This window comes from Colossoma macropomum, unplaced genomic scaffold, assembly GCF_904425465.1.
Source record: "Colossoma macropomum unplaced genomic scaffold, Colossoma_macropomum, whole genome shotgun sequence".
NCBI classification, from domain to species: domain Eukaryota; kingdom Metazoa; phylum Chordata; class Actinopteri; order Characiformes; family Serrasalmidae; genus Colossoma; species Colossoma macropomum.
In genome coordinates, this window is record NW_023495922.1 from 750,693 (window position 1) to 803,590 (window position 52,898).

At 38.6% G+C, this 52,898-nt stretch overlaps 1 protein-coding gene across 3 annotated transcripts; it reads right to left on the bottom strand.

The window, feature by feature from the left end:
- Nucleotides 1–528: 528 nt before the first annotated feature.
- On the bottom strand, nt 529–18,854 carry LOC118803517 (interferon-induced GTP-binding protein Mx1-like). 3 transcript variants are annotated; one of them, XM_036564006.1, is made up of 13 exons: nt 18,354–18,854; nt 16,322–16,459; nt 15,229–15,383; nt 12,472–12,610; nt 11,371–11,569; nt 10,365–10,443; nt 10,012–10,134; nt 8,548–8,689; nt 6,266–6,424; nt 5,484–5,560; nt 3,886–4,146; nt 2,302–2,540; nt 529–774 (listed from the first exon to the last, which is right to left on the bottom strand). In XM_036564006.1, the coding sequence occupies exons 1-12, from the start codon at nt 18,541–18,543 to the stop codon at nt 2,316–2,318; spliced, it is 1,887 nt and encodes a 628-aa protein (XP_036419899.1). In that variant the 5' UTR covers nt 18,544–18,854; the 3' UTR covers nt 529–774; nt 2,302–2,315. The 3 variants fall into 3 exon arrangements, with proteins under 3 accessions (XP_036419899.1, XP_036419900.1, XP_036419898.1); XM_036564007.1 differs by having other exon boundaries at nt 2,292–2,540; XM_036564005.1 differs by lacking the exon at nt 529–774 and having other exon boundaries at nt 2,230–2,540.
- Nucleotides 18,855–52,898: the final 34,044 nt, after the last annotated feature.

The window sequence follows — 52,898 nt, forward strand, 5'->3', positions numbered from 1 at the left end:
TGATTTCACAAGGCTTAAGTGGGTGTCCTGCTCACACGTTTTCAAAAAGCTGACTTCCCCTGCTGCCTTGGAGAAAACTACAGAGCGAAAGCTAACAACCAAGCGAAAGCTATCCTAAGAAGCATTACTTATACTGATGTAGCTCAGCCTGAGAAATGTAACGGTTGTATTTAGTTCTACTTCCCCGACGTAGAAGGCTGGAAGTATTGGATTGAGAGCCATCAATCAAGCATGCTTATTAGAACCTTAGATATTAGGACAAAGCCCAAATAGTTCTCAGATAGGTCTGATCAGTGCTTTTAAGCTGTCTTATCTTTCTTGATTTCTGCTGTGCTGCTGTGGTTTAAGAATGCCTTCCTTTGCAAGATTTTAGATCTTTTTTCATCCCAAGATGCTTAGGACCCAATTTAAGTGTTACACAAAAATAAATAAATAAAATAAAACAATAACGGTAGTAACTATTAAGCAATTTACGATGATGACTACCAGACTGTGATGGAGGACATTAAATGCAAGGTACAAATTGAAAAATGTCGAATAATGTGAATATTTATTCCTAAAATGTTTACAGGTGCAATAGAAACAATAAATATGGCTACCAGTAAAGATGATGATCAAGAAAAAAGACATTTGTAACATGAAGGTTACAATGAAGGTTTAACCCAAGGAAATCTTCCAGCAAAACAAAAACTTAAACTGCCTTGTGGGGAAGCTTCTCCGGAATTCCCTTTCTTCAGCTGCTTAAAAAGGTCCTGATTGTCCAGCTTCTCTCTCCTTGCAAAAAAACAAACAAACAAAAAAATACTCAAGTAACAAACACTTTAAAATAGCAATAAACAACTATAAAATGATATACTCTCTTACATGCACACTGCATACTTAAATACACCACAGCAATTTACAGACTAATAGATTAATCAGTCTCATTTTATTTGGATAGTCCACCATAGTCCCCTATAGATTATCTACAGATGTTCAAATTTTTAATAAGCTATCTGTTGTAACTCAGTGGTGGGGATTAGGGCTAGGACCAGGGTGAGGATTGGGTTCAGGTCTTGGGTTGAGGTTAGGGTTAGGATTAGAGCAGGTTTAGAGTTATTATATTTAGAGGTATTATGGTCAGTTTAGTAAGTATTTTAGATGAATGTAACTTGAAAGTAAATGAAGTATCTACAAAGCATCTACAGTGGACCATCCAAATAAAGCATTACCAATAACTCCTCTAAAACAGGCCAAAAATCAGTCTCCTTAAATCTCTTTAAATGGTGAAGAAACTAGCAAAAAATAACAAATAAACAAATCCATACAGAAAATAATGACTAAACAGATTTGAAATGGAAAGTATAGAGAAAGATCCTGTTTACACTTGGCACTAAATGCATCCCATGTCTCGATGTTATCCGTCTGCACAACTGAAAGACTAAAGCAATCAAGTTTTTGATCGGATTGTGTTTAGATCTAACCGATAATCTGTTTCTGGCTTGTGAAGGACCAAACACAATTCTCCCACCATACCTTATTGAGTGCGTTTACGTGCAATCCAAATAATCTGATTAAGAAATCCGATAAAGAGAGGATTTTAGCTCAGTAATCAGGTCTCTCTGTGCACGTGAACTCTTACTCTGATTTCTTTCGGATTTCTCGGTCTGTGCATGTGTGAAAACAGACAGTGGTACCGTAAATAAGAGAGCAGCGTCGCCGCGAGACGCAGCAAAACACTTTTGGAGCAATGCTCCAAATACATGCTTGACGGAATAAAGGATTTAAATATTCTTCATCTTCTAGATGATGTATGTTGATATTTTCAGGTAAAGCGATGCGATGTTTAAAAAAAAAAAGTTGCGGCATAAAGTTTGAGTTTTACTTCACGTTTACGGTGCATTTTCTGTGAGTTTATTGGCTGGTTGTAAAGCAGAAATCTGATTACTGTCTGACTCATGTAGACTTAGAGTTTTTACATTATCTGATTACTCGAGCATATAAATGCGTTGATCGGATTACTGACAAAATCTGATTTTCTGCAGTTATCGGATTATTAATTGCACGTAAACACACTGTGACTTTAAACTATATCTTTTTTTTTCGACTGTGCTTCACAAATGTACATACTTCACTGTCTTTTCCTTATCTGTAACCTGGAGTGCTGAAAATGTTTCAAAATGCATTAAGTACTCCGTAGCATGTATAGGAACTGTGGTGATAGGATGTTAACGCGGCGGGCCAAAGAGATGCGCTAAACAGAGATTTAATTTCTTGCCTACAACAAATCAACTCATGGTTACATCATTTACCATAACATACTTGTGGGCTGGACCCTAAAACTTGACGAGGTAGCTGCGGGCTTGCATCAGGCGTTTCTGGCGGCTCAGCAGGTTGGTGCGCTTGTTGCCGATGTCGTAGTCTTCTTTAAGAAGCTCATCAGTGGAGTCCTTGTCCTGCATCAGCTGGAGCATGTCCCTCTGCAGCTGTATAGCCGACTCCTGCAGCAGCAGGTAGCGCATCACCAGTGGGACCTGGTCCGCCAGCCGCTTACTGACGATCTAAACACGAGTCACACAAGCACACGTCGGTCAATGACAAGCAACTTTAGCTACACAGTGAGGAACGTCACCGCTGTGATTATGTGACAGTAGATCATCACTGGCATGATGGTGTTCATCATAACAGACACTCTCGTGTGTTCGTTTGCTATTTTATAAACCAAGCCCCTCACACGGTCTCAAGTATGTTTGGAAATGTCTTCCACCAGAAAAAGTAGTTCCATCATTTCAGCTTAGTCAGCAGTCACAACTGCAAAACGTTTTGTGGTTTTTTTTTTCGTTATTCTGAACTGAGGTTCAGAATTTGACCTAAAAATGTTGTGCTCTTATGAATATGGCCAGTGGTTGAGCTACAAGTTGAGCATATGTTGTTGTTGCTTAGCATCTGGGTAGCAGAGCAATACAGGTATACTGAGGTAAGTGCTGTTATCAATATTTATCAAACAATATTTTTCAACCACTCAGGCTGACTGGCCGCAACTAATTGTTGTATAATTGTCATCTTATTTTCAGCAGTTGTTAATGCAACTAGTATGGGTATAAATCTCTGACCTCACAATGACTCGAAAACGATTCTTTAGGAAGCAATTAAGTGCATTATGAAATCTTAAATATCACTACAATGTCTTTCGTTTACATTGTTTTGGTTAAATTAAGAAGTACTTTCACAAAAAACAGTGAATATGCAAACGTGTCTGAAGAAAATCACGATATGCATTTTAACATTACTATGCCAGTTATACATTTTATTGAAAAAAAATATATTAATGCAATACTTCTGGTGACTGATGGCTAATAGAGCTGAACTTCCTTAATCTAGAATAAATTGGAAACAGTACAGAACTGGCTAATACTTAACAGTTTAGATATATTGGAACAACAACTTGACTGCAATCTTTTTTTTTAATTAACTGAGATGTTCTTTTTTGTCTGAAGTACTGAAGAAGTAAGGACACCCCTGGCTTCAGTAACTAGTAGTAAGTATAGCCCTCATGACAGAAACAACTTTATGTGTTTCCTGTAACTGTCTACCAGTTTCTGACATTTACTGGGAGAATTTTTGCCCACTCCACCATGCAGAAATCTTTCAACTGTGCAACGTTTTAGGGGTTTAAGGGTTTCTTTCATGTACAGCCCCTCCTCTGACCATTCCACAACCCTTCATTTCCTCCTTTTGAGACATTCCCTGATGGATTTTTCTTGCATGTTTGGGATCATTATCCTGCTGGAAGGTCCACTTCTTCAGCTTCAACTTTACTGTTTCAGAAGTCCTGGTCCTTGCCTGGATCATTAACATACTTTAGTCCTTTAGCCCTGTAGCTGACAAAACTGTACTAATACTTACGTTATAGTAGGATTTGAGGTGCCACATCAGTTCCTGAAGGGTGGCGTGGTTGTCGGTGTTCGAGATAAAACTCACAGAACCAAAGCCAGATATTTTGGGCGCTTTGGCATATTCTTCGTCCTCTTCTTCATGCCTCAGGTCACTCAGGCTTTGGCTGTACATGCTGTCCTGAGTGTACACGATCTGCTCCATCTTAAACTGGGTCCTCAGCATCGTCTCGGCCTCCGCCTCTTTTTCCTGCTTAATGTCATCGATCAAGGTCTAGAATGATAAAAATCAAACTCACTGTAGCATTCTCGCTAGACAATGTTCTTTGTTTGCGAAAGTCAGAAGATATTAGAACGTCCACAAACAGTAGGTAGCCATATCACTAGTACAGTATTACTACTGTCTAGTAATATTGTAAGAAACTAAGTCTCCTACAGTGCTGTGTAATATAACTAAAAATCTATAAAATTGTTACATCTACATGTTTCTACAGCACTTTACACTCTCCTAAAAAGGTAATAAACAGCCTCTGGGGTAGTTCTCCTCTTGTCACTGGGGTGGGACCCTATAGGGTACATCTCATTAACTTTAGTCAGGGAACATAACTGTACCATAATCCATTGAAATTATATTTTCTAAGTTGTATTGACTCCACACACCCCGTCTCGTCTCCAGGCTCTTTATTTTACTGTTCTGTTTTAAAACATTCGGTTATGAAAAGGTAGAAATACAAACTTTTCACCTGGAAAAACTTATTTAAGGTTCATACTTAGAACCTTTATTTCTAACTGTGTAGTAACATCTAACACTGTATAGTATCGTCTAGTAGACTATGGTAGGATAACTCAAAGGCAAACACTGCAAGCATTTTTTAACCAGTGTGGAACCCTCAGGGCCTTCAGAGAAAGCCTTAATATTTCTGTGAAATTGAAAAACACACATATGTAATTTCATTTAATCATCATGCTTATTCTATTGTGGTACTACCCTTAGTTGATGGTTAGGTTATTGGTGTGAAATGGCGAAAACGAAAAGTTGTTTAATCAGACTTTTTTCTCTGTTGAAGGTGGTTAGGTAGATACAGCCAAACTAGCTCTCCTATTGGTATGGACTTCAGTTAGGACTCTTTACTGAAAGTGTCAATGTAAACCTGCTACAAAGTCAAATATATTGCCTTTGCTGGATGAAAACTTTGTATCTCCATTTTTGTGTTTGAAATACAGAATTTGAAAGTGCAATTTGCCCCTTACATTGTGTTATAATTTCATGACAAATGTACAAATAGAAATAAAAATGCTTCAAAAATCTTGTTCAATTGATTTCCATTAAAAAAGTTTTTTCCTTTTTCTGTGAAGTTACCATTTTGGCATTTGTGTCGCAACAGTGACAGTATGTTAATATGTCCATTGTAGGCTCGAATTACAGCAAGCAATGTCTTTTACAAGCCTCAGATATCTGTGTTCAATCTAGTTCTTTTTTCCATGTTCTGACATTTATGGCCTGAACTGGAACTTAGCTCTAATAGTCACTGTTTGCCCCTGGTATAAAACTTGTAGTGAGCTTTTTTGTTTGTTTCTTTGCGAAGCTCTGGCATAAATATAAGAACCTACCTTTGCTGTTTTGAGGAGGTTGGGGAAGCCCGCAAAGCTGCTCTGAGCCAGCTCAATGAAGCTCTTTCTGATAAGATCTAAAGATACAAAGGGAGACAAACAAGACGTCCATAAATACTACTAGCTGCATAAAGTATTGTACACAGATCAGAATGTCATAATTAAAGTGTTCTCCAAAGTCAGGGAGAAAAGTAAAGCTAATATTGTTTCTAACATATTTAGGTTTTCATGTTGGCAGATTCTTCCATCAGACAATCATTCCAGCAGAGGTGACGTGTTGCTGTTTAAAAAAGTAATAATATCGCGTTTCAGTTATAAAATCAGATTGTGAAAGAACTTGTATAATCCTTAACACGTGCAATAAAGCTTAACAATTTCGAATCAATGTTTTCATTAAAATAAAACCAGCCTCAGTGCAGAGAACTTATGAAAATATTTCTAATATTTTAGTCCTGCGCAACTTCACATCTTTCAAAAGTTCAAAGTTGTAGAAAACATGAACACTTTTAATATTTCTATAATAACGAACAGAGCTGTAGATAGAGAAAGTTATAATAACATTAACACCCAGAATATTCAAAAGTATGATCAAATCTAAAAACAAATGGATACAAATACAGTATTTGGTTTATCACTTAATAAATTCTTAAAATTCTGTTGGTCTGCTTGAATCTACATTACAGAAGTTATTATTGTATATAAAACAACAAAAATGATTATTTTGACAAGTGGTTCCAAAAAGTAAACATGCTATATACATGTTTTTTGAATGTACAGTATACCTGAGACCTCCTTCAGTTTCCTAATCGCAGGCTCTTCCAGCTTCTTGATCTGTTCCTTTACCATCACCTCAAAGGTCTTGTAGTTGATAAAGCCCGGGAGTTCTCTGCCCCGGTACTTCTCTTCATATTCATTGACTTCCCTCTCAATCCGCTTGTTAACTACAACAGAGAGCAGTCGGTGTTGGAGACACAGAGGTCACTGTAGTGGATATATGTATGCGATTGCAATCATATAGCTGACCTCAATGAGCAAAGTTTCCACACTGCTGTTGTTTGAGCAATCTGATCAGATTATGCCCCAGCCTTTCTCAGATGTGCATCAGACATTCTTTTCACTGGCTGTGTTTACATGCACAGATTTTTGCAAATCTGACTGAATTCATTCCCATTACAGACTAAGACTGAGGTGTTTATGCTCACTCCACTCAACAATCTGATGGAAAATCTCAGTTTACATTTACACTAGAAGTAATTTGGTCCAAAATTACGCCCATTCTTAGAGTACCACTTAAAGTAGACGTTACCATGACAACTACTATCACGTGAGTCCAGTCAGAGTGAGATGAGCAGCAGTGAGCAGCGCTTGTGTTTTTAATTACTTTAAAATGATGTCAGACTCAGGAAAACGTCCTTCACATGTCCTTATTAAAGAAGGCCGAGAGGAAGACGTCGTGTTCTGAGACACATAAGCTGGACGTCCGTCCCACTGCCATCTTTTAAAGATCAAAGCATAAACTTCGTCTCCTCTGCTGACCAGTTTCTGCTCCGCCATGTTGAACGGTATAAACTTTCACTATGATGCGACACACATGATCAGAACGGACTTAAACTTTCCGATAGGGAATGTAATCAGATTCAGGCGTTTACACAGATATTATTCTTTTATTTAACAGATTATTTACAGGATTACCCACTTCGTTCAATTGGATAAAAACTGTATTCCGAATGGCCTCAACTGGACTAGACTATTCCAATTAAGATGCATACATCGACGTATTCTATTCTGATTGAGCTTTTAGCCGGATTAATAACGGATTATCAGGCTGCATGTAAATGTGCCTAGTACGCAGTTTACTCATAAAATTGGATCTTACAACTAACCAATGCTGAATGTTCAACCTCGGAATGGGACAAAAGCTTGTGCCAGACAAAAACTGTCTTCCAAGACTATCAGAAGACCATGGAATGGAAGCATGAACCCAAAGGTTTTTTCTGTTATGGGTTTTAAATTTTGTGTGCCACCGTTTCAGTGTTACCTGTCCAGGGTGCCTTCCTCCCAGTGAGCACTGGGACAGGTTCCAGCACCCACTGCGACCCAGAAGGATAAGCTGATGATAATGAGTTTTAGTTTTTCCCATTCTGAGGTTGATGCATAGCAGATGCCTCATATTTACAGGTAAGTTAGTACTTCGTTTGTAGCCATTAGCTATGTGAGTGAAACTCAAAGTTTGGCCTACCTGAAAATGGCAGTGCAGGTCAGAGGCCAGTGGTATAGCTCAGCATTACCAAAATATTTTGACAGACGAACAATCACAGCAGTAGTGGTGCATTCTCGAGTGATAAACTGCGTCAGTGTGGTTTCTATTACAGTTTATTATTGATAAATCTCTACAGAATATCATATGAATTTATTTAAAATGTGGACAAGGTGCTGGGTCCCTGGGCTTGTTCCGAGGGGCTGGTTGCCCCAACAGGTCTTAACTAAGATGGCCTTGTCTGCCAAGTCGGCCATCGCTAAGAGCAGTTTTAGAGAGGACTTTTATGCTCACGGGGCTTGTGACCCTCACCGTCTTGACTCATCCTTCTCTGGGAGGGCGATGTGAACTTGTCTAGATATTATGCCTGCTACCAGATAGGCCTGCAAGTTCCACTCAGAATTTGTGAAAATTCAGTTTGAAACCGGTTGGTGCAACAGTCTTAAAGTTACACCCAAATTTCCATGGGGTGTTGTGAGGTGAAATGAGGTGGCTATGCAGTCATTGCAGGCTATGCAGTGTGGAATGATGTGACTGTGCATTCATTTTGTTGCCCAGGGGCAGGCCCTGTTGGTGCAACCGACCCCTGGGCAAGAAAATGAATGCACAGTCACATCATTCCACCTCACCTCACCCCATGGTTCATTCTTATCCTGATCTTGTGGAGATTAAAGCTAGGACAAAATCTTAATATGGCATCGCTCAGCACAAAATATTATATTGTAAAAGTATCATAGTGCAGGTTACTCTGAGTAACCCTTAGTGCTATAGGTGATGTACTTCTAAGCAGGAATATGTAACACTCACAGGTCTCCCCTGAGTCGTCTAGATGTTTCTTCCAGTTCGCAAACGTCCTCCTGAGTTTTGAGAAGATGTTGAGGTGCGGGGTGGTGTTCAGCTCCTCTCCAATGGTCAGGTTGAGAGCATCCTGATTGAACGCTGTCACTTTCTAGCAAATGCCACAGTAAAAGCTCAACAGCTGATCAAACATTGTCAAATTACATCAAATTCATGCTACATTAGTGGGCGAGGCACCCGAGATGATGTAGACAGCTAGGGTTGGGATGGTTATGAAAATTTCCTATTATGATATTAGTGACCAGTATCATTTTAGTATTGTGTAGATATACTGAAAATATTTTTAAAAACATTTCTCCACAGGTATTATACTGACAGGACCCTAAAATCTGAAATGGTATGATTATCAATGGGACTTATTATATTGTAGGATATCATTAAAACCAATAAACCATCCTATCTTTAACCCTAACCCATTGAAATATAGTTTCATGTTGTCAACATATTTCAAATTATAAATAAAAATATATTATAATACAAACCTCAATTCCACAAATAGTTAACTAAAAATGGAACACAGTGATTTGTAAATCCACTTTGACTTATAATTACATGAAAGCAGTACAAATACAAGACATTTAATGTCTTTTTAAGTTCACTATTTCCATAAACTTGTTCTAAAGCTGATGCCTGTAACACCTCCAACAAAGTTGGGAGAGGGGCAATTTAAGACTAGGAACACGTTCCTCAATAAATTATTGCAAGGACTTTAGGTATTTGATCCTCTACTGTGCACAATAGTATAAAACATTCAGGGAATCTCTGTGATCTTCGATCCCTCAGAAATGGATACCACCACATGGGTTTGGGAATACTTTGCCAAACTGTTGTCAATAAACATAGTTCTTCCCTACATCCACAAGCACAAGTTAAGGCTGTACTACACACAGTGGAGGTCATATATCAACTACGTCCAGAAATGTTGCTGACTTGTCAGCGCCTGAGCAAATGTGTATTGTGGTCTGACAAGTCAACCTTGCAGAGCTGGGTTTCCCAAAAGCATTTTAGCACAAAGATTATTCTTAAATGATAGATTGAGTATTACACTGAACACTCTCTCTCCACCAGATTATGAAATGCTTTTGGGAAACTAGGCCCAGATTGTTTGTGAAAATAATGGACATTGTGTTCTCCAAGTCAAAGAATAAAAGGACCATTCGGGTTGTTACCAGTGGATATAGTATGGGGCGGTATTAGTGGCTACATTGCACATCTGTGAAGGCATCACGAAGATAATGTACACATTCTGGAGCAACATAAACTGCCTTCTAGACAATGTCTTTTTCAGGGATGTCCATGCTTATTGCCAAGCTGATGTAAACTTGTGTAATGTAATTCAACTTTTTTGAACTGAGGTTTGTATTATTTTAAGTTACTGTTGCTTTTTGTATAAATATAAACAACTGAACTTACATCAATCAGAAAGTAGATGCGCTCTGCAGGTTCAGTGGGTGGTCCATTGCCATACCTTTCCAGCTCCGCCTGGGTCTCAGCAAGCTTCGCCTCGATCTGCTCCTCCAACCGTGGCAGCGATTTCTATACAATGTATATGTGCGTCTATTATTACAGGCATTATTATTATTACAGGCACAGTAAGGCTGTAAGTAAAACTGAAAAAAATTGTAGCAGATTCTAAAATGAGTGAGAAAGCTGCCTAACACTGAGGATTAAGTTACACAAAAATGAATATCCAGAGGTCTTTTATCAGGAATCTGGTTAATTTAGCTCTACTGTAACCTACTAGGCAAAATCAGTAAGGTTTTTACCTCAATGTGATTGACCAGCTCGAGGGTGAGTTTCTCAGCTAGTTTGGGAATGGTGGCTTTCCCTTCATCGTACAGCTTGCTGTGGAAAACATTGACCACCTTTTAGACTCATCCACACAAATAGGCAGTTCAGTCTTTTCAGAAATTCAACGTACAACAAGAGCTGAGTTTGTGGTTTGGTCTTAGATCACTTATTGATAGATCATATTTGTTAAGAAACCTCTACGTTAAGTCACAGTTTACAGAGTAGGGATGCCCAATCCTGGTTCTGGTGATTCGCCAGACCCTACATTTTACCAGTTCTAGGTAATGAAGACCTTCACGGTCATGTTAATACTTCAGGCAAGTGTTTTAGATCTAAACTCTCCAAGGTGGAGTGGACTGAGCACCCCCAGTAATCCTACAAAGATTTAGGATGGCCTTAAATCACTGGTCACCAACCCTCCTTTTGGAGATCTGAAGTTCCGTACATGGTTTTGGGGGCCGCATAACATACTGTTATCTATAACCTTATGTCACATGGGTAAAAACAGTAGCTTGTGAGATCTTGAAGCCTGAATTTTGTTCATATTTTTTATTTGAAAGGTTTCAATAAAAATAATCCCAGTCATAGTAAAATTTAGACATAAGCTGTCCTGCTCAAACTGGTTAAGTGACCCTTATTAGTCCCACGACTGGGAAATTTCACCTCTGCATTTAACCCATCTGTGCAGTGAAACACCACATACACACTAGTGAATGCACACACACTAGGGGGCAGCAAGCACACTTGCCCAGAGTGGTGGGCAGCCCTATCCGCAGCACCCGGGGAGCAGTTGGGGGTTAGGTGTCTTGCTCAAGGGCACTTCAGTCACATACTGTCAGCTCAGGGGATTGAACCGGTGACCTTCCGGTCACAGGGCTGATTCCATAACCTCCAGCCCATGACTGCCCCCGTGGTCCCCTTCTCAATGGGCTATAATAAAGGACTGTAAGGCAAAACGTCCATTAAAAGCTTTAGCAGCACCTGAAGTGAGCGTGGTCTTTAAAGAAGGCCTTCTCTTTCTCCATGGCGTCACTCAGAGAAAGCCGGTCCATTATCTCCTTCTGGCCTCTGCACCGGACAATCATGTAGCCTTTAGTAAGGTTAATGATTTCATTGTGAACAATGTCCACCACTGTCTCCTCCGTGCCCTTGTCCACCAGGTCCGGCTTCGTTAGGATGCCTGTGAAACAGTAAACGTGTTAATGAATTAACACAATCAGCACACAAACACAAAACGTCCATTAAAAGCTTTAGCAGCACCTGAAGTGAGCGTGGTCTTTAAAGAAGGCTTTTTCTTTCTCCATGACGTCACTCAGAGAAAGCCGGTCCATTATCTCCTTGCATTATCTCCTGCATTTGTACACTAACAGGCTTTACTTCATTCCATGAAACCCTGTTGTAGAGCACTGACCGCACATTTAGACCCTAGAGAGTCGTTTTCCTTCATCTCCGATCACATTGGTTTTATATTCATCTCAAACTTTTGAATTGTTGTTAAAATATGCAAAGCCCTTTTAACTCTATGTATTGTTATGGAAACTCTTATAATATAGTGCTATATACTATACCATATACACGATATGGCCAAAAGTTTGTCCCACTCTGCTAGAGTAACTGTCTCTACCTATCGGGGAAGGCTTTACACTAAATGTTCGAACATTGCTATGAGGATCTGATTACATTCAGAAGAGGGGGCACTGGTGAGATCAGGTACTAATGTTGGATGATTAGTTCTGGATAACAAACGCCACTCCAACTCATCAAGGTATTGGTTGGTGCTCCATCGCTCTAGGGAACACAGTTCCACTGCTCCACAGCTCAGTGCTAAGGTGCTTCATTGGACATGGTGTCCTTAGGCTCATATGCGGTTGCTCCAGAGCATCCTGTACTATTGTAAATGCTTTCCTACAGAGATTATACAAGCTGGGTATGCATTTGAGCTACTGTGTCAGCAGTGAGTGCAACTTAACACAACTGAACTCACTAATACGAAGGGGTGTCCACAAACTTTTGGACCTATAGTGTATGAATGTATATATAATAGCAACAATAATTTATTCTATTGACAATAAATGCACAGACCTAGAGTTCTCTCGCCGTTTGGGTCTTCTACCTGAGCCATCTTCAAGGCTTCTGTGGTTGCTATGTCAACGTTACATGGCACCACCACCAAGTTGATAGTTTCTTGTTTTGTGATGAACTTTCGGATCAGCCTCTTAATCTGAAAGAAATGTGCAGCATTTTTGTGACATCCATACACAAAAAATTCTGGACTGGTTAAGAAAATTGACATGTAGGCACACTCAGTGGCCACTTTATTAGAAACACTTACTTTAATAATAATAATAATAATAATAATGATTTTTTTTTTTTATATAGCACTTTTCATGCCAGTGGCAGCTCAAATTGCTTTACAGAAAGGTGATAAAACATAGTTATACAAGAAATCATTAGTATTTAAATAAAAAAAATGAAAAAAGATCAAATTAGAAGATAAAAACCATGAAACATAGACATAGAGTTTTAATTAAATGCTGAGTTAAAGAGCTGCATTTTCAGATGCTTCTTAAAAGTGAGCACTGAGCTTGACTGTCTAATAAAAGGTGGAATTGAGCTCCACAGTTTAGAAGCAGAATAACTGAAAGAGTCTCTCCACGTTTGCTGTCTTTTACAGAGGGTATTTTGAAGGTCAGTATCTGAAGGTCTCTGGAACATAGACAGACACTCTGTGATGTAAGCAGAGCTTTAAGGTCATTTTGAGCTTTAAAAACATGTAGCAGAGCTTTAAAATCTGTTCTAAATGATACAGGCAGCCAGTGCAGTTCTTTTAAAAAGGGGAGTGATCTGATCTCTTGTTTTTGTTAGGATGCTGCTGCATTTTGCACGAGTTGTAAGGGATGTATTGTTTTCTTAGGAAGTCCAGTAAGAAGATCATTACAGTGATCAACTCTGCTGTAACAAACGCATGAACAAGTTTCTCTGTTTCACTCTGAGAGAGAAAAGGCAGAACTTTAGTGATTTTCTCAAATGATAAAGGCTACTTTCGTGACTGTGTTTACATGTGGGATAAAACAGAGCTCAGAGTCTAAGATCAGACCCAGGTTTTGTACTTCAGGTTTGGTTTATGAAATTAAAGAACCAAGTTTCTCATAAATCATTTTTCTCTGAGTTTCTGTACCAATGATCAGTATTTCAGTTTTTTCATGATTTAATTGTAGAAAATGTTGCGACATCCACTGAGAAATATCTGGTTAGTCTGTCTACAGAGTCTTGATCTTCAGGAGGAATAGAAATGTATAACTGGGTGTCAATAGCATAGCTATGAAAACTTACACTATGCTTCCTGATGACATCACCTACAGGTAGCATGTACAAAGAGAAAAGCAAAGGCCCTAAGACTGAACCTTGAGGGACTCCACAAGAAATGGCAATTCTTTTTGATAAATGATTTCCAAGGGAAACCATGAACTGCCTATTACTTAAATATGATTTAAACCATTCTAAAACTGTGCCTGAGAGGCCGACCCAGCATTCATAACACTGGATTAAAATTTTGTGGTCAAGAGTATCAAAAGCTGCACTAAGATCTAATAAAACCAAAACCAAAAATCTGTACTTCCATTTACTGGCCACTTTTTTAGAAACACCTATCTTGTACTTCTATTCACTGGCCACTTTATTAGAAACACCCATCTTGTGCTTCCACTCACTGGCCGCTTTATTAGAAGCACCTACTTTGTACTTCCACTCACTGGCCTCTTTATCACGCTGGCCTGTGGTCTCTGTGGTCAAAATCTGACCAAGGATGAAGGGCTAGATGATAAACAAACTGTGCATCAACGAATATGCTCTTTTACAGTCTAACGGTACACCCACACGGTGGTGTGACATGGTACAACCCCATTTCCTCGTCCCAACTTTTTTGAAACGTGTTGCAAATTCAAAAGGAGCATATTACATAAAAGTTTCAACATTTGATATGTTGTGTTTGTATTATTTTCAATTAAATATGGGGTTTGAATGATTTGCACATCATTGCACTCTGTTTTATTTACATTTTGCACAGCGTCCCAACTTTTTTTTTTAGATGTATGTAATAAAGTGGCCGGTAAGTGTTTTTATGGAAACATAATAAAGCACAATATTCCAACATTTTATGGTAATCAATAAACATTAGGGTATTAAAATGTACAGAAATACTACTCTTGGTTCAAGCGCTACAGGACAGCAAGCGGAGGAGATTTGATAGTAAAATGTAGAAGCGTTCATGTTACAGTTCTTGAAAAACCGGTTGTTCACAACATCTATTTAGAGAAAGGAAAAATAAACAAAGGCGCTTTGACTTTGCCCTTAGTGTGTTGTGTTTCAATACACGGAAATGGTTTGAAATGGTCTTCACGAACCTTCACTTCTTCAGTTCAGTATAATAAATCTGGGTAAATAAATTTGGATCTTTTGATCCAACGTAAAATCTTAAAGCTAAATGAGACTTGTGAGTAACAGTGAAGCAGGCCAGGTGTTGAACCAACACAACAGAATGAAATTACACCCAAAATGAAAAAAGTAGGGCCTAAATGTGAAATTAAAATAAGTACAAATGTTGTTGAATCTAATTATTAAGTATTATCATACGAACATCAATAATCATAACTAAACTAAACATGTATTGATTTCACTTAAAAGGTGAGGAACCTGGCTGCCTTAAAAAGTTCTCTGAACCTCAAAACATGAACTTCAAAGCTGTCAACAACAATCTGTCGTACACTCTTTAAACCTTTGCAGTCAGGTTGAGTTACGTTGAAAGAATACTGTCCTTTTAGGACTCTATCCCAAAGATACCTGGTCTCCGATGTCCTCTGGCTGACCCTTGACGGCCACTCGGGCGATCCCAGGCAGGTCGATGAGTGTGAGGTCAGGGACGTCGGCCGAGGTGATCTCCAGGCTGATGAGGTCATCGCTGATGCCCACTCCAACCCCAGCCATTTCGTCCTGAGCTGAAAGAGCAGGCGGGTTGATTGAGTATGATTAGTATCTTTACCTAATGCTGACTTCACTGTTACATTTAGGGAATCATATGCTTTCAAAGAGGGACCATTATTTACTATCGTCCAGCCCTAATTTTTCACATATGAAGCTGAAGTCAGATATTCACCAGCTTCTTGTTCAAATTTTCCTGTTCCACCTTAAATGGAGCAGCAGTTCTGATGCCTCAGGCACCAGAATGTAACTGCTGCACCATTTAAGGTGGAACGGGAAAACTGATCTAGCTACTGAGACATCAGCAAACTACAAGAGATTTCTTATGCTTGTTATGAAGAAAACGTATATAATACATTGAAATGGCATTAAACTAAGATAATACAATAGTTATCGTATTTTTTAAAGGAGAAAATTCTCACATTTGTGGGTTTCTTTGGTCTCTTGTGCAGCCATCTTACCGTTTTTTCTTTTTTTATTATAACACTGTCTGGAATATCTGAAAAACCTCCGTTTGGAGGGTCATGTAGCCCTAACACTTCACCCTACCCCTCTAGCTCAACAACAATCTGGACATCCTACCCTTAGATGTAAACATGCAAAACGGAGGGCTAAGGGCTAAGTGGTAGGGGCGAGAGGGGAAATGGGGTTTCTGAGACTGTATGATCCACTGTTAAATAAATGAATATGGATAAAACTGATACCTCATACTACTGTTTTTATCTATGTTACATACTTTTGTCCGTATTTATGGATAACAGTGTGTCGTTCAGAGTCAGAAACCGTAAAAGCAAGTCTATTTGGGATTACTGAACAACTCAACACAGTCTGAGGCAACTGAGTGCTGATTTTTATCTAAACTCCTGGTTTAATGGAGTCATACTTCCTTGTACCTGTCTGTTTTCATTGTCAGATAATGTTTTGGGAAGCATTCCTTCCATTCCTGAAATAGTACCTTCTCTGATCTTTTTCTCCACCTCTACTGGATCATCGAGCTCCTCCTCGTGACCCTGATAGCTGATCTTGCCGTACCAGCCGTCCTCCTCCTTGCTCCTCTTCATCTTCAGCTCCAGCGGACATCGTGTCACGATACCTGTTGTGTATATTTTAAAGGGGAGCATGAAGTTAAAATGAGTTTCATTCCCAAACCTTCATTTCCACACTCAGTTTTCAGTGTTTTTAATGTAATCTCTGTTTAGCATCCATACCGAAGAGATGACTATTCCCTTGTGCACAGAAAACAACCTAAAAACCTGTTGACTACTAACACGCTTACAGGTAGTTAGTGAATTCTTAAGTAAGATATCAATTTTTACAGAAAACATTTGTGATTTTTTCTGCCAGAGTTTTTAATACTGTAGCGTCCCACAGCCATGGGATGCTCGTTAGGCATGACCATGCAAAGGGCCATGCTAGGAGGCTTGTGGGAGCTGCACATGCTTCCAACAAGGGTCTTACTGTGTTGTTTAATGTTATTAATGTCATTGTTCTTTAGTCTAAGATGTGGTTATGTGTTATTTGTGTGATATTGTCTCACAGTGTGGGTTCCATTAGTGGGGTTAAGTGTCCTCCATGGGTAGAAATGGATGGCTGGTGGTGACCTCCCCCGTGAGAGAGTTCAGTGCTTTGTATGTCACCTTCTACTGGTTGTATCAATAAAACAGCACTTCTCGCAGCAGAATCATGGCCCCTGTTTCTCACTCTACTCCAGCACCATAATTCATTAATCTGTGTATCTGTATAGTTCTTTCAGAGATGTAAGAATTTTTCCGGAGGGAAGAATTTGTGGTAATTTGTTACCAGTGTAAAGGTGTCCATCTGTTCACTATGAACACACGAAAATCTTAGTAATAGCAAAGGAATCAAGTTGGATAAACATAAGAGTAGCTTTGTTGAGGTATTCTTTCACTCAGTCTCATCATATCAACTGTACCTTTAAAGCATAATGATTGATGGAAGAACCACTGAAAGGAGCCAAGACTCAAAGAGAAAACTCTCTAAGAACATGAGGAAGAACCACTGAGAGGAACCAAGACTCAAAGCGAAAACTCTCTAAGAACATGAGGAAGAACCACTGAGAGGAACCAAGACCCAAAGAGAAATCTCTCTAAGAACATGAGGAAGAACCACTGAAAGGAGCCAAGACTCAAAGCGAAAACTCTCTAAGAACATGAGGAAGAACCACTGAGAGGAACCAAGACTCAAAGAGAAAACTCTCTAAGAACATGAGGAAGAACCACTGAGAGGAACCAAGACTCAAAGCGAAAACTCTCTAAGAACATGAGGAAGAACCACTGAAAGGAGCCAAGACTCAAAGAGAAAACTCTCTAAGAACATGAGGAAGAACCACTGAGAGGAACCAAGACTCAAAGCGAAAACTCTCTAAGAACATGAGGAAGAACCACTGAAAGGAGCCAAGACTCAAAGAGAAATCTCTCTAAGAACATGAGGAAGAACCACTGAGAGGAACCAAGACCCAAAGAGAAAACTCTCTAAGAACATGAGGAAGAACCACTGAAAGGAGCCAAGACTCAAAAAGAAAACTCTCTAAGAACATGAGGAAGAACCACTAAGAGGAACCAAGACCCAAAGAGAAAACTCTCTAAGAACATGAGGAAGATCCACTGAGAGGAACCAAGACCCAAAGCGAAAACTCTCTAAGAACATGAGGAAGAACCACCGTGAAGAACCAAGACTCAAAGAGAAAACCCTCTAAGAACATGAGGAAGAACCACTGAGAGGAACCAAGACTCAAAGAGAAAACCCTCGAAGAACATGAGGAAGAACCACTGCAATGAAATATATCTTCTCAGACCAATATGGGGTCCACTAAAACAGTTTTTGGGGGGAAGGTGCAGTAAAACCTACAGTCCTGCAAGGGTTCTAAATGTCTTTATGGCTTGACAGCTGGGAGACCAACAAGTCTAATATAGCCTGAAGTCAACTTTAGAAGCTAAAGCGCCTGAGAAACGATGCGGGTAACTCACCGCTGCCCCTCGGTAAGGCCACTCCGCTGAGCGCCTCCAGCACGGAGCTCTTCCCGGAGCTCTGGTCTCCTATCACGGCGATGGCGGGCAGAGCCAGGTCCTTCTCCACCCCCAGAGAGCGCAGGGAGTCGATCAGGTCAATGCACGGCCGCACCTTCAGCTCGTACTGCTCATTCAGCGTGGAGCCCATCTTCTCGGCTTCTGACAGATCCCCCTCAGAGCAGCCTCCTCAGAGCCTGAGCTCCTCTCCTCTGGCGGTGGAGCTGGTAGTGGTTTGGAAAGCGCTACTGATGCTCAGGAGTCTGAGCTGAAACCGAAACTCGTTCTGAGTTTCGTTTCTGGGGAAAAGCCAACTGAGGCTTTCACTCCTACTGCTGTGTCCATCTACACTTAGAACCGCTGACCGTCACATCCATCGCTATAGAGGCTTGTGGTGGTGTTTATGTCCTTACAGTGGTCATGCTGGGAACCAGGGGTCGCCATGACTACAACACAAACACATCCATTTTATTTACTATCCAGAACCACCTTTTCTTTGGGGACTATTTTGCCTCACAACGCCCTGCATGTATCCCTCCGCCAAGAATGGATTTTTAAAAATCTAACAGTGTCTCAGTCATCAGGCAGTGAATTCATGACCATTTCATGTAGTAACTTCCTGGGAGGGAGCTTTTAGAGGTGGACGTCTGGTTCCTATCACCACCACTGTGAACCGTTCTGACTCAGTAAGTTTCTATTTCCCTGTAAGTTTCACATCAAAACACTCTGAATGACTTCGCTGAAATCGTAACCGTTCAGTTTTCAAACAGGTTAGAAAAAATAGGCGGAATTTCCCCTTAAACGTGTCATAACCGCCGTTAACCACAAGATGGCGACCTTAGCTGTAGCTCTGGGATGGTTTCTTTCAGAAGGTGAAATTAGTGTGGAACAAAAAAATCAGGTTTAAACACGTTTAAAGTTAAGGCTAACGACAAAAGGACTGTCTGAGCAGCTGTAGCAGACAGCAGTCACTGAACTCCTACTGTAAGTCTCAGACAGGCCTGTATTCCTGAAGGGAATCTGCTGCTTTTAGCCACAATAAATGTGAATAAATGATTTCTTCATGTATTTTGTAACTCCTTCAGAATGGCTAACTTGCCTGGAGCAGAAAATCAGGTTTGAGCATCCATAGCAAATAGCAGTTTCTTCAAGAATTTTTATTGTTTCACAAAACAACAAACAACAAGGGGATGGGAGAGCAACAGACAGCCAAAAGCAAAGAGGCATAAGAGACATGGACAGCAAGAATGATCATAGGTACAACATCATAAACTTAAGGGAGGAAGTGTCCATATTCAATGCACACCTTGCAGGAAATCCAAAATACGTAACACAAAAGTTTCCCATGTTTCAACAGCCCAGAATGAGCAAATAGCGATTTCTGTACCTTTACTGTAGATCTCAAGCAGGCCTGTATTTGTGAACAGAATCTGCTTCCTTTAGCCACAATGCTAACCAAAAGCATTTCTACCCTTCAGGTATCATTCTGTATTTTTTTTTATTTAATTAGCAATTTTTAGCTTTTTGTAACAGTAACTAGTTGATTTTTATGGTAACACTTTCTATGAATGTCACCTTTGTAAGCATCTATAAACACATTCATAACATGTTATAATGCATTCATAAGACATTATAAACATAGCTATAAGTATTTATAAAAATGCATTATATGTTATAGCCATGTTTATTGTGCATTATGTATTGTTAACAAAATACTATTATAAGTACTGTTCATAACAAATTATAAGAGCTCATAAGTTGTATTTGTCCGCTCTAAGTGAAGCGTACTGTACTAAAGCCTCCTCCAGTGTTAAGAGTGAGGCTTCAAGTTGAAGTATTTACTGAAGGATTTACTGAAACACTAAAACAAACACAATAAAGCACATTACAGGCTTCAAATGTCAGAGTTTAAACTAGTGCTGCCATCAGTGTTTTACCCAATGTGGGAAAGTCAATGTACACCACCGTTAGCTTGGTATTTGTCTTTACTTTACGCTCTCCAAGCTGGGACTGACTTCTTTGGCACTGACATTATAACATGTTATTAACACAATTTATAATGCATTATATTAACAATTCATAATGTATAATAAACATGGCTAAACAATGTAATTGTGTAATTCTTTTTTATAAATATTTATAACCATGTTTATAATGCCTTATGAATACATTATAACATGTTATAAATGTGTTTATAGATGCTTACAAAGGTGACATTCATAGAAAGTGTTACCATTTTTATTTATTTATTTCCTCATTTTGTAACTCCAGACAGCTCTGGGATTGTTTTCTTCAGATGGCTAGCTTGAGTTATATCGGGCTCCAAAAAAAAGAGCTTTAAACTCATTTAAAGCTAATATGAAGGACAAAAACATGCCAAACTTTGAGTGGATAGGCCTGTATTCCTGAAGGGAGTCTGCTTCCTTTAGCCACAATGCTAACTAAATATATATACATATATTATTTATGTGTTTTTAAAATTCATTGATTTTGTAACTCCAGACAGATATGTCTGAAACAAAACCATCAAATATCAAATAGCATCACTGTACCTCTACTGTAAATCTCAAGCAGGACTGTATTCTTGAAGGGAATCTGCTTCCTTTAGCCACATTGCTAACCAAAAGGTTTTCATTTCTACCCTTCAAGTATTCACGGTGTGTGTCCTACACTCTCGAAAAAGGTGGTTCTTCAAGGGTTCTTTAGTAAAGAGAATGGATCTGTTTAGAACCATGCATTCTACGTAGAACCATTTTATGCTTAAATGATTATTTGCATGGCAAAATGTTCTTCAGATTGATGGAGAGTGTGTTTTATATGGTTCTATATAGCACCAAAAAAAGGATTCTGGAATTGTTACAATGAGAACAGGGTTGGTTGGCACAGTGTTACCTTCTGTAGGGTCAGTGAGGAGAACAAATATAAAATGCTGACGAACCAGATCGCCCTCTTGACCAACATTCGTCCATTTGTCCTTTAGTTACAGTCTCTAAAGGTGTACAACTACTTACGTGGTAAATATTAACTGTTTAGTATAAAGAAATTATTATCTATTTTAAGTAATACCTACCAATATCTCTACTTTCACTCAAGTGCAGGTGTCGTGTACTTTGTCCACCAACGTTTAATCAAGTCAAAGCTAAAATAACAGAAATATTGCTGTTTAATCGGTTCAAAAATGTTGTTTGGTCACAAGTTTAATGGTCATTGTTTGCATTTATTGCTTCACTCTTTGAAATTATAGCCGTTTAACATTGTGCCAAGCATCCCCGTAACATGCGCCAACCAACCCCATGTTTAGAAGTTCACAACATGAATTTAGTCACAGACGCACTAACTCAAGGAGTTGCTGTAGTAGCAGCTTCTTCTCTTCTGGGAAGGCTTTACACTAGATTTTGGAACATTGCTGTGAGGATTTGATTTTTTTTGGCCACAAGGGCATTAGTGAGGTCACATACTAATGGTAGACGATTAGTTCTCGGACATTTTGTGTACATACTAAACCAGCGGCATGTAGTTGTGCTACTGAAGATATTAGTCTGTAAACAACCTCAGCAAATGGTCCTATACACTAGAATAGGGGATATTAGTCCATAAAGAGCCTCAGCAAACAGACCTATATACTAGAATAGGAGATATTAGTCCATAAACAACCTCAGCAAATGGGCCTATACACTAGAATAGGAGATATTAGTCCATAAAGAGCCTCAGCAAACAGTCCTATACACTAGAATAAGAGATATTAGTCCATAAACAATCTAAGCAAACGGACCTGTACACTAGGAGATATTAGTCCATAAACAACTGCAGCAAACAGCCCTATACACTAGAATAGGAGATATTAGTCCATAAACAATGTAAGCAAACGGACCTGTACACTAGAATAGGAGATATTAGTCCATAAAGAACCTCAGCAAACAGTCCTATACACTAGAATAGGAGATATTAGTCCATAAAGAACCTCAGCAAACAGTTCTATACACTAGAATAGGAGATATTAGTCCATAAAGAACCTCAGCAAACAGTCCTCTACACTAGTTTGGTTTGGGTGCAAGTTTAATGGTAATTGTTTGCATTTATTGCTTCACTCTTTGAAATTCTAGCCATTTAACATTGTGTCAAGCATCCCCGTAGCATGCGCCAACCAACCCCATGATTAGAAGTTCACAGCATGAATTTAGTCACAGACACACTAATTCAAGGAGTTGCTGTAGTAGCAGCTTCTTCTCTTCTGGGAAGGCTTTACACTAGTTGTTGGAACATTGCAGTGAGGATTTGATTGCATTCGGCCACAAGAGCATTAGTGAGGTCACATACTAATGGAAGACGATTAGTTCTCTGACATTTTGTGTGCTTACCGAACCAGCGGCATGTAGTGGTGCTACTGAACCAACACAGGGTTCAGTTAAATTCACTCCACCTTGGCCAAGTACCTTTTACAACATTGTGTTCCAAGTAGGGCGAATTTACAAGGACGATTAAACAGAGGCACTGGGATCAGACAGAGGTTTACAAGATCCATGAGATAAGCCGGTGATACATGGTCTGAAGATACCACTGGTATTTCCTTCTAAACGCTGAAACCTGCATACTTGGTGAACTTTGTGCCCCGTCCATCATTACAGAAGACAAACTCCCTAAAAAGGTCCACCATGCACATGGACTTGGGGATTAAAAGTAAAAAAAAATGGGTTCCCAGTAATCCAGAAGTGAATGTGGTGCTTCACTGGTCAATTTAGTCTGAAGAGCAAACAGTTTTACTAGCATGTCTCAGTGTGAATCTGAGCTCCACCAGCTTTCCGTTCTGCAGAAACAGAAAATGAAATAAGAGCCAGGAGCCAGGAAAAGAGCAGTTACAGGAAAATAGAAAGGCAAAGAGTTCAAACCTTGTACCACTGTACAGTGTAATAACCAGGATATATGACGTGAGGCTAGATTGCTGGGCCTTCTGTAAGTGCAGTTAATGTTGACCTTAGGATGGCGCTGTATTTCAAGGGATTAACTTTAACCCATTTCAAACATACTTTAAGTCCTCTCTGCTCCTATACATCTTTATCTTTTGTCGTTTTTTAACAGAAACATCAAAAAGCTACATTCACGGCCACGGCACAACATCAGCTACTGAGATACGGCACTCAAAACACTCCCACTTACTATAGGAGATGTTAGTCCATAAACAACTTCAGTAAACGCTCCTACATACTAGAATAGGAGATAGTAGTCCATAAACAATCTCAATAAGCCTCTTATACACTAGAATAGAAGATAGTAGTCCATAAACAACCTCACTAAACATTTCTATATGCCAGAATAGAAGATATTAATCCATAAACATTATTTTAAAAATACTCATATACACTGGAATGGGAGATATTAGTCCACAAACAACCTCAGCGAACAGTCCTGTACACTAGAATAGGAGATAATAGTCCATAAACAACCTCACCAAACGGACCTATACATTAGAATAGGAGATATCAGTCCATAAACAACCTCAGCAAACAGACCTATACACTAGAAAAGAAGATATTAGTCCATAAAGAACCTCAGCAAGCTGACCTATACACTAGAATAGGAGATATTAGTCCATAAACAACCTTAGCAAATGGACCTATACACTAGGAGATATTAGTCCATAAACAACCTTAGCAAACTGACCTATACACTAAAATAGGAGATAGTAGTCCATAAACAACATCAATAAACACTGTGATGCCTCAGAATAGGAGATATTAGTCTATAAACAACACCAGTAAACACCACCAAACACTACAATAAGGGATATTAGTCCACAAACAACATCAGTAAGCACTTCTGTACACTAGAATAGAAGAAACAGGGGGATAACATAATGTTGTGTCCTGTTTCAAGAGGAACTGTAGCTTTTGGCTTCTGTCCTGTCCAGCATAGTGTGCTAAAGTACTGATATTACTGATAGTGACGCACTGGTGCTGTTCTGCTTGTAAATAATATTATACACAAAAATATAATTTTTGATAAGGCTGTAATTTGTAATTTCACAAATTGAGATTTTTGACTGGCGTGCACAAAACAGTAAAAGCTCTTCAGTAGCCGAGAGACGGAGTTATATACAGGTTACTGTGTCACTGTGATGCTCACCATTCCATAGTGAAACGTCTGTGGTGGAAGAGGGTTCATAATGAACTGTTATTGGTGCTTCCTGTGTACTTCAGTCAGTATATGTCGTGTCTTGCTGTCAGCAGAATCAGTCGCTAGTCTGTTTGGATGAATCTGAAATGATGGTCAAGCTTGCTGAACAACCCAACTTAGGTTGCTTTTCCCTGAGCTCTAAATGTCTGATTGATGTGTCCAGACAGGATGACAGTGTCCTGAGCGAACAAGGCACATCCCCAAACTCCCATAATTCCCTGCTCCTTTCCTTTATGTCAGCTCAGCTCAGGCCGCTCCTCCTGATCCCAGCCTGTAGTCAAATTCAGGGCGTATTGTCACTTTGGCTCTTAGTGTTCGGTGAATGATATGATGTAGCTTTATTAAGAACAGAAGCCTTGTACTTTCACTCACTGGCCACTTTAACAGAAACACCTTCCTTCTACTTCCACTCACTGGCCACTTTAACAGAAACACCTACCTTGTACTTCCACTCACTGGCCACTTTATTAGAAACACCTACCTTGTACTTCCACTCACTGGCCACTTTATTAGAAACACCTACCTTGTACTTCCACTCACTGGCCACTTTATTAGAAACACCTACCTTGTACTTCCACTCATTGGCCACTTTATTAGAAACACCTACCTTGTACTTCCACTCACTGGCCACTTTATTAGAAACACCTACCTTGTACTTCCACTCACTGGCCACTTTATTAGAAACACCTACCTTGTACTTCCACTCACTGGCCACTTTATTAGAAACAACTGGCTTAAAGCTCCACCATATAAGTGTAAAGTTATTGTAAGATATAAACTATTACAATACAAAATTAACCCATATGGTACAGTTTAAAGAAAAATGTCTTTATTGTTGTCATTTGCTGACATTAAGCAAAAACTAACAGCAAAAAGTGAAAAAAAGACAGACTTGAAGCTGTTAATGCAGAATGTAAATCAAATGTAAATGTAAATAATTCTGTAACTATGAAATGTGGTTTAAATCATCATAAATATCATTTACATCACCATAATATAGACTAGGACAGAGCTCTTCAAAAATGGACCTTGAGTCCAGTGGCCAGTCCAGGACTGTGTATTCACTAGTTGGTGAGACACTAGATGGTGAATCAGTTACACCAACTACTAGTGAAAACCAGTGACAAAATCCAGCACCAGAAACTGAACTGAAGGTCCAGATTTGGAGACCACTGAGACCAGACACTCTCAAATCTGAACAGGACCTGTTTCTGTACAGGCATAATAGAAAGTCCTTTGTTTTGTATTGAATATGTTGCTCTGAAACCTAAATTAGTGAATGTTATAAAAATAAATATTATTTACAGATTATACAAGCATAATTAGCGTAAAAGGGTTGAATTTACATAATTTTCACAAAAATAAAATCTTTGTCCTTTACTCCATTTACCTTTGGCATTAACTAAGTTGAAATAATGTGCATGAATTCAGTTCATTTCCATCTAAATCATATATATAGAGCTTAAATATTTTTAGAACGTAAATATTTTTTGTGATACAAGTTGTTGGAAGTGAGCTTTGCACACGCCAGAAAAATGTGATTAATATCACATTTATTAGAGAAATAAAAATGTTTTTTGTTACATATCATTTACTCTGCTTTTAAACAACTATATCTATAATTTACAGACACACAGCATTTGGAATGAAATTTATATATTGCAAAATCTCTCTCTGTTTTCAATATATATATTAAATTAATGAGCATATAAATGTATATATGTACATGTATCAATTAAATATTGATTATGAGAAATAGTCTATTTTTAATGTTAATGTATGTATATATATATATATATATATATATATATATATATACAATGCACATATGTATACAAAAATACAGTCTGTTTTTTATATATATATATATATATATATATGTGTGTATATATATATATATATATATATATATATATATATGTATATATATATATATATACACAAATAAACATATGTAAATATATTACAAACTTTATGTAATTATGTTAGTAATAGTCCTTGGACCAATTCCTTGTTTTCACACACAAGAAGTTCACACATCATCTATAGAGAACTCATTTCATGTATTGGTTGAACATATTATAAAAGCATAAAACATAAAATATGCAATAACTTTTGCACAGGCCTCATTTTATGTTTTATTTTTTCTCCAATATATTAAATTCAACTGATAAACATCGCCTCTGCATTCAAATGTGTAGACGTGTTTTCTCTGTACAGGAAAATCAACCAGACGTGTCATTTTGGCCAGGGGCGCACAAACTTTTGCACACGCCAATATTTTCTTCCCACAGGGCTTCAGTGCATCACTTTTTTTTTTCTCAGTGTCCACATACAGTGTGTCGTCTGAAGGGGAACAATCCTCCGTCAGCTTCCATCTATTGAAGACGTCCACATTGGTGGTCAGTGAGGCCTATTTTAGTGCATGGGAATGACCTTTTCACCATGATAGCAGCCCATAGAGCATCAGCGTATTATCCCAACCCTTTTCCTGTCACGATCAATCAAATATACACACGCTCACAAACAAGCGCACATACATACACACGCACACACACGCACACACACACACACACACACACACACACCTTTCCCCTCATTGAGATACACTTCCTTCCTTTGGCAAACTGCGCTGGTGCTGAGAACCACCCTGAGCTTCGTAAAGATCCATTAGGCTCAGCTTTAAGAAGCCTGATTAACAAAGGCCGCCGCTAGACGTGGAAAAAGTGTTGTGTCTGTTTAGCGTTCATCAGATAAGAGCCCAAAAATACACCATGAAGCAGATTAAAGGGGAATTCCACAGATTTTTGTTGTGCATTATTCAGAGTAAACTTGAATTGAACCAGACATCCACCTCTAAAAGCTCCCTCACTGAAAGTTATTACATAAAAATGGTTATGAATGTGCAGCCTGATGCCTGACACAGTGCTTTATAATAGTTTTGAGATACAGTTTCTGCCAAAACGTTTTCCTCCAAACATAACTTTGGTGATTAGCTACGTTTACATGCAGCCTAATAATCCATTAATAATCCGACTAATAGCTCAATCGGAATAGAATACGTCCAATTGAGGCCATTCGGAATACAGTGTCTATCCGATTGAATGAAGTGGGTAATCCTGTAAATAATCCGTTACATAGAAGAATAATATCCGTGTAAACGCCTGTATCTGATTACATTCCCTATCGGAAAGTTTAAGTCCGTTCTGATCATGTTCGTCGCGTCATAGTGAAAGTTTATACCGTTCAACATGACGGAGCAGAAACTGGTCTGCAGAGGAGACGAAGTTTATGCTCTGATCTTTAAAAGATGGCGGTGGGACGGATGTCCAGCTTATATATCTCAGAACACGACGTCTTCCTCTCGGCCTTCTTTAATAAGGACATGTGAAGGACGTTTTCCTGAGTCTGACATTATTTTAAAGTAATTAAAAACACAAACGCTGCTCACTGCTGCTCATCTCACTCTGACTGGACTCACGTGATACTCATTGTCATGGTAACGTCTACACTAAGTGGTGCCGTACGCATGCGCATAATTTTGGATCAGATTATTAATAACTGTTGAGTAGAGTGAGCACATAAACACCTCAGTTTTGATCTATAACGGGAATGAATTCAATCAGATTGGCATGTAAACACAGACATTGTCACTAAAGACACTGTTTTGCATTCTTCAGATGCTGACCTTTTTTGCGATGAGCTCAGAGAAAAGGTGTTCTTCTGATCACTGTTCCATGCAGATCATGGTTGTGTAAAGTCAAGTCAAAGTTTATTTATATAGAGCTTTTTACAACAGGTGTTGTCACAAAGCAGCTTTACTGAAAAATCCAGGTCCGAGCTCCCATGAGCGTCACCAATGGCGACAGTGGCAAGGAAAAACTCCCTAAGAGCAAGAGGAAGAAACCTTGAGAGGAACCAAGACTCAAAAGTGGACCCCATCCTCCTCTGGTCAAGCGGTGCACTGCCACTCCTGTTTCAGTTAAACCTTCCTGCAGATTCTTTGCTGTCATATGGGGGTTTTGCTTTGCCTGTGGTTGTTGAGTGTTCGCATCCTGCAGTTATATGTCTTATGCTGGTCTCATGTAAGCCTTACAAATGCTGCCTTACAACCAGTCATTTTCTTGGTAATTTAACCATTGCTTTGGCAAACAGGGTCTGAATATTGACATTTATATATTTTGCAAATGTAAAACTCTTATATTGAACAACATGAGCAAAGTAACAGCATCTAGCAGTTATACATTATATGTCTTATACAGGTGTCATGTGAGCCTTACAAATGCTGCCCGTCAGTAAAGTGTTACTCAATAAAAAGTATGGATGTATAATGATGACATATATTCGGACGATATACGCAAGAACACATTAAACGAAGATTTGCTGTATTGGGAAAAAAGCAGACACCTCAGTGTGGACTGTGCATGCTTAAAAAAAATAAAAGAGGTTAAGGTTAAGGATATGTTAAGATATAGGAACAGCAGGTCTAAGCTACTATATGACAGTTCTGAACAGCAGTAGAGATAGAACTACGTTTGTGTATTTGTGTGTGTACATAGCTATGTAGTCATCTCTTTGTGGGGACCCCACATTCCCAGAATGATGAGCACATTTTGTGGTCATGGGCTCATTCAGCTGTTCCCAAAAAATATGCAGCTTTTATTATAAATTAAAAGCTGATTATTATTTTGTTGAGGTTAAAGTCAGAGTTGGGTTGGGTCAGGCACGTTTGTACAGAAGAAAAGACCCCGCAAAGACAGGAATACACACAGGAATATGCACTGTGTGCGTGCGGATCTGGTCCTCTTCAAGTGTCATTTTTATCTACAGAGTAGGCAGCATAATCAGGCCTTAGCTTGACATACGCCAGAATGGTTTTCCTGTATTCCGCGGTTGTTTTCACAGCACGGCCGCTTCTAAATGTAATAAAACTGAATGATCTAGAAGCTGCGTAACGCTGGAAAGAATTTCAGCTGACGTTTACAGCCGAAGCTGTGTGAAACAGACGCAATGACAGACAGCATGGGAGAAACGCCTCTTTTGGCGGATATCACAGCTTGCAAATGTGTTTGTAGCCAACTAGGAGTCGTCCTGTTCATGTTTTAGGAATTTTCACCCACTCTTCTTTGCAGAACGCTTCTAGTTCTGCGATATACTTGGGATGTCTTGCATATAAAGGATATATAAGACCTGCTCACAGATTGGCAGAAGTCAAGGACCCTTCCAGACACTTCAGCTTGTGTCTCTTGACGTAGTTCATGGTGGATTTTGAGGTATGTTTGGGATCATTGTCCTGTTGTAGAAGCCAGCCTCTTTTCAGTTTTGGTTTCTTGATCATCTTTGCTTCCGGAATTTGCTGATATGTAATAGAATTCATTATTTCTTTTACCTGTGCAATGCTTCCTGTGCCAAAACCCCAAAGCATAATAGATCCTCCTCCATACTTAACAGTAAGCACGGTGTTCTTGTCATCAGATGCAGCTCCTTTTTTCCTCTAAACAAACCTGGGGTAATTAGAGCTGAGTTTTCTTGGTCTTCCAGATCTAGCTTTGATTTCCACAATTCCCCTTAACTGCCATTTTGGACAGCTTTGGACAGTTGAAATTCCTTTGGTACCTTTTTAAATAGGTTTTCTCTGCTTTATAGGCATCAAATAGCTTCATTTTAAGAAAAAGACCAGCTGCTTAGAGGAACCCATGCTTGTTGAGTATTAACACAAGGGTTTAAGATTCTGAGAATTTATAGCGCTCTGGAAGGTAGTATGGCAGAAACACAATTGCTTATGTCCTCATGTCCAGTTAGCACAATGCTATGCTAACTACAAAGAAAATCTGTTCACAAAAGCCTGAAAATAATCAGTTGATTCAACCGTTGGTGACCTCAAGGTGTGGCTGAGAGAATAGCACTTCTACAGTGCTCAGCTCAGAAACATACACCATGGACAGTAGGGTGTCTGTGGCCAATATGAAAGAAATTATTATTATTATTATTATTATTATTATTATTATTATTATTGGTCTGATATTTTAATTAGAACCAGAAATTTGCTGGATCGTTCTACTGTTGCTTTGGCAAACAGGGTCTGAATACTGATACATATATTTTGCAAATGTAAAACTCTTATGTTGAACAACATGAGCAAAGTAACACCACTGACTGTCACACCACTGATAGCTTTTCTAAAATATAGTCCACTGCCACTTTACTTTCTAAGTCACATTGTATGTAGAAAATGACAAATATTGTACTCATGTTGTTATTTCAATTCTTAAAATTAATAATATTATAAAATTAATAAAAATTAATATACGTTATTTCAATTCTTTAAGTTTCTCATAAGTAACTCCAATGACACAAAAAGTGTTAATATTTTAGACAAACTTATCAGAAATATCACACTGTGGACGTCACAGAGAGTTTTTCTGAGAAGAAATTGAATTCAAAAAGACATTCCTGTTTTTTTTTAAATGACATTTTATATCTATGTAATATATATCTATGTAATGCCGCTGACAAAAAATCTTGTTCCATACATTTATTTAGTATTAAAATAAAATTAGATGTATGTATTTGAGGTTATTTAGGACAGGCAATGGCAAACAATTGTTGTTTTCACATAAAATACAACTGAAATCGCTGCTGTTTTTCATACAACATGACTAAAAAATCACTAGAATGAAAATTCTAGAAGGAGAATTTTAGTGTTTTGTTGGTTAATTTAGGATTTAGAATAAAGAAAACACCAACGTCAACTTTGTGTTTTATTCTTATTCTGAGCTCACTTTTATGGCTTTTATGAAAGTTGTTTGCCACCACAATAGCAGAATGACTGTTTTGCATGCTTTGACACAGGAACAATCACAGTCTGATGCTCCAGAGTGAAACCGTCGTGGTTTCACTAGAGGACAATTGAATTGCAGGTTGCAGATAAGTTCAGCTAAGGTACAGCGTCATTCCTGTGATATATAACCTAAAGGATATGAGGCCACTAATATTAGCAGCTAGCATTAGCAGCTAACATCTTCAGAGGTTTAATCTTATTCACACAGTTTATGTACAGGACTGAACTTGAAGTTTTAAAATGCAGAAAACAGAGATCTGCTTTATTGGCCACAACGAGGTTAATTAGCGGTTGCTGTTATCAGCCCAGAAATTCGTCTCGGAACAAATCTACGAGGGATAGTCTCAGAGAGCGACTGTGCCATCGTCTGAAAGTGTGAATGTTTCTTGCTTTTGTGCCTCCACACGGACTCAGAGTGAAGGTCCCTCAGTGGCTCCAGCTCACGAAGGCTGGCAGGCTGAAAATGGGAGGCATAACATGGGCCGAGGAGCATGAAACAAGTCTCGCCCACGCTTCGCCCACGGAGAGCAGCAGCAGCCCCTTTGAGCTTCAACTGATATCATATACTACCATTCAAAAGTCTGGAATCGCTCGCCTTCTGAATCATTTTTGTTGTTTTCTACATAAATAACAGATACAATGTAGATTTCAGTGTCGTAAACAAGACAGTAAAACGTTTTTAGATGTTTTTTCTCAACACTTCAAGTATTTTGAGAATGTCAAGAGGCTAATAAGGGCTTAAATCTTGTTAAACTGGCTTGTGTACCTTTGAAATATTGGAAATTCAGGATGTTTTTTCACAGGTTCTTGCTAAATAGCTGAAATCTGTGGAGTAGTAACCATGAGTATTTTGGGGGAAAATGTTTGTTTAAATCAAACAAAGCTGCAGGGATGTGTTCTTGGAACAATGTACTGACCACCCAAGAGTACAGACCTCTGAATCACTGAATGTGTAGAGTAGTAACATCATATTAGAATCGTGTTATACATGCATCTGCAACAATGTATATATAAATGTATATAAATGCACTGTAAAAGTGATTCATTGTCTTAAAATAATATATCGCTGTCAGAAGAAAACCTCATATCTCCAAAATGATAACCTAGAAAAAGGAAAAATTCTACTTTACTTTTAATATATATATATATATATATATATATATATATATATATATATATATATATATATATATATATATATATATATTGGACACACACACACACACACACTTTTTGTACACAATTTGAAACCCCCAGCTGCTCTTTATGAAGAGGCCTTGTTGAATGGATCAATGCTCTCAAATTACTTGTAATAACATCTTTCTTCACTGACTTCCACTAAAGTTGTATTTTGGAGATAAAATGTTTTTTTTTTGTTGTTGTTTTACCAAACAAAGAAGCTGAACAATGGACTGACCACCCCAGAGTCCAGACCTCAACATCACTTAATGTGTTTGAGTACTTCACAAAATGATCAACCAACTTCTAAGACTGAACTTTGGAAAACTATCCCTGCAGATTTCACTCTATGCACTATAAAAAGAGATTCACTGTTTGAAGTTGACTGAACTTTTAATACTAAGTTAACAGACCAATAATCTGTTTTACGTTCTGTTAACTTTCTGTTAGTTCAATGAACTCAACATTTTAAGGCAACCAGGTTACTTTTAATTTAAGATCAATTTTTACAGTGTGGAAGCTGTGATAAAGGTAGACACTTTATCACTGAAATACTATATATTCTTTTTCTTTGAGTGTCCCTGTACCTTAATTATTTTATTAAAACAAATGATTTTATTCCATTTTGTCACTACCAAAACAGTCATAACACTAACAAACCTTACCAAATGTGACCGTTTCGATAGTGACAATTTTATCTCATTTTGAACAGAGCTTAAACACACTAGGCAACACATGACTTTCAAACACAGCTTTGAACAGTCAAATCTTAATATTTGCATTTAAACACAAGTTTCTACTTAATTGCAGAAAATATGGGTTTCAGCAGCTTTTAATGTTTCACACTGATTTTCAGATTTTGAGACACATTTACTTCAAAACAATGGAATCTCCCTGCTCAGCATGTGGCCATGAGGGACAGGGATGCAGCCTCTAAAGTGCAGGGGTGTGGCTAAAACACGGCTCCGCCCACATACTAAAACTTTGTGTTTCGGTAATGACATGAAAACATGGGCCATTTTTTTATTTAAAAAAACACGAATCCAAATCTGTCATGTTCACTTTAGAAAGATCTTAAAAAACATTTAAAAATGTGTTACTTTCTCAGGTGTGAATTCACAGCTTAGGGTTCGACACCTCCCGACAGAAACTACCCTATAAATGATCATTTTGTATATATTTAGCTAGTTACTATCTCTGTCAATGCTTTGGGTTTAAATAGATCATAACATTATCCTTGTAAATATCTGTGGTCTGAATGCATATTTGTTTTTTTTTAATATTTTTTTATTGAGGGGCCGCGGTTTGAACTAATTCAGTAGAATGGTCCGTTTATAATGATAACTGAAAGATCTGAAATATCCATTACCCCTGCTCCAAACGAAACCAATGTGAAATATTATCCGATTTAGCCTGGTGCATCTGGTAACCCAGCATTCCATTCCAGGAAATCCAACTGCCATTGATGTAAAGAGAGAATGGGGAGGTTCCCATCTGAGCGCTAACAGCTTTTTGGCCTCTGCAAAGCCAGCTAACCAAATACATTCATAATGACCTGATCAATCTAATACCAAATCATTAGGTAACAGAACGCATTCCAAACTTTTCAAATGAGACGGAGAAAACGCAGTTGCTCATGTCAGATTGCTTGACTTGTCGAAAGGCCTCTGCTGAGATCATCGCTTTTGGCACTGCGATCTCATTGCCTCGTAGATATTTTTGACTCTGTTTCTCTGCTGCTAACTAGGCCGTATTACAGTATGTCGGCCTGTGCTGGAGAGACGCCTCGTTCTTTGGCGAAGATGGAAATTCACACGTCGTTTGGGCCGCACTTGGCTCCCACACGGCCGTGCGTTAAAAGAATTCTCCGTAGATTAATCATCGGCGTGTACTGTCATAAGTCATTTGGCGTAACGACATCCAGTTTTCTTAGGCTCGGGTCTGAGCTGTGGCGTAAAGCGCTCTCATGTTCCCTATTTCGGTGACGCCAAACAGATGTTCTCCCCTCGCCGTTTAGATTGCCTTTGTACTTCAATCTACATTCGTACAGTCTGAAACCTGTGGCGTGTGTAGTCTTGTGCCAGCGCAGGCCGTGTTGTATCGAATGGTGGAGATGAAAGCAGATTCACAGCGAATGTGTCATATTCTCACTGCTAACAATAGACAGCTTTATGAGATGAAGAGGCAACCACTTGCAATCCATTCAGTACATCTCACCCTGCATGTATATATTGGGACTTGTGAAGAAGACGTACTTTTACCGGCCACTTTATTAGAAACTCCACCTTGCTGGTGCTCAGTTGGAGACTGTAGCTCAACTGTTATGGCTAAAAGTAGCTCATGAAGTGGCCACTAAGTGAATGTACAAGGTGGGTGTTTCTAATGAAGTGGCCAGTAAGTCGAAGTACAAGGTGGGTGTTTCTAATAAAGTGGCCAGTAAGTGGAAGAGCAAGGTGGATGTTTCTAATAAAGTGGCCAATAAGTGGAAGAACAAGGTAGGTGTTTCTAATAAAGTGGCCAATAAGTGGAAGAACAAGGTAGGTGTTTCTAATAAAGTGACCAATAAGTGGAAGAACAAGGTAGGTGTTTCTAATAAAGTGACCAATAAGTGGAAGAACAAGGTAGGTGTTTCTAATAAAGTGACCAGTGAGTGGAAGTACAAGGTTGGTGTTTCTAATTAAGTGGCCAGTGAATGGAAGCACAAGTGGCCAGTGAGTGGAAGTACAAGGTAGGTGTTTCTAATAAAGTGGTCAGTGAGTGGAAGTACAAAGCAGGTGTTTCTAATAAAGTGGCCAGTGAGTGGAAATACAAGGTTGGTGTTTCTAATAAAGTGGCCAGTGAGTGGAAGCACAAAGTAGGTGTTTCTAATAAAGTGGCCAGTGAGTGGAAGTACAAGGCAGGTGTTTCTAATAAAGTGGTCAGTGAGTGGAAATACGTTGTGTTGGTGTTCATGCTGTTGATATAATGTTGATGATAAGCCTCTCCTGCCCGTGCTCACTGGCTCTCCCAGTCGTCCAATTTGTTCAAACCCCTAAATCACAGGCGAACTCTAATCGCCTGTCCGAGCAGCCTTGCTCAAGCCTGCTGAAGGCTGGGTGGTTTTACCCACACACTGAAGGTCTTTCTTCCCCCTGCTGTGAGAACTCTCTTCAGCCAAGCTGGCGTTCTGCCCTGACCGTGATTTGTGTACCTGGCAGCCGCGTGCAGAGAGATGGACAAACTCCCTCCCTATCAGCCTCCACACTGAACACAATACATAATAGCCAGGGACTTCCTCCATTGTGCGACGCTGGGTGGAGAGCGGAGGGTGCTCTGTCGCCACGGTGCGCCTCCTTTTCCTCCACCAATACACACTGTACACTCTCACGTGAACACAATCCCGCTCACAAGCTGTCTTGTCCAGTGGTCTCAAAGTTGAAAGCATGTTTTCCCCACTAGACCGTATTAAGACATGTTGCTCTGAGAGTTATCAAGGCGCTAATACTTCATGACTTGAACTGAGGGAGTTTAAGCCACAGTTCAGCGAAACAAAATCAAAATCAAGTTTTTCCCTTTATCCCAAATATAATTGGTCCTCCAAGCCATATTTAGTGTTTGAAGTTTGCTCATTTCGTTTTGTACTGGAGCTACAAGGCTAATGTAGCTAACAAGTGATTAGCATGGCTAAATCATCACACACTTGTCTCAAACTGTGTCGAGTTGTGAAGTCATCTCTAATAATCTTCCTTATGTGGTTTCTGACACTTTATGACACAATGTATTCAGTACATTAGCATAGCTAACTACTTATGTAAGCGTGTAGCTCCCTTATTAGCATGGCTAACTCAGTACAAGCTTGCCTCAAACATGTTCAGTTGTTACATTGTCTCTTATAAACTTGTTCCTGTGGTTTCTGACACTGTATCACACTGTTATCTATAAACATGTGCAAAAGTACATTAGCATAGCTAACAGTAACAGCATAGCTATAAAAGCATAGCAACAACAGCCATCTTGAAGCCTGAATTATGTCCATGTTTACAGATAAAAGTGCATCATACAGTGTAAGAAACCACATAATCAAGTCTATCTGAGACTACTTAACAATTCTACATGGTTTAGGTTGGGGTTAGCATTAGCATAGCTATTATGCTTAGACTGAGGTAAATATTAGCTTGAATTAAGTAGATATTTAGTTGAGTGTAAAGACAAGGTGAACATCCACAGCGTTTCACCAGAATTAAAGTGTTTTGATCAAATTCGTGGAAGCTTATGAACAAATTTAGTATTTAGCCTGTCTAAATCATGACATACAGTCATGTGCAAAGGTTTGGGCGCCCCTTGTCAGATTACGTTTTGTTGTGAAAAGTTCCTCCATTCTTTACACAGAACACAGTTACAGTTTAGATGCTAAATTTAAAATTTGTGAAAAAAATTACATCATTTAATATGGCCTATGCAAAAGGTATGGCACATTTTATATTTTCTTTTTTTCCCCCAGCATATTAAACAAATAAATACAAGTTGTGCACTCAATGTTTTGAGAAATGCCATATTTAATTTTGTTCCCTGTGGAGGTTGTGTGCTTACTTATTTTCACACATGCAATTTGGCTGGGGGTGTTCAAACTTTTGCCTGTAACTGTACTTGCTAATAGAACTAGTTGTTAAAGCTATGTACAGTTTGGGGATTTGGAGACCTCTCTGGTGGAAATGTGTAATTACACATGCAGATGAACCTTTTGTAACGTGGGTTATGCTTCAGACCCCTTCCCTGGGTGGATGAATTTGATGAGGTTATCATAGCATTTGAGACCTAAACATCATGCCAGACCTTCTTTTTTAGCCTGTGCGTGTAACGTTAATACATAAAGACGTACGACGTGGTCTGAAAAACTGACATCAATGAAGAATAGGCATCATATTTTGGCCTGTCTGTTCCTCAGTAATGCCACATCTTTCAATTTTAAGAATAAAAGCTTACATAGCACAGCTTTAAGTCATTTCAATTAGACTTATGTGGTTCTGACACCATATTATCTACCGTTATCATGGCTGCTGCTACAGTTTTTTAGCTATGCTAATGTACGTCTGTCCATGTTTATAGACAACAGTGTGTTGTAGAGTGTCAGAAACCACATAATCGATTTGATTAGGGATTACTCAACAACTTGCCATGGTTTGAATCAAGTATAATGGTTTAGGCCTGCAGTTTGCACTATAGCTACATTAGCCTCGCAGCTACAGTGCAAAACTAGAGAAGCAAACTTGTCTTGTTACTGAGAGAAAAAAGTGTGTGAATTTCAACGTTTTGCTTTAAGAACAGTTGTTTTGAGAGTTATCGAGGCCCTGATTGTCTTTCTTGACTTGAACTTGGTAAGTTAATGCATGAAAATCAGGGATAACTATAAAGGGAAAATTCGTGAACGAACTTTAAGTTGGCTTGAAAAAGCCAGCTAATTGCATTAAAATGATGAAATGGTGTAAGACTGTTGATGGTTGTTAAAATGTTGCCAAGTGGACGCTGCAGTATCCAAGATGGATGGTAATGCTTTGCTAGGTGCTTCCGTAGATGAAGTTCCACCTTAAATTCTGTGCCACCTTAATTTTAGTGCTACCTTAAATGGACTTCCACCTCAAATTCAGTTCAACCTTGAATGTAGCTCCACCTTAAATTCTGTGCCACCTCAAATTTAGTCCTATGTTAACTGCAGTTCCACGTTACATTCTGTGCCCCCTCAAATTTAGTGCTACCTTGAATGGAGTTCCACCTTAAATTCTGTGCCACCTCAAATTTAGTCCTATGTTAACTGCAGTTCCACGTTACATTCTGTGCCCCCTCAAATTTAGTGCTACCTTGAATGGAGTTCCACCTTAAATTCTGTGCCACTTTAAATGTATTGCTATGTTAACTGCAGTTCCACCTTAAATGTAGATCCACTTTAAATTCAGTGCCACCTTAATTTTAGTGCTGCCTTAAAGAGAATTCCACCTTAAATTCTGTGCCACCTTAAATTTAGTTCTATGTTAATTGAAATCCCACCTTAAATTCTGTGCCACCTTAAATTCAGTACAAACTTAAATGCAGTTCCATCGTAAGTCCAGTTCTACCTAAGTGCAATTCCACCTTAAAAGCAGTTCCACCTTAAATTCATTATTTGTGCTGATACTGCTGTGCATTAGGCCGTAAGCATGTGAGTCTCTGTGTACTGCATGTGTGTGTTAATTTGAATGTCCCGAACATTCCGCCCATTCATTTCCTATGGGAAAAAATACCGTCTTTGAACGATAATCCTACGAAAACTATATGTCGGATTCCTTAGAAAAGCACAAGCAACCTAATCGGGTATTGGACCTGAAGTTTCGTGGTTCTAGCTCGAAAACTGTGGGAGGAGAAGCATTTACTGTCTTGAGTATAGAATAATGATAAGAATAAGAAGATTACGAAGAACAGTAAGTTGTTTTTTTCAAGCCAACCTAATAACGTTGCTTCCTGGATTTCTCCAGCCTGACAGAGTTTAGTTCCAGTCCTAATCTAACGTGCCTGATCTCCCTAATCTAAGTCTTCATGGGCATTTGAATATTAGCAGCAGGTGTGTTGCATTAAGGAGCCGGTGTCTGCAGGGTGGTTTTACTCAGACACTGTTTCCACGGCAAAGTCACCCTGAGCAGAAACAGAGGCCGACTGAATTCAATTACGGCCATTTCTGCCATTTCAGCCCCTTTCTAATAGATCGAAATGCATCGCTCCCACAGCGGTTTTCCTTACCACCAAGGAATGAGTGCATTAAAACAAAGTTAGCATGAATAATACCAAGCAAACACTCGGAACCATAACATCATCAAATATTCTTGGTCCCCATCCAGTTTTAATGCAATTAGCCTCACTAAGAACGTCATGAAATTGACCAACCTGACTAAATTAAACATTAAACATTACAAAGGAATAGTTCGGCCAAAAATCTAATTTACCTCATTTTTCCTTTTACCCCAAATGTGGTTGATCAACCAAGACAAACAAACTTCAGCACCGAGGCTAATGTAGGCAACAACCGGCTTGGGTTTCTTTACAGTGGTGGTGATAGAAACCAGGAGTAACGTCTACAGCACAAATATACCCATTTTATTTACTGTCCAAAACCACCAGTGAACCAACACGTGTTTTTATACGTAATGTTGATGGGAAATTTGAAAAAATACACTTTTTTTGTGGGAACTATTTGACCTAATAATGTTTTAAAGTATTTTCAGGCCAAAACCTTCTCAAAGCTATCGTGAAACAACATCTGAGTCATCTGGCAATGAATTCATAACCATTTCATGTAGCGACTTCCTGTGAGGGAGCTTTTAGAGGCGGACGTCTGGTGGCGGAGGGCAGCTCCGTCACATGGTTCCTATCACCACCACTGTGAGCAGTTCTGACTCGGTAAGTTTCTCTAGAACAGAGCGTTTCACACCAAACCACTCTGAACGACTCTGTTTACATCTCAACCGTTTAATGCAGAAAATTGGAAAAATCAGTGGAGTTCACCTTTAAACAGTGTCTGACTGACTGGCTTATTCAACATTTAACTGCATTCCTTAGGACCACTACGCAACACCTGTTCTTCCAATCAGCACTATTTTTATTCACTGCACTGCATCACTCAGCTATATTTGCACTATTGTGATGCTCACACAACTCAGACTGAGGTAGTTTACCTTCATGTCAAATATCATTATTTATAACATATGTGGGGTTTGTAATGTTTTCCTGTTTTGGACCTTTGGTCAATGTCTTGCACTTTGCTTACCTTATTGTTTATTGTTAATGGTCTATTGTGAATCTGTATAGACAAACAGCTGTATGAATCCCACACACCACTTTCAACGTTACAATACAATACTTGTGAATTTTGGATGTGCGCATATAAGATAAATTGATATCTTTATTATTAACTAAAAATGTCCTGAAACAGAGTATATATATATATATATATATATGTATATATATGTATTTCATGATGAATGGACCAAAAGAAAATTTATTCATATTTTAAAATAAAACAATTTTTATTTTTTTTATTTTAACAATCACACCTTCTTCAGCCATCAATTTAGCTGTATTTGTTTTTAAATCGATTATCTAGAATTACTAGAATGAAATATATATATATATATATATATATATATATATATATATATATATATATATATATATATATATATTAAATGACATAAAGGAAACAAATGCCAAATAAATATTATGAAAATATATAATGAAAGTCGTGGTCCCCAGAAGTTGTGTCACTTTTGTTACTGCATAACAAAAAATCTCTTATTTTGAAAAAAAAATCACACTGATGACATCATTTGACTTCCTTTTACCTATTTTCTAAAGATCTATGAAGAAAAGCGCATGGTAAGTCCACTGTGTCTTGACAATGACCGATGACGATCAGTAACACCAGTGTCTCCTATGGAATAGAAAAGTGGACGTTTCTGTAGAATGACCCTTATATTTATATATATATATATATATATATATATATATATATATATATATCGCTGCTGTTGGAAGAAATCCTTGTATCTCCTCACATCTCTCCAGCTCTCATATGTATATATATATATATATATGTATATATATATATATATATATATGTATATATATATATATATAGTGGACCTATGTATGACCCCACGTTTCTGACATTGTGTGTGTGTGTGTGTGTGTGTGTGTGCGTGTGCGTGTGTGTGTGTGTGGTCTGTGTTTGTTTGCATGTCAGAATGGCGATCATTCCTGTACGCTGCAGTAGTACAATGAAGCGGAGGACTCCAGGGTCCACTTTGGCTCGAGGCTCCTCTCCTGCTGCTGAATATATAGCCCTGCTGCTTTAATGGAATCTGGCTAATGCAATCTTGAAATAATAGAATGAGCCTCCTCCAGGGGCAGAAGCCTTTCCTCCTGCTCACACACACACACACACACACACACACATACAAAAACACACTCAGTCTATAGGCTGCATGAACACGGCCTACAACTCAACCACTGGACAAAGTGATGCATTGACTTCAGTTGACTCCTGATTCAAATGTGTGCATCATCAATAAAACACACAGTAAAAGCAGAAAACATATTATAATAGAAAATTACAGAAGCTGGTTGATCATTTTCTGAAGTAATCAAACACATTCAGTGGTGTTGAGGTCTGGACTCTGGGGTGGTCAGTCCATTGTTCAGCTTCTTTGTTTGATGTATCCGTCTCCTTTTCTCAGTGAGGTTCTTCTTGACGGCTACACATCCTTTCAGACCCACAGCGCTGAGTCGTCTTCTCACAGTGGAAGGATGGACAGAAACACCTGTGGATGTTTTCAGATCTGAAGCAGCTTGATTTTCTCCTCTCTCTCAGAGATGAAAGCTTTAAGTGCTGTTTATCTGATGGGGCCAGTTTTGGGGTCTGCCAGGTCTTCCAGGTGGTTGTTAGGAGCCCCTTTTTCTCTGTAGCTTTTAATCATTTTTTACACTCCAGTTTTGGAAACTCCTGTTTTGTCACTTATTTTCTCCTTCCTCATGCAAGTGGCTTATCTGATACCTAATCCCCTCCAAAATACCTCCTGAAAATGGATAACTTTCACTTTATGACCATTTTGACTGGAAAAAATGACAGTGTGGTCACTTTCTCGCTCAAGAGTGAGCATAAAAATAACATCTGGATCCCCAGCGTTTGTATTTTCACAGCAGGTCCAGGCAGACAAAGGTACATCCTGACTATCACAGCCGTGAAGCCGCAAGAGTGCTGGAGAGTGGACGATTTGAAGGAAAACATCAGGGAGTCGAAGCTGACGCATTGCTGGGTAATTTATGGCCATTGAGTCCGACGCTGACCAGCGAGCCGAAGTGTTTCGGAAAGGCAAAACACAAGCTGTGAAAAGCATTTATTACCTCGCGCTCCCCGGCCGCGCTCATGACAGTGAAATGTTTAGCTAACCCCCTTTCTGCAAACGGAACGGTCTGAAACCGTTTTTTGGGACTTATAATTATGTATTTTTACAGATACACACCGGCCATTTTTCTCTGACATGTCGAGGGTGCCCCCCCGCTGCCCCCCCCCTTGCAAAATATACACTCCGCTCGATTAAATTGGAACCTTCTGGCCTGCACGGCTGTCGCCTCACGGAAGGGTTCTGGAAATTCATTTACACTCAAGGCTCTCCACGCCAGCTCGCTAATGCGTTACGCTAGTCAAGCACAAACTAGAACTCACAGTAAATCCATTTAAAACATGAACCAATATTAAAAGAATTCTTCAGCCAAAACCATTAAAATGGCCAACATTGATTGGACACTGACTGCTAGTGGCTAGCAGGCTAACCAGCACTGGGAAAAAAAATATTACATTTCTGAAATTTATCTGTCTATTGACTCATTAAATGATTACTGGTTAGCATACTAACCACCACTAATGGTGCTTAGTTAGTTATTTAACTAACACTAGAAGGTGCTTAATTAAGCACTAGCACTAAATGGTGTTTAATTAATGTCATTAAGTGGTTTATGACTCATTAAATGGGTACTAGTTAGCATGCTAACCAGCACTGATGGTGTTCATTTCATTAAATGGCTAATGACTCATTAAATGATCACGGGTTAGCATGCTAGCAGCACTGATTTTTCATTCAATTCAATAAATGGCCAGTGATTTATTACATGGTCACTAATTAGCATGCTAGTCAGCACTGATGGTGGTTAATTAGATTTATTGAATGGTTTAAGTGGCTAATTATTCATGAAATGGTTTGTTAGCAGGCTAGCCAGCACTGATACTGTTGAATTAACTCATTAAATGGCTAATGATTCATTAAAAAGGTTGTTAGCATGCAAACCAGCACTGAAGATGTTTAATTAAACTCATTAAATGGCTCATAACTCATTTAATGGTTATTGGTTAGCAAGTTAACCATCACTAATGTTTCATTACCTTCATTAAATAGCTAACGGTTCATTAAATGGTTACTGTTTAGCACGTTCAAACTCCCTCTTGATATAATATGCAGCATGATACAACAACATAATATCCAGCATAATAAAGATCTGTTCTTTGATGAATTTGAACTACATTACCCATAATTCAGCTTCATTCAGCTGTGAGGTCCACTTTCTAAAAGGGAACCAATAAGAGAACTAAGAGCCCTTTAACGTTTGAGGGAACTTTTAGGTCCACTTTAAAAAGAACTGTGTGAAGAGAGTGTCCGATACAATCCTCCTCTGGCCACTTTATCAGAAACCCCTCTCTGGTAGCTCCACCCTGTTGCTGTGCAGTTAGAAACTGTAGCTCGTCTGTTGATGTTCAGTTTGAGTTGAATATTAAAAGAATTCTTCACCCAAACTGACTGAAATGACCAGCAGTGAGTGGTCAGAACAGCTGAGTATGGCTGATGAGTATTTATTAAAGCCTCCACTGTTGGGCTGCTGGGCTGAGCAGTGAGACTATAAAGGTGATGAACACTGACTGCGTCCACCTACCACACGGCTCCAGGATACAAAACCACAGTGAAGTGATGATGTCATCCTGGTACAGCCATCTCCTCCCATCACCCCTCCACCCCCACCCCTACCCCCCCGCACCCTGACAAAGCCAGTCACAGGAAATGATCTCTCACACGGAGTAAAGAAGAAAGGCTTTTTTCCCCTCCACCCCTTTTCTCCCCCTTTCTCTCCCCTTCTCTCCCCCTCTCTCTTCTCTCTTTCATTCGCCTCCCTCTTTCTCTCTCTTTCAAGTCTTAACCCCTTAAACTCTAGATTTAATATTCTTTATTTATTGTAAGACTTAATAGTCAGCAACTACAATAAATGATTCAGCAACTACAATAAATGATTCAGCAACTACAATAAATTATTCAGCAACTACTATAAATGATTCAGCAACTACAATAAATTATTCAGCAACTACAACAAATTATTCAGCAACTACTATAAATGATTCAGTAACTACAATAAATTATTCAGCAACTACAATAAATCATTCAGCAACTCCTATAAATTATTCAGCAACTACAATAAATCATTCAGCAACCCCTATGAATTATTCAGCAACTACTATAAGTTATTCAGCAACTACTATAAGTTATTCAGCAACTACAATAAATTATTCAGCAACTACTACAAATTATTCAATATCTACTACAAATTAATCAATATCTACTATAAATTATCCAGCAACTACTATAAATTATTCAGTTTCTACTATAAATTATTCAACATCTACTAAAGATTATTCAGTATGTACTATAAACTATTCAGTATCTACTAAATTATTCAGTAACTACTGTAAATTATTCAGCAACTACTATACATTATTCAGCAACTACTATAAATTACTTGATATCTACTATAAATTATTCAGCAACTACTATAAATGATACAGTATCGACTATAAATTATTCAGTATCTACTAAATTATTCAGTAACTACTAAATTATTCAGCAACTACTATAAATTATTCAGCAACTACAATAAATTATTCAGTAACTACTATAAATTATTCAACAACTACAATAAATTATTCAGTGACTACTATAAATAATTCAGCAACTACTATAAATTATTCAGCAACTACAATAAATTATTCAGCAGCTACTACACATTATTCAGCAACAACAAATTATTCAGCAACTACAATAAATGATTCAGTAACTATTATAAATAATTCAGCAACTACAATAAATTATTCAGTAACTACAATAAATAATTCAGCAACTACAATAAATTATTCAGTAACTACAATAAATTATTCAGCAACTACAATAAATTATTCAGTAACTATTATAAATTATTCAGTAACTACTATAAATTATTCAGCAACTACAACAAATTATTCAGCAGCTACTATAAATTATTCAGCAACTACAATAAATTATTCAGCAACTACAACAAATTATTCAGCAACTACAATAAATTATTCAGCGACTACAATAAATGATTCAGTAACTACAATTAATTATTCAGTAACTACAATAAATTATTCAGCAACTACTATAAATTATTCAGCAACTACTATAAATTATTCAATATCTACTACAAATTAATCAATATCTACTATAAATTATCCAGCAATTACTATAAATTATTCAGCAACTACTATAAATTATTCAACATCTACTAAAGATTATTCAGTATTTACTACAAATTATTCAGTATCTACTAAATTATTCAGTAACTACTGTAAATTATTCAGCAACTACTATAAATTACTTGATATCTACTATAAATTATTCAGCAACTACTATAAATGATACAGTATTGACTATAAATTATTCAGTATCTACTAAATTATTCAGTAACTACTATAAATTATTCAGCAACTACAATAAATTATTCAGCAACTACAACAAATTATTCAGCAACTACTACAAATTATTCAGCAACAACAAATTATTCAGCAACTACAATAAATGATTCAGTAACTATTATAAATTATTCAGTAATTACTATAAATTATTCAGTAACTACTATAAATATTTCAGCAACTACTATAAATTATTCAGTAACTACAATAAATTATTCAGCAACTACAATAAATTATTCAGTAACTATTATAAATTATTCAGCAACTACAATAAATTATTCAGCAACTACAATAAATTATTCAGCAACTACTATAAACTATTCAGCAACTACAACAAATTATTCAGCAACTACAACAAATTCAGCAACTACAATAAATTATTCAGCAACTACAATAAATTATTCAATATCTACTACAAATTAATCAATATTCACTATAAATTATCCAGCAATTACTATAAATTATTCAGTTTCTACTATAAATTATTCAACATCTACTAAAGATTATTCAGTATTTACTACAAATTATTCAGTATCTACTAAATTATTCAGTAACTACTGTAAATTATTCAGCAACTACTATACATTATTCAGCAACTACTATAAATTGATATCTACTATAAATTATTCAGCAACTACTATAAATGATACAGTATCGACTATAAATTATTCAGTATCTACTAAATTATTCAGTAACTACTATAAAAAATACAGTATCTACTACAATTTTTTCAGTATTCACTAAATTATTCAGAAACTACTTTAAAGCATTTAGCAACTTCTATAAATTATTCATTAACCACTATGAATTATTCAATATCTACAATTAGCTAAACTGCCAAAGGAACTTAAACGCCACGTTTGACAGAGATTTATGGTCTGCATCAGATATTTTGGTGAGGTTACCAGTCTTATGGTGTCAGTTTAATGTTAGCTTGCATGTAGCAATATTCATATTTCAACTCCCTAACAACCGTAAACATATCAGGTTTGGATTTTTTTTTTTACCACAGGGTTTGATAGAGGCCAACATTCATTTTTCCCACAGTGAAAAACTGCTCAGACCCAGAGTTCAGTACTTGGGCACAAATGACTCTGACTACAGAATGACGACATGATTCTGTTGTAATGTTAAGTCCACTTTCAGGTCCTTAGGGTTTAAGGGGTTTAACACCACACTTAAATGTGTATTGTCTGCAGGAGAACGTGGTAATCTCAATCAACAACTGCTTACACCAGTCCTATTGAAGACTAAGCCCAAATCCCAACCACCTTTCATGCTCACTGAGCCGTGTGCTTGTTAGAGCTTCGTCTCAAGCTTGTGATTCATGGAGCCGAGTTAGTTCCACGATCGAGCACAACAGGCCAACATGTGCGTTGATGGTGAAGGAGATATAAGGAGCACATACAGAGAACATTAATCAGATACCGTATGAAGTCACAGAGCATGCCAGTGTAGTGCAGTCACACTTTCATGCATCGGTTCCTCCACAGTTCTTCTCCCAGTGAAGGCCAGCATGGCTTTCAGACATGAGCAAAGGCTTTAAAGATGGTCCAAAGCAAACACACAGCTACAGAAGTCCAGTTCTGCAATGACCGTCTTTAATGGACGGTGATTTGTTTGGAATTCCAACATCAGTGATGTTACTGAAGGTTCAGCCTTAAAAACGTGAAAAAAGGGCGTCATATATTTCAGTTATGTGAATATAAAACATGACGTCTCTGAAGCTTAATCAATCATTCAGTTCACGTTTGCTTGTCCTAAAGGGTTTAAAGCACTGAAACTAGTTCTGCTGATTAAAAGCTTGATTTGGGTTGTGATTTAACAGCAGCTACTCCTTCAGAAAGACATTGTGCTGTCTGCTCTAGACCATAATTTCATGTGACGCGATGAATTATATATTTCTATATGCCGTAAATATCTTATGACCATAGCGAAATGTAACTTAGATATAAATCTAAACCTGTCCGTCCCGTTTTGAATGATAAAATAGCAATAAATCCTGATGTTTTTTCCCCTCAACCAGATTTTGTGAGATTAAAAGAATCCGTGGGATTATTTGTGTCTCTCACTGGATTATTTGCGGCATTTTTTTGCAGCAGATTTTGCTCTCCCAGTTTGAAAAGTGAAAATGTGTGCAGTTTGCAGATTTAGTGCATAGATAGATAAACTGTACTGACAAAAACATAATATGTATACATAAAATAAAAAGCATATGTAATTGGTTATTAGAATACATTTATTTTATACGTTTATTTTGTTTAGTACATGTTAAGTACATTTATCTTTACATATATGTAAGTATGTATAGATAGATAGATAGAGGCACAGATGTATAGATAAATATATTCAATTTTATAAATAAATTATATGTAAGTAATACATACTACACACAAACCTTTATATATACTAAATATTTCTCAACACTTCCCTATATAATGCATATGTATATAATGTAATTTTATTTATAGTTAAAGATAAATAAATGTACAGATGTACAGATATTATACTACATACATAGTTATATCTATACTACATGTTTACTAATACATGTTTATATAATGTGTATCGCTGCTGTTGGAACAAAACATTGTATCTCCAAAATGGTAACTTTACAGGAGAAGAAAAAAACCTACTCTACCTTGAATGTAAGTGAGTGGAACCAGACGTCTCTCCAAGTCATTTTGGGCCGTTTCTTTTGGTCCATTCATCATAAAATATACACACAATATAAAGGACAGTGGATATTTTCAAATTATGTCAAAAACTGAAAAATTGAGAAATATTCATATCATTTATTTACTAGCTCAAATAATTTACATTAAAAATATTTATTTATTGGTTTCCTGATAATCTCCAGATAAGTCTAAACGTTGCTGAGATAATCCACGCGGGCTCAGATGTGGATGAGTTGGTGTGGACGCTGATCGTTCCTGCGTGGCAACCCGTTTACCCGCCACTACCCCATATTCTCCATCAGATCCCTGTTAGTCTGAATTATTCACCGCCGTCCATGCCATCGTGCGTCTCTAGAGAGACATGGAGTTGGGATGATGGGCCTGATGTCAAGCAAATGTGGAGCGGATGCACTGACGTTTCCTGGAAGCCCTCACACACACACACACACACACACACACACACACACATACACACACACACACATACAGTAACGCTGAGCTCCACACAGAGCCTTCATCAGACTGCAGTGTGTGGCAGATTGGCTGAACTAATTCAGGATTAATTGCATGCTTGTTGCAACAGGGCGCCCATATGGCCTCAAGCTTACTGAAGTGTCACTTTTGTGGTAGATCTCGCACGTCCGCCCAAGAAACCGGGGATGGGCGGAAAGTGGTAAAAAGTGTGATTTCCTTCTCCACGATGGCCAGCCTTGAAGCTTTTGCCATGTTGTTTCTGTTCTAGTAGATAAACAAGTTTGTTTCATTGCTTCAGACTTAGAGGACATGCTGGATGGAGTCAAAAGCAAAGCTCAAGATGTTTTTTTTTTTTTTACAGCTTCTACTCCAAATGTACCATAGCATTAAAGCCAGAACAGAAGAACCATTGATAAAAAAGACATAACTCCAACTTCCCTCAGCTTTCCAAGAGCAGCAGAGTCACTACAGGTCAGCGCCATTAATCGGGCCATTACTAAATCATGCTCACTCAAGGGTTGATGATGATTGAGGACAGGAAAGTGAAGGCTGAGGAAGATGAGTCTGACAAAGAGGAACCCATCCATTTCGTTCTGTTTTGTTCTGACCGTGAGGGACTGTCCCACAGATGTTCGGGACAGGCCCACTCATCTGAAGCAGAAAGCCATTAAAATCAAAGGGTCCCTGTACACTAGTTAACCCGGTCCACCACCACGACCTGTCTTGAACGTCTGGGAAAAATGTGATTAGGATCTGGAGCTGGCCCAAGAGACCACTTTGCTCGTTATTCGGCCTGGTGATAATCAGCGATAGCCTACAGCAAGACAGGATGGGTTAATTTGGCTATCAACCTTCCCGAGTCCTACGGCCTTTCTCAAATGTAAGCTTATCCCTCACTCGGCTCAGATCGTGACACAAATATGCCGGGGTGCCAAAGGTCTAACATTCGAGTAACTGGTTCCCAATTCTGCTTTCACTTCACGGCATTTGTGAAAAGCAACATGTGACATTTGTCCTTGTTATTGAAGGAATAATCTCACTGGACGTGAGACGATACCTTGTGGTATGGTAGTGACCTATGTAGAGGCATGTATGCAGAATATGCAGGCCTCTATATGGGGATATATAGGCCTCTATTCAAGCCCTGCTGCCGCCTGCAGCAAACGTCTCCATTCCCTCCCCACTACCTGTCACAACAGAGAAACGTCAACTTCCTTCGTTCCACATACGAAGTGGTAAGAAAAAAAAAAGCTTCAGCGGAAAAATGGAAAAATCTACAGCGATCATTTGCAACAGATGTCCGCAAAGCTGGTCCTAGCTCTCTTTTGACACCGCTCACCTACGCTGTAACGGCTCGAGGCATGGTGCACTGCTCTCTCGTCCCTAATTTAATTAACAAACTGTGGCAAACAAAAGGGCGGCGGCGGCGTTTGGAAGAGCAAATGTTTGAGGTTGTCAGCCTCTTTGGTTGTTCCCACATTGCCAATTAGTACTGCGTTTCTCAGGGTGTGAAACCTGCCGCCGAGAGAAAGCGATTTGCAGTGCGAGTGACAGCAGACGACCCAGTTGGCTCAGAAGGCGGAGGAGAAAAGCTGTGGGGAGTGCCTCAAGGCTCTGTGTTCGGTCCTCACCTGTTTCCCTGCAAAATCCTTTACACGTCCCATGCATCCTTCGTATTTTCAGCTTCGGTCAAAAAATGCTAAAGCCAGCCTCACTCTTGTGGTGCAGTTGCTTTTTTGTTATTTTTTAGGTAAACAACAACAACTCTCATTAAAAACAGCCTAACAAACAAGAACCTCATTAAATCTAGAGCTTATTAAACGTGAATGCATATGCTATTAGGTACCCTTGCTTTTATACCCGGTTGGCCGTTACTATTCTTCGGGTGCTTTTTCTTCCATGTCCTTTCTCCCTCTTTAGAAATTAATCTCCTTCACTCTGGTCACTCCCTATAGTGGTCTGCAACAGAAAGCAATCAGCTGGTTGCTAATCCCCGTTTTGTTACTGGGCCGTGTAGGTTAGGGGGGTCAGGGTTCAGCCCCATGAAGCTTCATGGGCCTGATCCCCTGATTGTTTTGCTAGAACAAGGTATAGACCCTTTTAAAAGACTGCTTTCAGTCCGTCACGTTCGGAGCTCTTTGTGAGACACCAATGCAATGAAGGCCCGCACAAAAGATTGAATTACGGACGTCGGGTATTGGAGCTGCAGATATTTTAAAACGTGAAAAGAGGCTTCCAGACTGAGATGTCAAGTCATTTCAGCTTAGCAGAAGGGAAAGTCCATAGCCTGGAGCAGAAGGCTTGCCGGTGCCAAGCAGACAGCAGACAACACCACATCTGGTGACTGAAATATGTGCGCCTTCCAACAGAACGAGTGCAACTTGGGTTACTTAGTTGAGCAAAAAGGTTCCTCGATGGTTCTTGGCCTGGATGCATGGTTCCAGGGAAAGACCTGTTGGTGCACAACCTTTGTGGAGGTTCTTTAAGCTTCTCGTTCATCTCAAATACAAAAGACAGAGCTATTGAAAAGTGGAAAGTGGAATTGTTTCAAAGAGCTCTTATTTTTGGCACCTTCATATTTTTAAGATGTGTGGGTGGTGCGAGGAAACGAGCAGCCGTGGCTCTCCTGACAGCATCAGGAAGTTGTGCTGTTTGGACTTTGCTTTCCTGAACCCTCTGGCTTTGTTGCACCCTCTGCTCTAAAAGCGCACAGCATTGCAACCATAAGTCTGGAGGTGCTGCGCATAAATATGACAGCGAGGGTTTAATCGTGCTTTTGACCCTCGGGCTGTGTAAGTTCACTGTAGCTGAGGTCTCCTGTTTTAGATGAAGTGCCCCGAGCCAACTCGCACACAATTTTCCCGACACGTCGCGCCGTGCCAAGAAATAAGCCAGGCTCGTAATGACAAAGTCTCAGACACAGAGTGAGGAATTAGACGAACTAGCGACGGTGGAAGGTGAAGACGGTGCTCTGAGGGGCCATAAGTCATGTGTGTGGGAGCAGTTTTGGGGAGTGGGAGTGTGTTGGGGGGTTGGGGAGTTGGTGGAGGAGGTTGTTGGAGAGGGGTGGTGGTGGTGGTGGTGGTGGTGGTGGTGGCCGGGAGGCGTTCCCCCTTTTCCTCTTCCATTACTTTAATTGTTTCCAAACCGTTTGGCCTTGATGGTGCCGGAGCCCATACTCCGCACACATGCTTAAACCACACTTAACATTCCTGGGTGCGCAAGCCCTTAATCTTTCCTCCACTTTCGCTGTCACTTCACCGTGATCAGGGTGATATACAGCGCTGAGAGACACGCTGAAGAGAGAGAGAGAGAAAAAGAAAAAAACGGGAGGGGGAAGGTAGCTTTGAAGATCGCAGCCAAAGGCAGCTTGTGTGAGAGAGCGTTTTGTCTTTTGCCTTGTTTTTTTTCCTCCTTTGCAAGTCATTACAGTGTCCTATAATATGTTCAGGATATTGCGTCTTGTGTTGCACTGTATATATCAAAATGAGTATTGGATCTGCCATTAGGACAAAAAGTCATGTGTTCTTTTGTGTGTGTGTGTCTTTCCTATATTTAACTTAAAAATCACTGCCAGCTTACAGATCTAAAGATCGCTTTAGTTCATTATATTTAACACCAAGGATAGTGTTAAATGTAACACAATTACAGCCACTCTTGCCATTTTTCCTATACTAGTACTTTTCTAAGTACAATTCATTTATACCTTCACTTATACTTGAGTTTATTTAACAATTTTAACATTTAATGACCACTAGAGTAAAAAATAACCACCGTTTTTTTAACAACTCCGACCTGAGGAAGCAATTAGCTGGCTAAATAGTTTCAATGCTCCTTTACTATTTCCTTTTTAC

Coding starts and splice junctions, on each gene's coding strand:
- LOC118803517 (XM_036564006.1), bottom strand. CDS start 18,543: ATGGGCTCCACGCTGAATGAGCAGTACGAGCTGAAGGTGCGGCCGTGC. Junction 12,611..15,228: donor CAGAGGACATCGGAGACCAG/GTATCTTTGGGA, acceptor CATTTCTTTCAG/ATTAAGAGGCTGATCCGAAA. Junction 2,541..3,885: donor ACCTCAAATCCTACTATAAC/GTAAGTATTAGT, acceptor ACTCGTGTTTAG/ATCGTCAGTAAGCGGCTGGC.